Source organism: Lissotriton helveticus, chromosome 3_1 (genome assembly GCF_964261635.1).
Source record: "Lissotriton helveticus chromosome 3_1, aLisHel1.1, whole genome shotgun sequence".
Lineage (NCBI taxonomy): Eukaryota > Metazoa > Chordata > Amphibia > Caudata > Salamandridae > Lissotriton > Lissotriton helveticus.
Genome location: NC_136061.1, coordinates 1,549,047,687 through 1,549,119,775, shown reverse-complemented (window position 1 = coordinate 1,549,119,775; position 72,089 = coordinate 1,549,047,687). Strand labels below are relative to the sequence as shown.

At 42.0% G+C, this 72,089-nt stretch overlaps 2 pseudogenes; both read left to right on the top strand.

Moving 5' to 3' along the window:
- Positions 1–15,131: 15,131 nt before the first annotated feature.
- Positions 15,132–55,099, top strand: LOC144824275 (uncharacterized; annotated as a pseudogene).
- A 199-nt stretch (positions 55,100–55,298) lies between these two features.
- Positions 55,299–60,966, top strand: LOC144824274 (uncharacterized; annotated as a pseudogene).
- Positions 60,967–72,089: the final 11,123 nt, after the last annotated feature.

Sequence of the window (72,089 nt, the reverse complement as noted above, 5' to 3'; positions counted from 1 at the left end):
TTTCACAGTGCAGGGCTGAAACATCAGATGCCCACAGGAGGTGGAGCCAGCATTGTGGAGAAAGGCACAGCCCTGGAACACTCTGTTGACTTGACTCCTTCTCTCCTTTCACAGTGCAGGGCAGAGACATCAGACGCACCACAGGAGGTGGAGCCAGCGTTGTGGAGGGAAGGCACAGCCCTATTCAGGTCCCAGGTGCAACTCCTCCCTCCCACCTAGATGCAGATCTCTCTATTCACCACTGGGATGACTCACCCTGTCTCCAGGAATCCCCCAGCCCTGTCACTCAAACTCCAGACAAGGAATACACAACCTAACAGAAGCAGGCTTGGATAGTTAGACAAGAAAATACCTACTTTCTAAAAGTGGTATTTTCAAACACAGAATGTTAAAACCAACTTCACTAAAAGATGTATTTTATCATTCTGAGTTCAGGCATACTAAACTCGAATTTCTACCATGTTCCCTGAGTCAGTTAGGATTATAAGATGTAATAATCTAACTGCCCATTCTGGCCTATGGAAAACAGATAGCCTTGCAATAGTGAAAAACGAAAATGGCTGTAATTCCCTATTAGGACATGCCACACACACCAGGGCATGCCCTACCTTATACTTACAATGCACTCTGCCCTTGGGCCTACCATAGGGGTGTCTGATATGAAGAAATGGGAAGGTTTGGGGACTGGCAAGTGGGTGCACTTGCCCAGTCATCATGGCAGTACCAGACTGCACACAGGCTCTGCAATGGCAGGCCTTAGACACATTTTTACAGGCTGCTTCTGTGGGTGGCACAACCAGTGCTGCAAGCCCACTAGCAGCATTTGGTATGTGCTATCCCTGTGCATCCTATTAATCAAAGACTATCTATGTGGGGACCTGGGCATGTCTGTAATCACACACATTCTCTTTGGCAACCATGGTATTACTATAGTCACACACCATCTCTGTGGGGGCCTTAACATCTCTATAGTCACACACTTCCTCTGTGGGGACCTGGACATGTCTATAATCACACACTATCTTTGTGGGGACCTGGACATCTCTATCATCACGCACTATCTTTGTTGGGACCTGGGCATGTCTATCATCACACACTATCTCTGTGAGGACTTTAACATCTCTATAATCACACACTATCTCTGTGGGGACCACAACATCTCTATAATCACATACTATCTCTGTGGGGACCTTGGCATGTATATTATCACACACATTCTCTTTGGCGACCTTGGTAATATTGTAGTCACACACCATCTCTGTGGGGACTTGAGCATTCCTGTAATTACACACAAGCTCTGTTTTGGCTTGAACATCATCAGTTTTTCATTCTCTCTATGGGGCTTTGTGAATACTGAAAAGTAGGAAAGTTAGACTTGTGGTTTACGTTTACATTGTAAAACTGAAAAGTAGAAAAGTTCGATTTTATGTCTAAGTTTACCATTGTGAATCGGACCCTATTTTAATGAGGACTTAAACATAATCATCTTCATGCACTATCTCTGTGGGGACTTAAACATGGCTATAATAACACACTATCTTTATGGGGGCTTGAAAAAACTATATTAAAACACTATCTTTGTGGGGACTGGGACATCACTATAAAAACATACCATTTCTGTGGGGACTTGAACATTCCTGTAATTAAACGCAAGCTCTGTTTCCACTTGTAGAACCAGGGGTGCCATGAGGCACAGAGTCAAGACTGATTACATATAGCTGGGTCTGAACAGGGGTGGGGAAGTAAGCTAAAGAACGATGATGGATTAAACCAAGATCTGTGACTGTAAGTGAGTGACTGAAAAGTTTCAGCACTCCGTCCATTATCTCCTTTCTAAAGCTTTGTTCGCCCTAAGTTGACAGGGTATGCCCAGACGTTGGTACCTTGCTCACTTTGCCACTGGATTCAGGCTAGCCTGGCTGATGAGGGGGTGTTACCCCAAAACCAGTGCCAGGATGCTTGTTTCCGGTCCAGGGAAGACCTCGTTTGGCAGTTTAGGCTGGACTGTTCCCATGAGGCACTGGGTCAAGACTGATTTTAATATAGCTGGGTCTGACTGGGGTGGCGAAGTAAGCTAAAGAGCGATGGTGGATTCAAACCAGATCTGTGACTAGGTGTGAGTGACTGAAAGGTTTCAGCACTCCGTCCATTATCTCCTTGGGTTTGCTTTGACTTGAACATCATCAGCTTCACATTCTCTGTATGGGGCTTTGTGAATATTGAAAAGTAGTAAAGTTAGACTTTTGGTCTAAATTTACCTTTTTGAATACAGAACAGTAGTAAAGTTAGACTTTTTGTCTAAGTTTACATTTGTGAATCGGGCCCTATTTTAATGAGGACTTAAACACAATCACCTTCATACACGGTCTCTGTGGAGACTTAAACATCACTATAATTACACACTATCTTTGTGGGGACTTGAAAAACACTGTAATAACACACTATCTTTGTGGGGACTTGAACATCACTATAATAACACACCATCTCTGTGGGGACTTGAACATCTCTATGATAACACACTATCTCTGTGGTGACTTCAACATTGCTATAATAACAAACCATCGCTGTGGGAACTTGAGCATTCCTATACTTACACACAACCTCTGTGTGGACTTGAACATCATTAGCTTCACACTCTTTATAATGGGATTTAAGCTTTGAATGTAAACACTATTTCTATGGAGACTTAAATACAATGATCTTTACCTGTGGGGACTTGAACATCTATTTTGAAAAAATGTAACCAGCTAATCAAGTTCTGGGTTCCACTTGACCATATTCCTTGGTTCCATGTGTTAATTTCTTCATGTGTTAGTTCCCTTATCTCCTAAGATGATTTTAAACGCTTATAAATAGGTGAAATACAGCTTTAAGTGTCTTTCTTTAAGCATGAAATGACATTTTCTGGCACATTAACATAATCTGTCAGTAATGTATGTACACCTAGTATATACGCAGAAATTCATATATGGATCGATTATAATGTTGTTTGTGTATATTGTTGATAAAATAATCATTTAGCCATGTGCCTTCAACTGTATTGAATCACAAATAGTGCTTCGGACTAGGTCCCCACAAGGATGGTAGCATGTGCTCAAGTCACCACAAGGATGGTGCTGTGCGCACGATTAAACAACAATATATTTGCAAATTTGAAGCAGGATCCTGTATCATTAATTTTTTCTTAACATTTTTCTGTAAATAGTGTGTTTTAAAAACATTGGGAAAGGTTAGTCCCCACAAGGCAGGTATTTACACATAGTCCCCACAAGGATGGTAACGTGTGTGTGTGTGTGTGTTTGTGTGTGTGTGTGCGTGTGTGCGTGTGTGTGTGTGTTTTTTCCCCGCTATTCACACCGCTTGAGATCTGTAGTATTTAAACGAGTTAAAACAATTTTTCCTGAGTGGATGTACTTTATTTTTCACATTATAACATATTTATTCATTTAGTAAGGTCCCGTCATTTGTTGCAAATGTAATCATTTGGCTCCATGAGCTGTAACTAGCCAGGATACAGTTCCCGATCACAGCCTCCCGCTTAGTATCAATGGTTGGTGCTCCTCCCCACGGTTCGAGGAAGCTGGGCAGTAATATGTCCAACAAATTGCCCGAAAGCTTCGGAAAAGCACACTCAGCTCACCATCTATCCAGATTGCTTTCAGCATTTGCCGAAACATTCCGGGATTTCCATAATCTTGATGACGCGTTTTGAGTCACAAGGACTGGGCTGTTTGGAATTATAGTACAAACTCATTTGGCTGTTGCTTTCACTTTATATTGGATGCATGGCCCCCTAGTGAGCCTGTTTCGTGCTATTCTCACCGCTTGGCATCTTGGGATCTGTAGTCCTAAAACGAGTTAAAACTATTTTTCCAGTGGAAGTACTTATTTTTCACATTATAACATATTTATTCCTTTAGTTAGGTTCGTCATTTGTTGCAAATGTATACGAGGCATTTGGTGATTCATATATATATATATATATATATGCAGTGAACAAGGAGGTCTTGCTGCCAAAACGCATCTGACCTTTGTTGGAATAAATCGCCATCTGTCCCAAAATTCTTACGGAGTCGGTGCCTGTTTGTTTGACGCTGTCAGGATGGAATACTATATATATATGTACATATATTCATTGAAAAAAACATAAGTTTCAGGGGTGTTATAGCTAGTTGGACATTTCACTCATACAAAACCATTAATATTCCTCCGTTATAGTTAGTTGTACTAACTGTAAGTCTCGCGCCCGCAATCCACTGGTGATGGTGTCACATATTACATCGTTCATGACATGGTCAGAGACATCACTGATGACATCTTAAATGACGATTCAGAAAAGGGGGTGGTGATGAACAGAGTGTCTGAATTAAGCAGACCACTCTTACCCAGTCCAAAGATCAGGGCTTGATCCATCACAGTTATTTAGCTCACTGCCCCATCCCAGCTCAGAACCTGGCTATATGCAAATTAGTCTGTCCCTGGCCCAGTGCATCATGGGAACAGGGCAGACCAAACTACCAAGCCAATTCTTCACCAGAAAGGAGACAAGCTTCCGGGGACCGGTTTCTGGCATTTCAGCCGTCGTCGGCCCGGCTTGCTTGAATCCTGATGGAGCAGTGAGCAAGGGACTCATGTCTGAGTATACCCTGCCACACCTATAGTGGCCAAAAACGATTCAGAAAAGGGGGTGGTGATGAACAGAGTGTCTGAATTAAGCAGACCACTCTTACCCAGTCCAAAGATCAGGGCTTGATCCATCACCGTTATTTAGCTCACTGCCCCATCCAAGCTCAGAACCTGGCTATATGCAAATTAGTCTGTCCCTGGCCCAGTGCATCATGGGAACAGGGCAGACCAAACTACCAAGCCAATTCTTCACCAGAAAGGAGACAAGCTTCCGGGGACCGGTTTCTGGCATTTCAGCCGTCGTCGGCCCGGCTTGCTTGAATCCTGATGGAGCAGTGAGCAAGGGACTCTTGTCTGAGTATACCCTGCCACACCTATAGTGGCCAAAAACGATTCAGAAAAGGGGGTGGTGATGAACAGAGTGTCTGAATTAAGCAGACCACTCTTACCCAGTCCAAAGATCAGGGCTTGATCCATCACCGTTATTTAGCTCACTGCCCCATCCCAGCTCAGAACCTGGCTATATGCAAATTAGTCTGTCCCTGGCCCAGTGCATCATGGGAACAGGGCAGACCAAACTACCAAGCCAATTCTTCACCAGAAAGGAGACAAGCTTCCGGGGACCGGTTTCTGGCATTTCAGCCGTCGTCGGCCCGGCTTGCTTGAATCCTGATGGAGCAATGAGCAAGGGACTCATGTCTGAGTATACCCTGCCACACCTATAGTGGCCAAAAACGATTCAGAAAAGGGGGTGGTGATGAACAGAGTGTCTGAATTAAGCAGACCACTCTTACCCAGTCCAAAGATCAGGGCTTGATCCATCACCGTTATTTAGCTCACTACCCCATCCCAGCTCAGAACCTGGCTATATGCAAATTAGTCTGTCCCTGGCCCAGTGCATCATGGGAACAGGGCAGACCAAACTACCAAGCCAATTCTTCACCAGAAAGGAGACAAGCTTCCGGGGACCGGTTTCTGGCATTTCAGCCGTCGTCGGCCCGGCTTGCTTGAATCCTGATGGAGCAGTGAGCAAGGGACTCATGTCAGAGTATACCCTGCCACACCTATAGTGGCCAAAAACGATTCAGAAAAGGGGGGGATGATGAACAGAGTGTCTGAATTAAGCAGACCACTCTTACCCAGTCCAAAGATCAGGGCTTGATCCATCACCGTTATTTAGCTCACTGCCCCATCCCAGCTCAGAACCTAGCTATATGCAAATTAGTCTGTCCCTGGCCCAGTGCATCATGGGAACAGGGCAGACCAAACTACCAAGCCAATTCTTCACCAGAAAGGAGACAACCTTCCGGGGACCGGTTTCTGGCATTTCAGCCGTCGTCGGCCCGGCTTGCTTGAATCCTGATGGAGCAGTGAGCAAGGGACTCATGTCTGAGTATACCCTGCCACACCTATAGTGGCCAAAAACGATTCAGAAAAGGGGGTGGTGATGAACAGAGTGTCTGAATTAAGCAGACCACTCTTACCCAGTCCAAAGATCAGGGCTTGATCCATCACCGTTATTTAGCTCACTGCCCCATCCCAGCTCAGAACCTGGCTATATGCAAATTAGTCTGTCCCTGGCCCAGTGCATCATGGGAACAGGGCAGACCAAACTACCAAGCCAATTCTTCACCAGAATGGAGAAAAGCTTCCGGGGACCGGTTTCTGTCCATCACCACCCCTTGTTGTTAAATATTTTGTCCACCCTAAGCGTGGAAGGGTATACTCAGATGTGAGTCCCTTGCTCATTGCACTATCAGGATTCAAGCAAGCCGGGCCGACGACGGCTGAATTGCCAGAAACCGGTCCCCGGAAGCTTGTTTCCTTCCCAGTGTAAGAATTGGCTTGGTAGTTTGGTTTGCCCTGTTCCCATCATGCACTGGGACAGGAACAGACTAATTTGCATATAGCCAGGTTCTGAACTGGGATGGTGCAGTGAGCTAAAAAATGGTGTTGGATCTAGCCCTGATCTCTTGACTGGGTGAGAGTATTCTGCTTAATTCAGAAACTCTGTCCATCACCACCCCTTGTTGTTAAATATTTTGTCCACCCTAAGCGTGGAAGGGTATACTCAGATGTGAGTCCCTTGCTCATTGCACCATCAGGATTCAAACAAGCCGGGCCGACGACGGCTGAAATGCCAGAAACCGGTCCCCGGAAGCTTGTTTCCTTCCCAGTGTAAGAATTGGCTTGGTAGTTTGGTTTGCCCTGTTCCCATCATGCACTGGGACAGGAACAGACTAATTTGCATATAGCCAGGTTCTGAACTGGGATGGTGCAGTGAGCTAAAAAACGGTGTTGGATCTAGCCCTGATCTCTTGACTGGGTGAGAGTATTCTGCTTAATTCAGAAACTCTGTCCATCACCACCCCTTGTTGTTAAATATTTTGTCCACCCTAAGCGTGAAAGGGTATACTCAGATGTGAGTCCCTTGCTCATTGCACCATCAGGATTCAAGCAAGCCGGGCCGACGACGGCTGAAATGCCAGAAACCGGTCCCCGGAAGCTTGTTTCCTTCCCAGTGTAAGAATTGGCTTGGTAGTTTGGTTTGCCCTGTCCCATCATGCACTGGGACAGGAACAGAATAATTTGCATATAGCCAGGTTCTGAACTGGGATGGTGCAGTGAGCTAAAAAACGGTGTTGGATCTAGCCCTGATCTCTTGACTGGGTGAGAGTATTCTGCTTAATTCAGAAACTCTGTCCATCACCACCCCTTGTTGTTAAATATTTTGTCCACCCTAAGCGTGGAAGGGTATACTCAGATGTGAGTCCCTTGCTCATTGCACCATCAGGATTCAAGCAAGCCGGGCCGACGACGGCTGAAATGCCAGAAACCGGTCCCCGGAAGCTTGTTTCCTTCCCAGTGTAAGAATTGGCTTGGTAGTTTGGTTTGCCCTGTTCCCATCATGCACTGGGACAGGAACAGACTAATTTGCATATAGCCAGGTTCTGAACTGGGATGGTGCAGTGAGCTAAAAAGCGGTGTTGGATCTAGCCCTGATCTCTTGACTGGGTGAGAGTATTCTGCTTAATTCAGAAACTCTGTCCATCACCACCCTTTGTTGTTAGACATCTTAAATGACATCACTGATGACATCACTGATGACATCATCCAGTGAATGTGGTTTGGTTTTTTATTTAAATATGTATTATATATATACCAATCTGCATTGAAGAATCAGTGGATATATAAATACTTGGATTGAGGATTTAGAAGCAGTGTGTTTGACTGCTTACTTGACAAGTTTATAGTGTCTCACTAAATATATTGGATAGTGACTAAACTGTGTGAATATCTGTATTACTTTGTCAGTTGTTGTGTAAACTGCTGCACCAGTTGCTTGCTAGCTACATGAAAGTCTATATTAGATATTGATTAGTTAACTGACTATTTGTATGGGAGAGTGAATGTGTGTGTGGTTCGGTGAGGAATCTGTAACTGCCCAAAGATATGTGAATAGTTAATTCAGTAGGTATATGACATTAAGATTTTATAACACACTAAGTATGTTAGTATCTATATGAATAAATAAAGTGCTATTTGTATAAGTGTGTAGCTGAGTAAATTTAATATGATACATTGTTTGCAAAAGTGAGTAGGATGACAGCATAAGTTAATAGGATGTGTGCTGCTGTGTAATTACAATATAGGTGTATAAGTATATCTGATAGTGTTCTATTGATTATTGACAACATGTATGAGTAAATCTATAGTTAATTGATTAGATGTGTGTGTAGATCTAGGAATCACTGAGTGGGTTTTTATATACTTGTATTGCTGTGTCAATGGAGTCAAATATAGTACTCTGTATTTTACAGTGAGTGATAATAGTACTGTATGATGAGGTGTATCTGATTGTCACGTGGATGATGTCATCAGTGATATCATTTGAGATGTCATCAGTGATGTCATCAGTGATGTCACTGACCATGTCATGAATGATGTAATATGTGACATCATCACCAGTGGATTACGGCGTGAGAGTTACAGTTAGTACAACTAACTATGACGGAGTAATTTCAATGGTTTTGTATGAGTGAAATGTCCAGCTAACTATAACACCCCTGAAACCTATGGTTTTTTCAATGAATTTCTTAGGTTTTTTAAAGGATAATTCCTAACTATAACCTGCTTGAAACCTATGTTTTTTTCAGTGAATTTCAAGTTTTAAAAAAAATGATAATTCCTAAATATAACCTGCCTGAAACCTATGTTTTTTTCAGGGAATTTCAAAGGTTTTTAAATGACAATTCCTAATTATAATGTTCACCACTTCCCCATATTTTCAACAAGATGCCAAATCTGCAATGCTACCTAAAAAACAGGCAATAGTTCCACTTACCACTAACAAATTAACATCGACATTTAACTAGTGTAAGGACGTTGACTATGTACTGCATGAATTACATCCAACTCACACCCATATTTAAAGAGGAATATGTGATAGAGGTACTAATTATATACTTCCGATACCCAACAAAATCGCAATACCCAGCGCCATCACCAGCACAACCATCGCTCCTGAACCCTCCCCCTCTACTACCTCAGAGGCAGCGCAAAACACGACAACGGAGCTTCCCAAAATAATAGATCCCCTCAACAGCACACTAGCTCAATGTTCAGAGATGTGGCACCCAACTATGTATAAGGGAAGGAACTTGCACTTCAACAATAATGTACACAATGCTAATACTACCGGTGATATGCTATACACAACTCACTACACAAACCAAAAAGTTTTCCATGTGTAGATATACTATTGATACGTGTAGTGTACTGCATGGTGGACGCAACCATATTATCTTAGACACTAGGGAATATTTTGGTCATGTAGCTGTGTTGTCTCCCCCCCTTTGAAGCAGAAGTGGGGTTGGCTGGTCAAACGTACGCAACATCAGCGCAAGACTATAAATAATAAGCCTACGCCGTGGACGTGGTTCACTTCTGCAAAGAAAAGAGGCTCCGCCACAGCGAAGGTCCTCACCCTGCCACGTGGCTGCTGCCATGACCACGTGCCTCCTCGATACAGGCCCATTGTGAACTCAGCGCCACAGCAAGCAGACTTATGTCTGTATCGACTACTACCTTCGATCTACACTGCGGACAGAAGGGTTCACAACTTGAATTCAGATTTGGATCTACACTACAGACAGCATTGAAATTAGCCTTGATTTATGTAAGGCAGAGACAATTCTACTCTATGTCCTCAGACATTGTTAAAATAAGTGATACAAATTCTTCGTCGATATCTGTGCTGACAACTGCCCTCGATCTACAGTGCGGTCAATAGAGTTTACAACTTGATACCAGTGGCGCATCAGCACTACAGACAATATTGAATTCAGTCTCGATTCATTTAAGACAATGACAATTGTACTATGTCCTCAGATTTTGTTGACGTATGTCACAAAAAAGCATTCCTTGATGTCTGTGTCAACTACTGTCTTCCATCTACACTGCGGAGAGCAGGGTTCCCAACTTGAATTCATCTTTGGATCTACACTACGGACAACATTGAATCAAGTCTTGCTTTATACAATGCAAAGACAATTGTACTATATGTCTTCCAATTTGGGAAAAGGATGTCAGAAAAAGCATTCGTTAATAGCTGTGCTGACTACTGCCTTCGATCTACACTGCGGACAGCAGGGTTCACAACTTGCATTCAGCTTTAGATCTACACTACGGACAGCATTGAATCAAGCCTTGCTTTATTTAAGGTAGAGACAATTGTACTCTATGACTTCTGCTTTTTTTAAAGGATGTGACAAAAAGCATTTGTCTATAACTGTGCTGACTACTGCCTTTGATCTACACTGCGGACAGCAGGGTTCACAACTTGAATTCAGCTTTGCATCTACACTACGGACAGCATTGAAGTTAGCCTTGATTTATGTAAGGCAGAGACAATTTTGTTAAATGATGCGACAAAAAACCTTCCTCAATGTCTGTACTGAGTACTGCCTTCAAATGTACACTGCGGTCATCAGAGTTCACTACTTGATACCAGAAGCACATCAGCACTACATACAACATTGAATTCATTCTCAACTTATTTAAGGCAGAGACAATTGTACTGTGTCCTCAGATTTTGTTAAGGTATGTGACAAAAAAGCATTCCTCGATGTCTGTGTCAACTACTGCCTTCTAACTACACTGCAGACAGCAGGGTTCACAACTTGAATTCAGTTTTCCATCTACACTACGGACAGCATTCAAGTTAGCCTCGATTTAAGTAAGGCAGAGATAATTGTACTGTATGTGTTCAGATTTTGTTAAAATAAGTGACATAAATCATTCGTCTATATCTCTGCTGACTACTGCCTTCGATCTACAGTGCGGACAACAGGGTTCACAACTTGAATTCAGCTTTGAATCTATACTACGGACAGCATGAAATTTGGCCTTGATTGTTTTAAGTTAGAGATCATTGTACTTTATGTCCTCAGATTTTGTTAAAAGTTACGACAAAAATAATTTCTTAATGTCAGTGATGACTACTGCCTTTGATCTACATTGTGAGGGCTCACGATTCAGGTAGAATGGCGATTGTACATGACGCATTCCAGTAGACAAGAGACATACTACAACTGCGACCCCCCCAAACCATGAATCATCGCAGGGTGCTTTCAGTGCCACTAACTCACTGCACTACAAGTCATCTCCCCGTAGCCTTATTAACCCCTTCGATGCTGATGACGGCCGGGAGCCGTCATGGCACACAGTGCTCGTGTGCTGATGATGGCTCCCGGCCGTCATGGCGCCCACCCACGGGGGAGGGCTGGTGCTCCCCCCGCAGGTGCCCAATCGCGGTAATTTAACTTGGGAAGGCCAGGGAAGACCTTCCCCTGCCTCCCCCATCGCCCCCCTGCCACGTCATCTATGACGGCAGCGCGCGAGCCGCACTGACGTCAGTTGTTGTTTACTTTCTCTTTCCCCACTGGTGGCCGCCATTTGGATGCAGCTCACCGAGGGGAAAGCAGGTGAGTGTGTTCACCGTGGCGGGGGCGATTTGTGTGAAAGAGGCATCGGGGGATAGAAAAGGGTTTTTTCTTTCCCTTGATGCCTCTTTTTGCATTCCTGCAGCTTGATCGTGCAGCAGGAATGCACACTAGACCCAGGGATTTTTTTGTGTGTGATTTCTGTTTGGGGGAGCGGCCCCTTGGGCAAGGGTCGCTCCCCAAGGGGTGAAAATTATTTTACGGTGTCTGCCCCCCGGGGGGGGGGGGCAGGGTATATATTTATTTATTTAGCAGCCCACTGGACCTCCAATAAATTTATATATGGGGAGTTGCCCCCTGGGCAAGGGTCACTCCCCTTGGGGGCATGTTTTTGGCTGTCTGCCCCCATGGGGGGGTCAGATCGAGCCGATTTTATACGTTTTTGTAGGGCCCACTAGGCCACCAGGGATGTTTGCAAGGAAAGTGACCCCTTGGGCAAGGGTCACTCTCCTTTTAGCCCACTAGACCACCAGGGATGTGTGTGGGGAGCGGCCCCTTGGGCAAGGGTCGCTCCCCAAGGGGTGCAAATAATTTAACGGTGTCTGCCCCCCCCCCGGGCATCGAAACGGATCTATTCCGAAAACCGACTGATAGGAACAACACACTCTTATATACTAGTTTCCATCAAGGATCGCTGAAACAGCACCTACCAATATCCCAAATGTTGCGGGTGAAAAGAATCATCTCGAACCAGTCACAAGTTGAAATAGGTTTGAACGAAATGGGCAGAAGGTTTCAAGAAAGAGGTTACCCCGAGGACACAATACAGAAGGCAAAAGAAAGAGCTTGAACAGCCACTAGAGAAGAAGTGCTCACAAGAACTCCCAAAAAACAAGAAGACAGAATTGTCCTTGTATCCAAGTTCTCTACTCTGAGTATAGCATACAAAAAAATTATTTTGAGACACTGGCCTATTCTAAAGGCTGAACAAGACTTTGGTACCACTTTTGTAAAACCTCCCATTTTCGCATACACGCGCAATGCGAACATCAAAGAAATATTGAGCAAAAACCAACCCACCGTAAGTAATCACAAAGGCACCCAACCTTGCATGAATGCGGAAACTGTAATTGCATCATCAAGGGCACTTCCATAAATAATCCCATGAAGGGACATGAAACCAAACTGAGAGTAACCGCAACGTGTGACACACAGAACGTCATATATCTGATCAAATGCCCATGCGGCATGATATACATTGGAAAAACGGAAAGGAAAATAAAGACTCCCATTAACGAGCACAAGTCCAACATCAGAACACAAAATCCTAGATCCAATGTGGCAGTACATTTTACAGAATCCAGACACAACGTCTCACAACTCAAATTTTTGATACTTGAAACTGTAGAAAAAGTTGAAGGCAGAGACAACAACAAAGAACTCTTAAGAAGAGAAATGGCATGGATTTTTAGATTGCAATCTATGAAGCCCATGGGACTGAACGATCGTTTGGAATTTGCATGTTACCTGTAAATGCACCAATGCATGGTGCTGTATGTCGCCAACAGACCTTCCCACTGTGCAACTGTTTATGTATCCAGTTTATGTTTGTACGTTCTATGCAATCCACCCAATTTCACCATCACTAATATTATTTTCATTTTACTAATTTGGATCGTCCCACGTAACTTCACATCACCCGGATGGCACACTTTTCCACTCCTTCGGCATAACACACTCACTCAACATGGCCGCCACCCTAGTCTTTTTCCTATTTCTATCACCCGGACTCTTGCAACCACCCATTCACTTCCGGGTTCCCGGGAGGAGAAACGCCGACACAGACGCCGCTCGAGACGCTGAACACCACAACCACGAGTAAGTGTCACACGATTAACCGGAATATAGAGCCACATAGGCGCATATTGCGCGATTAGAAAATCGACTCGGTCCACAATTATTAATACTCCGTTATACTAATTTCCAATAGATGCCCAGCAACACCGGTCACATGTGAGTCTCAAACACGTATATTCACTTTACCGTATCTAGGCACGTAACTGCACCTCCGAGCACTTAGCTAAGTGAAGTTATGAACTTGCCACCACTTTTTATGTCAACACGACGAGCACCATGGAATTCACGCTTCTTGACCTCATTCACATTCTCGTTATGAGCCGATCACTTATCCCACCAGCCCTTCCTGCATGTTACGTTAATTTTACACACAACACGCACATACCCTCTGAGCCATATCTTCTTTAATGTTGTTCACAGGAGCTCCCCGATGAAGGGTCCACCACCCGAAATGCATTGGAGCTACTCAATGAAATGCATAACTTACTAAAGGAGAATAATTAACTCACATTGAAAGAAATCATGAAGCCAATGATGAAATGTGAATACATTTTGAAACGTTCATCCTTGTGGTAGCTTGTTTCTTCGAGCACCGAAGGTGTGCACAAAATACAGGGATGCCACCAAATTGTATGGTGACACATTAACCACGTATATTATAGACGTGTGCCGGACGGACACACCACCTGTATGTAGCACCCAACCATCCTTAAAAACGAGTAAACATTAAGAACAATTCAATACAACGCGCTGTGCGCCCCCCATCCACATCATCAAGTCAATTCTACATTCCACCCACTGGAGGACAGCACGCCCATTAAAAGACATGCAGTACGATGAGACAGCTAGGCCCACGGAAGCCAGAGCCGACACTCTGGTCTTTAACGAAGACGAAACAGCTCGCATTTACGCTCTGATCAACGAAGATATAGTTACCAACACCTCCAGTCGCACAAAGGAACAATGTATCCGACAGCTAATATATTTATCCAAACGAGAGATCAATCAAAAGTTGCATGCCAGCACCCTACTTAAATATCATCGCTCGATGCGGATTCCCAGAGCGTTACGGATAGCACTGAAACCGTCACTGTGTAAGAATTCAAAAACCTTCCAAGAAAAGTGGAACGCTATTTTAAACAAGTGTAGCCTTGACTTGATCCTACTGATAGTACAAGAGTTATCGGGCATACTGTCTGAACTCAATAAGGAAATTAAAGAAGTAGAATCTGAACTATCAAACATGGCAACCCCGGAGGAGCTGAAAAAAATCTTGGAAGACACGAAAGTACAAATTGAAAGACACACGAGGGAAATCAATGATCGGAAACTCCGAAAGTTCAGGAGAGACACGCAAGACTACAAATTGGGGGAGGTATACACGTGGGCAGACGTGTATGCCCAACGAAGACGCAACAAACCATTCAACCCCCAAACAGACACATCCTCCTCAGATAGCGACACTACAAACCGACCACCAAGAAGAGACAACCTCAACGAACAACCTCGAACCCATGAAATCACACAGGTTACCGACAAACCATCCACCACGGTTCCTTTTTTAGAGGAAGGCCAGGACAATCAAGACAACCCAGGAGGGGCCGTAGAAAAAGCCAACGAGAAACAGACCTCACAATCCAACACACGGAGCATGAAAAAGAACAAAAAGAGAAACAACTAGTGATCAACATATCTGACACCATCATGACTCCTCAAGAGATAAGACTACTATCCAAAGGTACATCCTTCATACCCACAGCAAAGACCAACCATTTAGAACTCCAAATTAGCACATACAAATTCACAAGGAAACTCAGGCTGAGACATTTTTTTGACCATATGATCCCCCCTACCATCAAGAAACCGGACCAACTGATGGGACTAAGACCCACAAGCACGTTCGAAGCCCCCACAAGCCATAAGAGCATTGATCTCTTCGAAACATTGGTCAAACAAGACATAGCTAAACTTAATTTCAACAAACCATTACGCAGTAATATGATGCAGAAGGATCTGGGCACCTTACAAAAAATCGCTAGAAATGAACATATCAAGTGTGTGAAGGCAGACAAGGGAGGCGCACTGGTAGTGATGAACTCCAGCATGTATAACCAAAAAATGGATGAACACATTCAGGATGCACAAATATACATGAAACTCCCCAACAAACCCACCAACGAATTTAAAGAGAGACTGGTGCAGATCGTCAACAAAGCACACGAGAAAGCTGTCATTGATGACAGAACCAAAAAATACTTGATAGTACCGTTCCCAAAAAGTCCAACGATCAACTTGATCCCCAAGATCCATAAGAATCTAATGGACCCTCCATGTAGACCCATCGTTTCAACGAGAGGTTCCCTCCACGAACCAGTGGGCAAACTAATAGACAGATATTTACAACCAATTGTAAAGAACATGAAGAGTTATGTCCAAGACACAACAGACTTTTTGATTCAACTTTCGCAAGTGACATTTAACTCCAATCACCAACTGATCTTGTGTACAGCGGATGTACGATCCCTCTATACTTCAATCCCCCATCAAGGAGGAATAGAAGCTATCGAGAAAGCCATCCTTGAGAGTGACATAGAGACAGGGAGGCAAGCATTCCTGATGGAATTGATGATGTTCACGCTCTACCATAGTTTCTTCCGACAAAACAATAACTGGTACCTCCAACTATCCGGGACCGCGATGGGCAATTGCGCCGCACCGACCTATGCCAACATCTACATGAAACTCTTCGAAGAGGAGAACATCTACGATAATCCAATTTGGATGGATAACATGATAATGTACGCCAGGTACATTGACGACGTTTTTATTATCTGGAAAAACTCGGAAGAAACCCTCAAACAATCACTAACGACACTAAATTCTGCAAATGAAAGGATACAATTCACGTGGGAGATCAATCACAAAACAATAACTTTCCTTGATGTAAGGGTCACCATCACAGAAACAGGCATCGAAACGGATCTATTCCGAAAACCGACTGATAGAAACAACACACTCTTATATACTAGTTTCCATCAAGGATCGCTGAAACAGCACCTACCAATATCCCAAATGTTGCGGGTGAAAAGAATCATCTCGAACCAGTCACAAGTTGAAATAGGTTTGAACGAAATGGGCAGAAGGTTTCAAGAAAGAGGTTACCCCGAGGACACAATACAGAAGGCAAAAGAAAGAGCTCGAACAGCCACTAGAGAAGAAGTGCTCACAAGAACTTCCAAAAAACAAGAAGACAGAATTGTCCTTGTATCCAAGTTCTCTACTCTGAGTATAGCATACAAAAAAATTATTTTGAGACACTGGCCAATTCTAAAGGCTGAACAAGACTTTGGTACCACTTTTGTAAAACCTCCCATTTTCGCATACACGCGCAATGCGAACATCAAAGAAATATTGAGCAAAAACCAACCCACCGTAAGTAATCACAAAGGCACCCAACCTTGCATGAATTGCGGAAACTGTAATTGCATCATCAAGGGCACTTCCATAAATCATCCCATGAAGGGACCTGAAATCAAACTGAGAGTAACCGCAACGTGTGACACACAGAACGTCATATATCTGATCAAATGCCCATGCGGCATGATATACATTGGATAAACGGAAAGGAAAATAAAGACTCGCATTAACGAGCACAAGTCCAACATCAGAACACAAAATCCTAGATCCAATGTGGCAGTACATTTTACAGAATCCAGACACAACGTCTCACAACTCAAATTTTTGATACTTGTAGCTGTAGAAAAAGTTGAAGGCAGAGACAACAACAAAGAACTCTTAAGAAGAGAAATGGCATGGATTTTTAGATTGCAATCTATGAAGCCCATGGGACTGAACGATCGTTTGGAATTTGCATGTTACCTGTAAATGCACCAATGCATGGTTCTGTATGTCGCCTACAGACCTTCCCACTGTGCAACTGTTTATGTATCCAGTTTATGTTTGTACGTTCTATGCAATCCATCCAATTTCACCATCACTAATATTATTTTCATTTTACTAATTTGGATCGTCCCACGTAACTTCACATCACCCGGATGGCACACTTTTCCACTCCTTCGGCATAACACACTCACTCAACATGGCCGCCACCCTAGTCTTTTTCCTATTTCTATCACCCGGACTCTTGCAACCACCCATTCACTTCCTGGTTCCCGGGAGGAGAAACGCCGACACAGACGCCGCTCGAGACGCTGAACAACACAACCACGAGTAAGTGTCACACTATTAACCGGAATATAGAGCCACATAGGCGCATATTGCGCGATTAGAAAATCGACTCGGTCCACAATTATTAATACTCCGTTATACTAATTTCCCATAGATGCCCAGCAACACCGGACACACGTGAGTCTCAAACACGTATATTCGCTTTACCGTATCTAGGCACGTAACTGCACCTCCGAGCACTTAGCTAAGTGAAGTTATGAACTTGCCACCACTTTTTATGTCAACACGACGAGCACCATGGAATTCACGCTTCTTGACCTCATTCACATTCTCGTTATGAGCCGATCACTTATCCCACCAGCCCTTCCTGCATGTTACGTTAATTTTACACACAACACGCACATACCCTCTGAGCCATATCTTCTTTAATGTTGTTCACAGGAGCTCCCTGATGAAGGGTCCACCACCCAAAATGCATTAGAGCTACTCAATGAAATGCATAACTTACTAAAGGAGAATAATTAACTCACATTGAAAGAAATCATGAAGCCAATGATGAAATGTGAATACATTTTGGAAACGTTCATCCTTGTGGTAGCTTGTTGCTTCGAGCACCGAAGGTGTGCACAAAATACAGGGATGCCACCAAATTGTATGGTGACACATTAACCACGTATATTATAGACGTGTGCCGGACGGACACACCACCTGTATGTAGCACCCAACCATCCTTAAAAACGAGTAAACATTAAGAACAATTCAATACAGCACGCTGTGCACCCCCCATCCACATCATCAAGTCACTCTCCTTTTAGCCCACTAGACCACCAGGGATGTGTGTGGGGAGCGGCCCCTTGGGCAAGGGGTGCTCCCCAAGGGGTGCAAATAATTTTACGGTGTCTGTCGGTATATATTTTGTATTTTCTGGCTGCCTGGACCACTGATTTTGCGGCATATGGGGAGTGGCCCCTTGGGCAAGAGTCACTCCTCTTTGGGGGCATGTTTTTGGCTGTCTGCCCCCATGGGGGGCAGATCAAGCCATTTTTTATGTTTTTTGTAGGGCCCACTAGGCCACCAGGGATGTTTATAAGGAGAGTGACCCCTTGGGCAAGGGTCACTCTCCATTTGGCCCACTAGACCACCGGGGATGTGTGTGGGGAGCGGCCCCTTGGGCAAGGGTCACTCCCCAAGGGGTGCAAATAATTTAACGGTGGTTGCCCCCCCGGGGGGGCAGGGTATATATTTTGTATTTTCTGGCTGCCTGGACCACTGATTTTGGTGCATATGGGGAGTGGCCTTTGGGAAAGGGTCACTCCCCTTCGGGGGCATGTTTTTGGCTGTCTGCCCCCATGGGGGGCCAGATCAAGCCGTTTTCTATGTTTTCTGTAGGGCCCACTAGGCCACCAGGGATGTTTGTAAGGAGAGTGACCCCTTGGGCAAGCGTCACTCTCCATTGGGGGCTATTACGCACCATATTTGGCCTACTAGACCACCAGGGATGTGTGTGGGGAGCGGCCCCTTGGGCAAGGGTCTCTCTCTTCATGGGGCGCAATTCATTTTACGTTGTCCGTCCCCCTGGGGGAGCAGGTTAAATATTTATTTATTTACTGGCCCACTGGACCACCAATGTAGCCATGTGTGGGGAGTGGCCCCTCGGGCAATTGTCACTTTCCGTTGGGGGCCCTCTCGCACCATATTTGGCCCACTAGACCACCAGGGATGTGTGTGGGGAGCGGCCTCTTGGGCAAGGGTCGCTCCCCAAGGGGTGCAATTTAGTTTGGCAGATTGAATGTTTGGTAATGTATTGGCCCACTGGACCACCAATGAAGCCATGTGTGGGGGGTGGCCTCAAGGGCAAGAGTTGCTCCCTTTTTACAGGGGTGAATATTTTATTTATACTCTTAGGCCCACCTTCCCCTTAGCTTAGCTGGTGTATTGTGTGTTGACTAGTGCATTATTTGAGTATGTGATTGTAATGTTTTTTCTTCTCCTTTTTATTGTAGTGTAAATCTTGTGATTCCTGTTTGCGGTTTCGGCAGTGGTTGTTATGCAGTTTTGCGTATTTGCATTTATTTGGTAAGAAAAACATTTTTGTACGGTTTACTCCAAATGAGTATTATTGTTATGCATAAATGTATTTTTTTGTAAGTGCTGTCATAATGGCTGTATTTCTGTTTGTGTTCTGAGCATGAAATTCTTTGCGATGTGTTTTGCGTTGTCTTGTGTGTAATTTTTTTTTTTCTTTTTCTTTTTTAGTGGGATATTGTTGATCCTTTCTGTGTCTGTGCAGAGTAGGTGGTGCTGAGTCTAGCTGCTTCTGTCAAGTGAGTGGTATAGTGTTGGAGTATATAGGTCTTTGAAATAAAGCAACATGGTGTTTATTTCTTTTTTTTTCAAAGGATTTGTTGTTCACGTGTTTGACAAGTTACCTTTTTTAGTTAGCATTATGGCTAGCCGTAGAATGACTGCTCAGCAGGTGATTGGTTTGCTTCTTGAATCTTCCTCTGAGCTGGATTATGAGACTGACAGTGCGTCTGAGGGAGAGCAGGGAGGGGAAGATTCAGGCAGTGAGTTTTCTCTCAACATGGAATCATCGGATGATGAATCCACTCTCAGTGCAACGAGGTGCCTGTTTTAGAGGAGGAGATTGATGTGCCGTCGGTGCAAGAGACATCTGGATTGCAGCCTGGGGCTGCAAGCCTTCCCATTGGAAGTGCTGGATTCTGGGTTGATCCAAACATGGTGCAGCCGGTGTTGTCTGACTTTACTGGTTATGCAGGGTGTAGAGTGGATTGTGAAAGTTTCTTGCCTATACAGTTTTTTAAGTTGTTCATGGATGATGTCTTTTTGGCTGATATTGTTGAGCAGACTAATTTGTATGTGGAACAGTTTTTGAGGGACAACAGCGCCAAACTTGGGCCCCACTCTAGAGCTACCCGTTGGACTCCCACAAATCTGGATGAGATGAAGAGGTTTTTAGGTTTGACTTTTTGATGGGCTTGATAAGGAAGCCTTCCCTGGCTTCATATTGGTCTTCCAGTCTCTTGATGGCAACGTCTATATTTCCTGCAGTTATGAGTCGTGATCGGTATTTACTTTTGCTTCGGATGCTGCATTTCGTTGATAATGCTTTTGCGTTGCCACGAGATCACCCTGACTGTGACCGCCTTTTTAAGATTAGGCATGTTATTGATCATTTTGTAGATCGATTTTCAGAGATCTATACTCCAGGCAAAGAAATATCTATTGATAAGTCTTTGGTCCTGTTCAAGATCCGTTTACTTTTTAAGCAGTACATTCCTAGCAAGAGGGCACGTTATGGAATTAAGCTGTATATGTTGTCTGAGAGTAGGACAGGATATACCTATAATTTACGTGTGTACACTGGTAAGGATTCCACTATTGACCCCCCTGGTTGTCCGTCCACTTTTGGAGTGGCAGAGAAAATTGTCTGGGATCTTGCTAGAGGACTGTTTAACAGAGGCCACCATTTGTACCTTGATAACTTCTACACTGCTTTGCCACTGTTTAAGGAGTTGTTCAAAGTGGACACTTTTGCCTGTGGCACAATCCGCTCTAACCGTAAAGGTTATCCGAAAGAGCTTGTTTGCAAAAAGCTTCAGAGGGGACAGTGCAGTGCCTTGCATAGTGATGAACTGCTAGCTGTAAAATTTGTCGACAGGAGGGATGTGTACATGCTGACTACCATCCATGATGAAAGTACTACATCTGTGCCTGTTTGGGGTGAGGTTGCTGAAGTACGTAAACCTGTGTGCATTGTAGACTACAATAAGCACATGGGTGGTGTTGACAGAGTAGATCAGAGGTTGGAACCTTACACTGCTATTCGTAAGTCTTACATTTGGTATAAGAAGTTGGCTATCCATCTGTTTAATATAGCAACTTTTAATGCTTTTGTTGTGTTCAAGGAGTGTTCTCCTGCGTCAAAGTTGACTTTTGTTCAGTTTCAGGAGTCTGTGATAGGCAGCCTTGTTGTTGTGGAACAGACACATGTTCCTAGAGTCGGAGTGGTGGAGGAAGTGGCTAGATTGCGAGATCGCCACTTTCCTAATTTAATTCCTCCCACGCACAAAAAAAACAATCCCTGTAAGAGATGTAAAGTCTGCTATCGAAGAGATGTGCGGAAGAATACTCGTATGCACTGTGCCGATTGTCCTTCTCATCCTGGGCTGTGTGTGCCCAGATGTTTCAGAATGTATCACACTCAAAAGAAATTTTGGGAGCTACTGTGAGTCTAATGGTCTACTGCCTGGTCTGTAATGTTTTTTATTGGTTTTGTAGTTTCGCCTGTGGCATTTGTTTTTTGTTTTTTAGTTACCGCTGTTTGTAGTTGTAGTTTTGTATCTAGTTCCAAATGGTTTGTAATTTTTTTCTTTCTTTTAAAAAAAAAAAATATTTGGCGGTGTGCGTGGACTGGTGTTTGGCTGGCAGCGTGCATGGACTGGTGTTTGGCTGGCGGTGTGCATGGACTGGCACTTGGCTGGTGGTGTGTCTGGACTGGTGCTTGGCTGGCAGTGTGTGTGGATGGGCGCTTGGCTGGCGGTGTGTGTGGACGGGCGCTTGGCTGGCGGTGTGTGTGGACGGGCGCTTGGCTGTGTGTCTGGACTGGTGCTTGGCTGGCAGTGTGTGTGGACGGGCGCTTGGCTGGCGGTGTGCGTGGACTGGTGCTTGGCAGGCGGTGTGCGAGGACTGGAGCTTGGCAGGCGGTGTGCGTGGACTGGCGCTTGGCTGGCGGTGTGCGTGGATTGGCGATTGGCTGGCAGTATGCATTGACTGGCGCTTGGCTGGCGGTGTGCGTTGACTGGTGCTTGGCTGGTGGTGTGCTTTGACTGGTGCTTGGCTGGCGGTGTGTGTGGACTGGCGCTTGGCTGGCAGAGTGTGTGGATTGGCGCTAGGCTGACGATGTGCATATCCTGGTGTTTGGATGGTGGTGTGTTTTGAATGGCTGGAAAAACCCAGGTAACCCCCATTGTAAAAGCTAGTGGTTTTGACATAGGCAGCCTATGTCAAAACCACCAGCTTTTGCAAGGGGGGGGTCACCTGGGTTTATGGCCCCGTGCTAGACGGCCATCTATGGAAACCTACCAAACCCACACATTTCTGCAAAGTAGACACCCGGGGGCTTCCAAGGAGCTATGGCTTGCGTGGATCCCCCAAGGTTCTCTTACCCAGAATCCCTTGCAAACCTCACTTTTAGCTGAAAAAAAACAGTTTTTTCACGCATTTTTGTGTGGGAATGCGTGGCATCACTGGGTTCACACAAATTTCCTCCCATCCAGCGTTCCCCCAGGTCTCCCGATAATAATGGTACCTCACTTGCGTGGGTGGCTTAAGGACCCGCAACAGGCAAGGGCCCAAAACCTAATGAGGCGACATCAAAATTACCTATCATAAAACAACATGGTTTTGGAAGGGGGTTCCCATGAGTTTTTGGCCCGGGGCTCGGCGGCCATCTAGGGAAACCTACGTAACCCACACATTTCTGGAAAGTAGACACCCGGGGGAGTCCAGCGAGGTATGGCATGCGTGGGTCCCCCAATGTTTTCCTACCCAGAATCCTCTGCAAACCTTAAAATTAGGTTAAAAAAAACACTTTTCCATACATTTTTGCGTGGGATCTCCGTGCCGGCACAAATGTCCTACCACCCAGCGTTCCCCTTGTTCTCCCGAGTTAAATGATACCTCACTTGTGTGGGTGGGCCAAAGGCCTTTGACTAGGATGACCCCAAAACAGTAGAATTCTCTGTGCTTAATTTGTCACTCCCGAACGCTACAATTTCTTAAAAATTAATTTTTAGCCTGTTCTGCTTTGGACACCCACAAAAGTGAGGTATCATTTTACTTGGGAGAACAAGGGGAACGCTGGGTGGTAGGACATTTGAGCCGGTATGAAGATCCCACGCAAAAATGTATGGAAAAGTGTTTTTTTACCTAATTGTAGGGTTTGCAAGTAATTCTGGGTAGAAAAACGTTGGGGGACCCACGCATGCCATATCTCCCTGGACTCCCCCGGGTGTCTAGTTTTCAGAACTGTTTGGGTTTGGTTGTTTCCAAAGATGGCCGCCGAGCCCCGGGCCAAAAACTCAGGTGCCCCCCCCAAAAATAAGGTAGTTTTGGTATAGGTTATTTTTAAGTCTCCACCATATGATTTGGGCCTTTTCCTGTTGCAGCCACTATGCCTACCCACGCAAGTGAGGTACCATTTTTTTCGGGAGACCTGGAGTAACACGGGGTGGGTGGAAATTTGTTGATCCACGCAGATTCCAGAACTTTTCCGCCACAGAAATGTGAGGAAAATGCGTATTTTTCTCCAATTTGTTAGGTATGCAAGCAATTCTCGGTAACAGAACCTGGTGGGAGGCAGTCGAGTCACCCCATTCTGAATTCCCCTGGGTGTCTACTTTTCAAAAATGTATAGGTTTGCTAGGTTTCCCTAGGTGCCGGCAGAGCTAGGGTTAAAAAACTACAGGTAGGCACTTTGCCAAAAAAGGGCCAGTATTGACTGCGAAATTGAGGTGCGACCATGTTGCGTTTTGCGCCGTTTCCTGTCGCAGGCACTAGGCAGACCCAGGCAAGTGAGGTACCATTTTTCTCATAAGACTTTTGGAAACGTGGGGTGGGTGGAACTCTGTTGATCCACGCAGATTCCAGAACTTTCCACCACAGAAATGTGAGGAAAATGCGTTTTGTTTCCCAATTGTTTAGGTTTGCAGGGATTCTGGGTAACAGAACCTGGTGGGAGGCAGTCGAGTCACCCCATCCTGAATTCCCCTGGGTGTCTAGTTTTCAAAAATGTATAGGTTTGCTAGGTTTCCCTAGGTGCCAGCAGAGCTAGGGTGCAAAAACTACAGCTAGGCACTTTGCCATAAAAGGGTCAATTTTTAACTGCAAAATTGAGGTGTGACCACATTGCATTTTGCGCCGTTTCCTGTCGCAGGCACAAGGCTGATCCACACAAGTGAGGTACCGTTTTTATCGGGAGACTTAGGGTAATTCAGATTTGTAAATCAACTGTTATTACCTATTGAGTTTTTATGCATTTCTCCCTTCCCAATGAAAGACATTGTGTAAAAAAAAAATCTTTTTGAAAAATGACCAATAATTCTCATGCTAGTATGAGTATTCCCAATTTTGAAAATGTGCAAATATATACTGTTTCTAAACTCTATAATTTGTACCCAATTCAGAAATACATAGGTGTCTTTCATACCGATTTTTCCATGTATACATTTTCCAAGAATAAATGCTCTATACCCAGTAAATAATAAAATACCATTGCAAGTTGCTGCTCAGTTTTTGGCTCTGGGTTCGTCGGGTTCTAGGTGAAACTACAAGTCCTATATATCCCCACAACCAAGAAGGTCAAACGGATGTAACAATATATTGATTTTAAAGAGTTGTCAAAATTACAAGAAGTTACAGGTGAAAACGTTGAGACAAAAGGCTGGGTTTTTTCAACTAATTTTCAATTATTCCAATATTTAACTGTTAGTTTCTATAAAGAAACCTTCATGGATTTAGACAAATGACCCCTTTCTGAATTTAGAATTGTGTCTACTTCTCGGAAATGTATAGCTTTCCAGGATCCATTATTGCTTTCAAACTCATTTCTACCATTAACTGGAAGGAGGTTGAAAGCTCTAAAAATAGCAAAAATAGGCTATGTCCCAGAAAAATGCCAAAACTGTGTGAAAAATGTTGGTTCTCTGACAAAAGACTGTCATTCCCTAAAAGCTGAGAAAATGGAGATTTCAGCCCCACAAACCCTTTTTTGATAACATTTGCAGGGAAAAACCCAGAGGCTTTCATTTGCAGCCCGTTTTTCCCAATTTTCTGAAAAAAACAAACATTTTACTGTATTTTGCTTAATTTCTGGGACCCCTGTAAGGGAATCCACAAACCCTGCACACCTTTAGAATCCACATGATGTTGGAAGAAAAGGATGCAAATTTGGCGTCGATACCTTATGTGGTCAAAAAGTTACAGGGGCCTAAGCGCGCACTACCCCAAATCACCAAAAAAAGGCTTAGCACAGGAGGGGAAAAGGCCTAGCAGCGAAGGGGTTAAGGCAGAATTCACTAGGCAAAAAACATTGCTCCCAGTGCTGCCCCCCTGCACTACGCATTATTGCACGATACATACAAGTTCAGCGCCAAATACTACTAACTCAGTGCACCATAAATCATTGCAAAGAAGAGTGAACAGTTTTATGTCACAGTGAGACATACTGTCCCTTTTAAATGGAATTCATGCAGAATCAAATCGACAAAACACATTACTCCAATCACTGTGCCCCCCGACCACGCATCATCGCAGAATCTGTACACGCTAAGCGCCAAAGGTACTAGTAACTCAGTGCACAAAAAATCATTGTCACTTGGCGTTACTAAAACTGAATTCACAAGACAAAAAACATTACTATCAGTACAGCCTACCCGGAACACACATCATCGCAGGCTCCACAGAACCTTGTTGTTTCAGGTACCACTAACTCAGTGCAAACCAAACTAAGTATAACACTTATCAAACCTATAAAATATCCCTTTAGTATGCTTCCTTTAAAAACTTCTTTTAAATCACTTATAGATTTAGTTGAATAATAAAATTCACGCTGCAAGTGCAAAGACACACTTAATGTCAGTCTACACTGCAGACAAAGCGGATCATTACAATACTGCAAAGAAACTGTATAGTCAATTTATAAATGAGTACTATTGCTTTTTTTAAAGCATATTTATATAGCGCAAAGTCGACCTAAAACTATATCATGTTAAAGATCCCCCGTATCCGACGTACCCTATCGGGGTGCGGAGCCTTCTCTTATGTTGCTCCTAAATATTGGAACTCACTACCAGAGCCCCTACGTAAATGTTCCTCCTATCTGACTTTTAGGAAACAACTTAAAACATTTTTATTCTAATTTGTTAGCTAATTTATGCCCTGCCCTTTCTCTGGTAACCTTCCTTAGTAGCGCTGAGATGCCCCCGGGTGAGTCAAGCGCTCTTTAAGAGCCCATTAACATCAACAATTTACATGACCACCGTATTTACAGTACATTTTCAGGCACGCGTTGATTACGTCATTACTCTACAATAACAGGATGTGGTCGCAACTCCGAGCTTTGAACAATGATTTCCAGCACCAAGTTCGACAGTATACCTGAATGACCACATACGTATATATATTATCTGTCCTTCATGTGCCAAAAACTGCAACCTAACACTTTCACAGCCCTGTATTACTACAGCTACAACACTCCACTGAATGTACAACAAACATTCATATTCGCAGAAATGCGTCATGTCCACCATCTTTTATGTGTGCATCTATGGATGAATATAGGGTCAGTGATACCCCGTACCTTCCATGTGAGCCATATTGTGGGACTTTACAGACATAATGACACATTTCAATCAATCAATCAATCAATCATTTGTAAAGCGCACTACATACCCGCGAGGGTCTCAAGGCGCTGGGGGGGGGGGGCGCTACTGATCGAACAGCTAGGTCTTGAGTATCCTCCTGAAGGTCTTGGGTCTTGGGTCTGTCGTAGGCTCCGTGGGAGGGTGTTCCATATCTTGGCGGTGAGGTGGGAGAAGGATCTCCCACCGGTGGTTGTTCTTCGGATGCGCGGGATGGTGGTGAGTGAGAGGTCGGCGGAGAGTATCTGGCGGTTGGGGATGTAGAAGGAGAGCCGTCTGTTGAGGTAGGCTGGGCTGGTCTTGTGGAGTGCCTTGTGTGCGTGGGTGAGGAGCTTGAAGGATATCCTCTTGTTGACGAGGAGCCAGTGCAGGTTTCTCAGGTGGGGGGTGATGTGTCCTTGGCATGGTATGTCGAGGATCAGTCGCGCTGTGGTGTTTTGGATGCGTTGTAGTCGTTTGATGAGCTTGGTCGGACTCCCGCGTAGAGGGCATTTCCATAGTCGAGTCTGCTGCTGACGAGGGCCTGGGAGACTGTCTTTCTTGTATCTGTCGGGATCCATCTGTAGATCTTGTGGAGCATGCAGAGGGTGTTGAAGCAGAAGGAGGTGACAGCGTTGACTTGCTTGGTCATTGAGAGATTTGAGTCGAGGATGATTCCCAGGTTGCGTGCGTGGTCGGTGGGTGTCGGGGCTGCACCCAGTGCCATTGGCCACCAAGAGTCATCCCAGGCTGATGGGTTGGAGCTGAGGATGAGGACCTCCGTCTTGTCCGAGTTCAGCATCAGGCGGCTGGTCTTCATCCAGTTGGCGACGGCCTTCATTCCTTCTTGGAGGTTGGCTTTGGTGGTGATGGGGTCCTTGGTGAGGGAGAGGATCAGCTGAGTGTCGTCGGCATAGGAGATTATGTTGAGGTTGTGCTGTCGGGCTACGTGTGTGAGAGGGCCATGTAAATGTTGAACAGCATCGGGCTGAGGGAGGATCCCTGGGGTACGCTGCAGATGATCTCGGAGGCTTTGGAAGAGAATGGGGAGGCGGACGCTCTGGGTTCTGCCGGAGAGGAAGGAGGTGGTCCAATCCAGAGCCTTGTCTCGGATCCCTGCGGCATGGAGGCGTGCGCATAGTGTGCGGTGGCAGACAGTGCTGAAGGCGGCAGAGAGGTCTAGGAGGATGAGTGCTGCGGTCTTGCCGTTGTCCAGCAGGGTTCTGATGTCATCGGTGGCGGCGATGAGGGGAGTCTCGGTGCTGTGGTTGCTGCGGAACCCTGACTGGGAAGGGTCCAGGATTCTGTTTTCTTCGAGGTATCCGGTTAGCTGTCTGTTGACGGTTTTCTCGATGACCTTGGCCAGGAAGGGAAGCATAGAGATGGGCCCAAAGTTCTTGAGGTCTCTTGGGTCTGCCTTAGGTTTTTTGAGTAGGGCGTTGATCTCGGCGTGTTTCCAGATCTTTGGGAAGGTCGCAGTCTCGAGGTAGAGATTGATGACGTTGCGCAGGTGGGGTGCGATGGAGCTGCTTGCTCTGTTGAAGGCGTGGTGCGGGAATGGGTCTGACGGAGAGCCGGAGTAGATTGTGCGCATGGTCTTGATGATGTCATCGATGCTCACGCTGGCCCAGGCTAGCAGGGGGTCGTGGTCAATGGTGTGCGGAGGATCTGTTGTGTTGCTGTCTGTTGGGGCTGTCTGGGTGTTGAAGCTGTCGTGGATGTCTGCTATCTTGTGGTGGAAGAAGGTGGCGAGGGAGTCGCGCAGGGCTTGCGACGGCGAGATGTCGTTGGTGTTGGAGCTGGGGTTGAAGAGTTCCTTCACGATGTTGAAGAGCTCCTTGCTATTGTGTGCGTTATTGTCGAGGCGGTCTTTGAAGGAGGTCCTCTTGGCCGCCCTGATGAGGTGGTGGTGGTTGCGGATGGCGTCCTTGTGTGCTGCGTGGCTGTCCGGAGTTTGTTCACTGTGCCATTTCTTCTCTAGTTTCCAGCAGGCTTGCTTGGAGGCTAGAAGTTCTGGGGTGAACCAACTGGCCCTCTTGCTGGTGTCTCTGTGGGGGGGTTTCTTCAGCGGGGCGAGGGTGTAAGACCCGAGTGATGGCAGCACTACAACACAGCACCCAAATCAGTAGATTTTTCATATAGCTCACGACGGAACCACGCCAATAGCTCCGGAGTCATCATTCACAGCCTCGCGCAGCACTGGCATACGTCAGTCCAGTCCACTCCGCTTACGCTTCCAGGAAAACAAAACAACGGTACGTACATGGTCCAGATTTCCATTGTAGTGATTTCTTACTTCCAGGTCAAGTTGTCAGAATGGCACACACACACTCCCTCATGGCTGGTATTTACCCGCACCACACCCATCCAGCACATACGTCACTACACACGTGACCCTACCAATAAAAAAAACGGGACACACGTGTTCTACGCCATTTTAGAGTTGCTCCCATCGCAAGTACTGTGATGGCCCGTCCTAGTGGTTAGGACACCTCATTTAGGCCCGAACCACCGAACAGGGGGGCCCACCACTATGTGCGTGGCCTCTTTGGTCACTGAGTTAGTGGTACCGCAAGGACTGACCAGGTGAGCAACCTGCGAAGATGATGGGAGCACGAGTATGTCCTTTGCCATAGCGATATCAAGACTTAGCACCATATGTGAGACTTCTTGATGGCAGAGCGGGACTGCATGATGTAGAAGGTGCCCTGTCCATGAAAAGGTGAGCAGTCAGGCCTGGGTGCGCAGCGGAGGGAGTAGATGGGGTGCAGCAGACAGGATACAAAAAGGCGACGCTGCGATTTAGGCGTTCGCAGTCGTATATACCATATCTTATTGCATTTGTATTTTTTTTCCAATAGCAGGAACGTTTTTAAAGTCGGTCAAATGTCCGTCGCTCATGATGATTGAAACCACGTGTATCACTGCGCACCATTTGCTTTCACAACCGGATAAAAAACATTATACTATAGTAATTGTACAAAAATCTAAGCCTATTAAACAAGTTGGAACTGTACAAATAGTTGTTTTTTAAATGCGGGAAAGAAGGTGTGTGAAAAGGCGATGTAATTCTACTCCACATTAAGATAGTAACAATTACCAATCATAACATCTTTCTTTTACTATCTTTTAGATGTAAAGCTTCAGGGTGCATTATGTCCCGGCACGTGGTAAAAGACACACCGGTGACAGAAAAGTGAGCTGCAAATATTCTTTTTAGTCACTCTTTCACTTCCTCTCTCCTTTGATAAAGAAATGATGCACAATGTTAACTTCCTTTTTATCTTACAGGTTGTGTTTCACAAATTGGCGTCCCCCGCCCCAACACCTCCAAAGCTCAACGTTCGAGGATTCTGCAATGATGCCTGGCCATCATAACAACGTCTGAGAAGGCTGCTTCGACACGTGGTGCACCCTCTTTGAATCCCGCCAATGGCACAAGGTGAGCAAAGAAGCAGGTTTACGAAGTAACGAGAAGTCACCTGTGGGCGGAGAGAGTGGGTAGTGTCCAGCAGCTTGACTGCATAGGAATATACAATTACCTCCGAGCAGTGAGAATAGATAGGTTGCAACAGTCTGAGGGGCAGATTTACAAGCCCCTTGCGCCACTTTTGCGTCACTTTTAACATGGTAAAAGTGACGCAAAAGTGGTGCAAGGAGCTTGTAAATCTGCCCCTGAGTGAGCAAGAAAAGGCACTCACCTCCAGACCCTGGGAGTCAATGGGGTGCAACAATCTGGGTACGCAGTAATGAGAACTCACCGCTATGCAGTGGGAGTGCATGGGGTATAGTACTTTGGGATAAAAAGAGCTCACAGACACCTCCTTGCAGTGGAGGTTGATGTAATACAGTATCCTGAGTGTGCAAAGACATAAAGCAGAAATATACTTGTGCAGTTGTATGTACTCTGCTATTACTAACTCTATAATATCTTTCAGATCACTAAACTTGAGGGTGCACTATGAATCGGCACGTGCTTGGACACACAACGGAGGCAAAAAGGCGAGCTACAAAGATTTTCTCCAGTATTAACTGCTCCATCTATTACTTTCTCTCTCACACACTTTTAATGTCGTTTTTTTTCTCTCTCACTCTCTCTCACATTGTTTCTCTTTCTCTTTTAAAGTTATGGACGTTGCTGTCCACTCTGCCGATAAAAAAATCAAGGCTGAATTTAATACAGTCTGCAGTGTAGAACCAAAGTAGAGTTCAAGTTGTGAACTCTGTCCTCCACAGTGTTTACACAAGGTAAGCAGAGCGGCCTTTGATACACAATGCCTCTGATTAAATGCGTTCGAAATAAAGAATATTGTCCTGCATAATGACGTGATCTCTCACCTAATTCTGTCTCATCTCTGAATCATTTTAAAGGCCTGTTGGTCCATACTGTAAATCTGACGCAGTAGGCCCTTCCGTACAGACACCTCTTCAACGTGGGCCTATAAGAGAGCTGGAATGTATCCGGCACACTGCAGACGTGCAAATTAAAAAATATTGGTAACTGTTACCTTAATTTGTGATCCTTGACCTTATTCAGTCACATCGATCTAATTTTAAACACTTATTTTTATTTTTGTTTTGCAGGTTACCTACCCTCCTTCTATTGGAGTCCATTTCACATTTTGTTTATTATATTGTTATGTTGAAGTTATGTTTCTAGGTATTTATTATATTGTTATCTTAAAGTTACGTTTCTAGTTATTTATTGTTGTTTTAATAAAAGTTAATTTAAAAAAGTGTATACATCTTCTTTTTCTGTCAACATTTCACTAATATTTAGTGTAATAATCATATGCTTAGAAAACATTAAACAATTAAAAATAGAAATGATGTTTATAACTAGAAGTATAATACTGAGGCTAACTCTTTACCAGCTCTTTACCGGAGTCTGTAGTTGCGATTAACGGTTCTTATGGAAAAAATTTAAAACTCCAGCACAGTAACTGTTTGGATTAGCAACATTGTGTGGTGAACTTGTAACCTGTGTGTTCACTTAAGTGTTCCATGAACTGTTACTATGGTAACCGGCAGTAAGCAGTTTGGGAGTAGGGTTGAAAGGTACTGGCTGTACAGAAACCATTATAGTTACCCAGGATCCTCTACATGACATACAGGAAAGCAAACTAAGACAGAACAGTGTGTAGCAGATTTACAAGCCCCTTGCGCCACTTTCGCGTCACTTTTCCCATGTAAAAAGTGAGGCAAAAGAAGTACAGAACTCTTCTAATTTTTTATCGATCACAATTAGACAGTGTTGCTTCACGATTCACAATGCACTTCACTAAATACTGAGTGCCTATTTAAATGGGAGATGGGATTGTCGACATTACAAAACTTAGAGGCATATTTACAAGGACGACGTTAAAATTGTCTCCGCTTTAACGGCAGCAAACTACAACTAAAACGTCGATAATGGACTTCAAAATTCTTTGTTATATTACCGGAAGATTTTTTCAACATTGCTGTTTGCTATGCAAGAGTGAGAGCCGAGGCTCTCGCCACGCCATAGCAAACTTGGGGGCATATTATCAAAGACAGCGTTAACATGTTCTGGTATAAACCTGGGCTTCTATTGGAATTCTCACGAATTCTCCAAAGCCTATTATTAAGCCATTATGGCCGCTTTAACAGCACTTTCCTAACGCTAAAGCGAATGATAATTTTAACGCTGTCCTTGTAAATATGCCCCCAATATCTCGAGAAATACAGCGATAATTCATGTTCGCAAGTGAAAAGCTTATAAATATAAATCTGTGGACTCAACATATCAATCCACCTTGCATATTAAACATGCTTAAGTCTACTTCAGAAAGATGTTAGGATCCGACATAAACCGCAATTAGCGAGAGTTTTGCTATCGATCCTCAAATCCAGGGCCGCCTTGTAAATACAACTCTGCTGTCATACCTCCCTCCTCCTTTTTATCTTCTCATAGAAACACCTACCTTGCCACTGACAACACCTACATTGCAGCTCATTGGAGATACGAGATGAGCCCTTAGCAAACCAGCTGCTAATATGCATTAATGCATCTTAGCGTCACCTAGTAAATAGAGCGATATAATTTCCACCGCATTTTTGCCTTTTTTTTAAAAATTGCGGTGAAATGGCACTTGTTATTATGCCTTCAAGTTTGCTATGACACAACGGGAACCTCGACTCCCGTCCTGCCATACCAAACAGCAGTATCCCGGGGGTAGACACCCCGAGACACAGCATGAGCCGCTCCTGGGGGGTGGTGTACCCCAAGGCTTTAGACTGCTCCAGAATGGAGACCACGTGGCCCCCCTCTCAAACTATAAAAAGCCCCAGAGGGTGGTAATCCTGGGGGCTTAGACGAAACTTTGAGCTACCTCACCCATTTATTTTGTAGCACAGAGGAATGGCGGTTCCCGGGCTACAGGGCCCCTCTAGACCCCCATCAAATGTAATATTTTAGACCCCGGGATTTGGCCCTCCCAGGTAGCTAATTGTTAAACAAGCACAGGAGCCCCCGCTTCATTTTTATTATTATTACGGCGGATCCATGCACACAACGCACATTTCTTCGTTTTCCCCCCCAAAAAAACAAAAACAAAATTTGGGGGGACCCCCCCTAAGCAGGTCTAGATGATCAAAATATTTCTTACATGCCCCCTTTATACGTTTTGAACACTTGTCCCACTACTTTCTATATCCTCGCTTCTACCGAGGCACAAAATGGCTGCCAACAATTCCTGGTTTTGAATGTTAACAACCACGTGACACCAATTAGCATTCTGCACGTGATCGGGGCGGTGCGCTTAGAGTGCGCGCAAGATGCGCGGATCCACTGAGGTCATAGATATATATGTATTTTTAATTGTCATTTTCTCAGGAACTACTGAACCCTTTACACCATTTAAGCAAAAGGCACAAGTCTGATTCAAGGATTACCACTTTGCCAAATTTGGTGTAATTCCGTTCAGCCGTTTGGGCTGTAGCCATGATGAACTGTTCCTATGGAAAATTGCATGGGGAAAACACGTTTTGGGACCCCCCTTTTTTCTCGGCCCACGCTTCAAATGCAATATTTTAGACCCCGGGATTTCTCCTTCCCACGTAGCTAATTTTTAAACAAGCACAGGAGCCCGCGCTTCGTTTTTATGTTTTTTTTACGGCGGATCCATGCACACGGCGCACATTTCTCCGTTTTGTCAACAAACAAAAAAAATCTTTTTTGGGCTCTAGGGGTCCTTGTGGGACCCGCTAAGCAGGTCTAGAGGGTCAAAATATTTCTATTTCTATTTCTATATACTCCACATATTTTTTTAAAGTGCTGACGCGCTAATTAATGAAGCATGAAATAACAAAAGAAAATGGAGCTTACTTAAAGTAAACAGTGTATGTGCATTATGGACTTCAAGCCCCATAAAGCTTCAGATGGACTGTTCACTTAGCAAACACCGACTGAGGGGCCTGAATTAAATAAAAGGAACCAGAAACAAACTAATGCTTGCATCCATTTTCCTTTGTGCATCCCAAGATGAAGGGGCATGAATGCCCTGAAACGCGTCGGCACTTTAAAAAAATATTTGGAGTGTGAAGGCATGCAATAATTTAAAGCCGGATGGCGGAGTGTCTGTTGAGTGATCTCGGAATGCTTCAGGGCAATTTGTTGGACCTTATTACACACGGCAGCCCGGCCGTGCAGAGAAGCACCATCGCATGCAGGAAGCGAAACGTAACTTCCAGTGGGGCGAGGCTTGAGTCTCCAACTTTGTTGGACTCCTTAGCACAGCGTTCCCATTCAAAGAGCCTGCCTGAGCACAAGGCAACCTACTCAATGTAATGTATGAAGCATGAAATAACAAAAGAAAATGGAGCTTATTTAAAGTAAACAGTGTATGCGCATTATGGACTTCAAGTCCCATAAAGCTTCAGATGGACTGTTCACTTAGCAAAAACCCACTGAGGGGCCTGAATTAAATAAAAGGAACCGGAAACAAAATAATGCATGCATCCATTTTCCTTTGTGCAGCCCAAGATGAAGGGGCATGAATGCCCTGAAACGCGTCAGCACTTTAAAAAAATATGTGGAGTGTGAAGGCATGCAATAATTTAAAGCCGGATGGCGGAGCGCCTATCGAGTGATCTCGGAATGCTTCATGGCAATTTGTTGGACCCTATTACACACGGCAGCACGGCTGTGCCGAGAAGCACCATTGCATGCAGGGAGCAAAACGTGACTTTCAGCGGGGCGAGGCTTGAGTCTCCAACTTTGTCGGACTCCTTAGCTCAGCGTTCCCATTCAAAGAGCCTGCCTGAGCGCAAAGCAACCTACTAAAGGTAATTAATGAAGCATGAAATAACAAAAGAAAATAGAGCTTACTTAAAGTAAACAGTGTATGCGCATTATGGACTTCAAGACCCATAAAGCTTCAGATGGACTGTTCACTTAGCAAACGCCCACTGAGGGACCTTAAATTAAATAAAAGGAAACTGAAAGAAAATAATGCGTGCATCCATTTTCCTTTGTGCAGCCCAAGATGAAGGGGCATGAATGCCTTGAAACGCGTCAGCACTTTTAAAAACTATGTGGAGTTTGAAGGCATGCAATAATTTAAAGCCGGATAGCGGAGCGTCTATCCAGTGATCTCGGAATGCTTCAGGGCAATTTTTTGGACTCTGACTCTATATATTACGAAAAGTTCCCAACTTGTTGGAGGAATAAACACCCTCAAAACAAATTGCTGGTGTGGATTTACGTTATTGAGAGCGCACGATATTGGGAACTTTTCGTAGCTTGAATTTCCGGCGTGCTCCGCCGGCGTGTGCGCCAACGCCCGCAGGGCCCAGGCGATCAGAAGGAGCAACTTTGTTTGTAAAATATATATATAGGGTCGGCTCTCGTTTCCTTGCTGGTGGTATCCTGGTGGAGTCCGGATTGCTGGCGCGGTTGGGGCGAGTGATTGTTGTATATATATATATATATATATATATATATATATATATATATGATCAAGATCGCAGTTTGCGGTCGAAATGCGTTGTGGCAGGAATAATGCTTGAGCTATATTGGAGTTTCTACAATTTGAAAATAAATGAATGCACTTGAAACCAGGAATTGGAGCTGCGGTATCTTCTTTCATGTAGTGTGGTACCTGGGTAGTCCCATTGGAAGCAGTGACGGGCCAGCATCTTTCGTTTTACATATATATTTGTGTATATATATATATATATATATATATATATATATATATATATATATATATATATATATATATATATATTCACAATAACATAATTGTCTCTATTTGCATCAGGCAACCACCCATTCAGGCCACCCATAAATGCATCTGCCCAAAATATATGTGTGAACTACCTTTCTATGATAAGAGGGATATATATATCTGATGTTCACCTTCACTGCCTAATAAAGATTTATCTGAAGTTCAGAAATACGAACAAACCAGAAAAACCTGGGGGTCTACTAACTGACTACCAGTCTACACTAAATGTGCCCGCAGTGATCATGAACCCATATCTACACCAGGAAACAGAGTAGAAAAATAGGGACCCTTATGAGTGGTTGGATTCCCATCAAATTCGTAACCTTGATCAAACTTATCATCGGGGTTTCCAGCCTTCCATCCACTTGCCCTCTTGATCATAGAGGGTTGAGCTGTTGATTATGTCATAATGGGGGTCTTCAGAAGAGACCAGTAAAAAAGATGATAGAACTCCCTATAGAAGTGGTGCTGCAAAAGAATGTTTAAGTGGGAATATTAAGTGCAGTGCAAGGTGTAAGTAAAATTAAAAAGGATTCATACAAGAGAAATATTTTATTAGAGTATCTGTTATAATCCTCGTTAAAAACAGTGCATAAAGGCAGTTTCATACATCACTGCCTGTTTATCTGGTCAACATGTTTCAGCCCTCGGGACTGATAGTCCCTGGCTTTCATCAGGACCTACTTATTATATTGCTACTGCATCTATATCCAAGGTGTAATAAGTGCAAAGAAATGAGCTTTAAAAAGTATCTCAAAGTGCAGATTGGAATCAATACAACCTCACCTATCACGTGTATATCCTCTGTATCCACAGGGTGTAAATATACCTGGAACAAGAAGATCATGCATGGTAATGGTACATTAAGTCACACAACAATCACTTGTTAACGCAAAAGACTGGTAGATCAAAATATAGGTCTGAAAACCTTTTACAACCTCTAACTTACAATGACTTTGTATTACACCAAAACAATAAAGTTTGTCTTGCTCACCCGTGAGATACAAGGAATGGGCCTCACCTCGCCTGGAACACAGCTCAGGTATAAGAGGGCCCGCTTTATTAAGTGTGGAAACAAAGAGGAGAGAGACACATAATAAAGAAATCTCTTAGTGCATCTTCAAAGGAAATCCTCATTAGAATACCACATATATACACACCACCATTGCCATATGTCCAATGCAGTGGAGCGACTAGCTAGCACACTTATTGTGCAGTATTGGGCAACTTAAAAGAAAAAAAGAAAAGAAGGAGAACGAACAAAAAGGAGAGAAACTGAAACCGTACTAGTTCGGAGGTATAGTGAGGTTAGATCTCTTTGAACTATGTCAGTGTAGTTACTCGGGAGTAACCTTACAGCGTGTTAGGCGTTGTGATAAGGATCTTATGTAGCTCGTGGTCCGTCATACCTGCATGCCTCTACTCTTGTTTCAATAGAAATTGCAAAATTACTTCTAGGTTGATAATGCGGGCACTGTTCCCACAAGGTGCTGTCTTATCAGATGTCTCATCTCTGGTCACCTAACAAAAATATGAATGTGTTCATCTGTAACAAAACTGGCGCTCATTTAAAGCGCTCTGATACCTGATGCCCCAGGTCTAGTTCGCGCTATATAAAACTCTAAACAATTTTTTTTTTTAAACCAAACCCAGACCACCCCTTCGGCTCCTCCACCTCTTTACCAAGATGTGCAATTAAGTTTAGATTGTGGAAAGGTACGGGGCATGTACACAATGCAACTTAACGCACTGCACCCACTACCAGCTTCTTCACATCCTGCTGTTGTGGGATATACAGACCCTGCTTATGGTGCACAGACATAATATCGACTTCACAATATCGAATGGACAAAATATCGAGGAAAAAATATCGAATATAATAAAATATCGAGAACACAAATATCGTTGTAAAAAATATCGATTACAATAATGATAATAAAATATCGAGTCCAAAAATATCGACTCAAAAATATCGACATGACAAAATATCGATTAATAGTCAAAGTAAAAAATATCGATATTATGTTGAAAAAAGGTAAAAAATATAAATAAATTGTAATAGTAATATAAATTGTAGTTAATGTTTAGGAGCGGGATGGTGGGTTAATAGGGGATAAGGGTGGGGAGTAATTTAAAATAATTAATTAATTAATATATGTTTGTAAATATTTTTATAATTTAATTAATTGGGAAATAATTAATATTAATTAGTTAATTAATTTATATAAATTTCTATAAAATTTGTATTAGTAATTCATTGGTAATTAAATAATATTATTTAGTTAATTGGAAAATAAATCATATTAATTAGTTAATTAATTAATATAATTGGTAATAAAATTTTATGTAGTAATTAATTTGTAATTAAATATTATTAATTAGTTAATTGGAAATTAAATAATAATATTTATTTAATTAATTAATATAATTGGTAATAAAATTTTATGTAGTAATGAATTGGTAATTAATTATTATTAATTAGTTAATTGGAAAATAAATAATATAAATTAGTTAATTAATTAATATAATTTGGTATAAATTTTGTATTAGTAATTAATTGGTAAATAATTAATATTAATTAGTTAATTACATTATTTAGAGTAATTGTTATATATATAATATTTTGTTATAGTTCATTAAATAATTGGGGGAAAATTTATTAATAATTACATGAAAATAATTACAGCTAATGTGCTATAAAGATTTTCATATTTGTTATTGGTATAAATTGTAGTTAATGTTTAGGAGCGGGATGTTGGGTTAATAGGGGATAAGGGTGGGGAGTAATTAAAAAGAAATAATTAATTATGATATGTTTGTGAGAAATTTAAATTATCAATTAATTGGTAAAGAATAAATATTAATTTGTTAATTAATTCATATAATTTGGTACATATGTATCATTAGTAAATAAATAGTAATTAATTAATATTAATTAGTTGATTTAATTATTAATAAATAATAAAAAAAAATCATATTTTGTTATTATTAAATATTTGTTTGGGAATAAATATTATAAATAATTATATTTAATTAATTACAGCTATTTAGCTAATATATTAACTTATTAATTATAGTTAATTATTCATTAATAGTTAATTAAATGATATGAATTAAATTTGGGTACAGGAGGAATTTTAGTGTTCAGGGTCAGTTTTCTCTCTTTAGGTAAAGGGGTATTTTTATGTTTCAAGGTCAGTTTTCTGTTTTAGGGTAAAGGGGTATTTTTAGAAATCAGGGTCAGTTTTCAGTTTTTGGGGAAAGGGGTATAACTAATGTTCAGGGTCAGTTTTCAGTTTTTGGGTAAAGGGGTATTTTTAGGGTTCAGGGTCAGTTTTCAGTTTGTGGGTAAAGGGGTATATTTAAGGTTCAGGGTCAGTTTTCAGTTTTTGGGTAAAGGGGTTTATTTAAGCTTCAGGGTCAGTTTTAAGTTTGTGGGTAAAGGGGTATATTTTTAGGTTCAGGTCAGTTTTAAGTTTTTGGGTAAAGGGGTATATTTAATGGGTCAGGGTCAGTTTTCAGTTTTTGGGTATAGGGGTATATTTTTGGTTTAGGGTCAGTTTTCAGTTCTTGGGTAAAGGGGTATTTTTTGGGTTCAGGGTCAGTTTTTAGTTTTTGGGTAAAGGGGAATTTTTAGGGTTCAGGGTCAGTTTTGGGTTTTTGGATAAAGGGGTATTTTTTAGGGTTCAGGGTCAGTTTTCAATTTTTGGGTAAAGGAGAATTTTTTGGGTTCAGGGTCAGTTTTCAGTTTTTGGGTAAAGGGGTATTTTTTAGGGCTCAGGGTCAGTTTTCAGTTTTTGGGTAAAGGAGAATTTTTTGGGTTCAGGGTCAGTTTTCAGTTTTTGGGTAAAGGGGTATTTTTAGGGTTCAGGGTCAGTTTCCAGTTCTTGGGTAAAGGAGTATATTTTTGAGTTCATGGACACTTTTCAGTTTTAGGGTAAAGGGGTATTTTTAGGGTTCAGGGTCTGTTTTGTGTATATAAAGTGTGAGAATTTTTTTATAAATATTACAAATAATTGAAAAAATTTTGTGAAATAAAGTTGCTCATTTTTATGCTAATAATAATTATTTGAACTACTCAGCAAAAAATATACTACTAATATATGTTAATAATATTTATAAAATATATATAAATATTTGACAAAATTTACACTATAACATTATACTAAAGTAGCTATTCTAATTTATACATGGTCAGTCTTCAGCACCTTTCCAGATATTACTTTCACTTGAGTAGGAATAGTAAATAATAATTGGTCAGTGTCCAGCAACTTCTCTGATAATACTTTGACTGGAGTAGGAATAGCAATTATTAATTGGTCAGTGTCCAGCACATTTGCATATAATTTTACATTAGTGTGTTATTATATTACAAGACAATGCAAAATGGATGTTTTCACAAAACTTTATTACAATTTTTCAATGTTTTCATGTGTAATACAATACAATCAATATCAAATATAACATAAACATTTTTGGAAATGTTGTATTTGCAGAATAACACATTATCATTTATGTACATGTTTTAATTTGTCACACAAAATGTTTTCACAACATTTTTTATGACAAAACAAAATATTATTATCAATCACTTTCTGTAACAAGTATTTATATTGAAATAAATAAAATTCAAGTTATTTTTCTGTTTCTTCCATTTATATTTAATAATGTTAATATTATATATTAATATTATTAAATATTTAATTTTAATATATACATTTTTATAAAGTAACATGACAATGATTATATTTGCTCAAGATATGGAAATACTAATTAAGACATTTTTTTTCACATATTTCTGACAATGTTGTTTTTAAATTATACATATAAATATATTATGTTGTTAACTTTATAACTGTAAAGGGGAATAATATGTTTAATCATAATATCTGGTATTGGTAAAAGATTATTTATGCAATTATATACTTTTATAATACTTAGACATTATTAGATAAAAATTTAATTAATAAAAATAATAACAAATATATTTATTATTATTATTATTAATTAATAAACTTAAACTTTTATCTTTTCTTTTCAGAAATACATACATCCAGAGAAATAAAAATACATTATTTAAGGGCATTATTTATATAGTAAATGGTTATAATTTTTATATTAATAATAATAAATAAGTTATATTATTTATTATTATTAATTATTTACAAAACAATTAATAATGTTTAGTTATAAACAAACACAAACTTATTCCTATAAATGTACACAAAAATAATTTTTTTACATATATTATTTAAAGTGTTACATACTTATTTAATATTATTAATATATATTAATTACTATATATTAATTAATATTAAAGAAATTTAAAAAATTTTAACAGTTTAAATTATAATGAGTCTACTGTACTAATTTGTTACAATAACAATGTGTATGTATTATATTTTTATACTATAACATTATATTTTCTATGATACCTTTTCAAAATTGGTTTAAGGGGACTACTTTTTTACCGCGTAAGGTTATTGCGCTTCATTCAAGACTGGAGAAGCTCGCGGTTGGGAGTTGCTTTGTGTGGAGAGAGGTAAGGTAAATTTTATATACCATTTATGACTGAGTGGTAATGTTTGAGGGTATATTCGAACTGTGTAGTGTTTTTATGTGTATGTATGATTTGTTAATGTAGCGTTTAGGTGTAATGTCGTCGTTAGAGATGCGTCGTGTATGTTTTAGTTCTAGTGTTATTTGAATTGTTAGGAAATGTCTTCTTACATGGTTAATGTTAATTGTGAGTGTATTTACAAATTTTATGGGCTATTTGTGGGTGGGTTTCGTTATGTATGTTTTTTAACAGGTTCCGGTTCCTCGCATGAAAACTACATGGAAGGAAGCGTTTTTTTTTCGGAGATACTAATGTATGGCTTATTATGGTTATATTTTTACGTGTATCTCCTATTTTTCGTGTTTGCCAGGAGCGGATTTTAATAATTGTAACCTTTTTTCGGGATTTTTGAGGGTTTCGTATTGGATTGATACATTGGTATGCGTCACCGTTTTTTTAAAAGTTGTGTGTATATCACTTTAAATACTAAAGTGTCCACACTACTGTTTTCGGGATTTCCTGGAGCGTTTATTTTATTTTTACATAATTTTCGGGTTTTTGATGGTTTCCCATATTGGAGTTTTCTTACTTTGTAATTGATTGTATGGATTGTATTTTGCTTCATTACGTCTCTTTCATCTACAGAAATTGTAAGTATTTTTATATTTCTATTTATTGGGTGGGAAATGTCGATCTTTATGTAATGTGTATGTGTGATGTAATTATAAATATTGCATATTTGTTCAGAAATAATGTGCAAAATTTTGATAAGTTTGTAAAACAAATATGTCTTATTTATAATTGTTTAGAAATGTTTATGATTGTTATATGTATCATTATTGTAAGAAGATATTAGTATATTTTGTCGACATTTTTATAGTAGGGTTTTAGCTATTATTGCCAGATATTCTAATCCTCTAGTTGTAGGGTATAGTGTGACTTGACTTTGCAGTAGTCGGAACATTTGTTTTGTTTGTTTACTTAGTTTTGGACCAATTTGGGTCACAGATTGTTCCATTCTTAGTTCTTGATAGCTTTGTTCTTTTATCAAAGCTTCTAGTAGGTTATGGAATGTAGGTTTTGTTCTGCTTGTGGTAGCTTGGAAAGCATTATGCCACCCTTCTACACTGTTGTTGGTTTTAGCCTCTTGGTTTAAAGTACTAAGATAGACATTCCACCAAGGGATTTGGAATTTGGGTTGGCGTCGATGTCCAGATCTGTGCAACCTTCCCACCCAAGTATCTTCGAAATAATCCAGTAATGGGGTTAGTTTATCTTCATTCCTCTTGTGATATGTGCTGTCAATTAATAAATTATAGTGTTCCGCTACATCGGTAACAGGAACGTAGGCCAGTGCTATCAATTTTTTAATTTGATAGGCAAAGGTGCTATCTGTTGAGTACAAAATACTTAAAGTTGATTTTTGGAGATGTCTCCATATGCTCTGATTGAAATGATAGTAGCAACCCTGGATTGCTGTGTGGGGAAATATTTTCAAAATGCTATTAATCATAGCTAATTCGAAATCAATAATTATTTTTTCTGGAAAATAATTTTTGATTTCATTTTTGAGAACATTTAATATTTCTGTGTAAGTGTTTTGCTGTTTGTTTGGTAGCAAACAGTAAATGAAAGGGATGTTATAGTTATGGTATAACCCGTGGATGGAATATAGTTGATAAAAAGGTTTTGGGCATGGTTTAAATGTTCCATCCATCATCCATTGGGGACACTGTTGGATTTTTCTTAAATTACTTGCAGTTGCAAACATTATGATTCTGTTTGTACTGCTTTCATTGTCAAAAAGGATAAATTTGTCTTTATTGTGTGTGATGGACATTTCTGGTGAAATAATAATTTCCTCAAAAGTAGTAGGGTTGGGTGGGGTTGTGGAAGTGCGTCTTTTAGTGTATGCAATTGTGCGTTTTAGGGAGTCAATAGAGGGTAGTTGACCTGAAGCATGGGCTGGGACTTTTAACAGTTCCTCTTTAAGGATTTGTGTTGTTGGTCTGTCACTTTGTGTGCTAGCAGTCTTTATACTTTCTAAAGCATCTCTTATTTCTATTTCTGTGACATTGGGGGGATGATTGTGTTCCCTGGTAAATAGCACATTAGTTTCCTCTGTAGTAGCCCTTCCATAACATTTGTTTGAGTAATATTTTGTACATTTCCAGAAAACTTTTCTACCACTTTGTCTTTCCTGGCTATAAACATAACCCGTATAACATAACAGTAAATTATTTTTCTGTGACATTACAAATTCTGCACCTTCTGTCATTTTGTTTTACTTGTTCTAGGAAAGAGTAGAAAGAAACAAAATCAAATAACATATATTTCACTTAGTGGTGCTAACATAATTAATGTTGTATTTATACTTACGTTTACTAAAAGTAGTAATCACAAATGCAGAACTGTATTTTGAAGGACTTTCTTGTATGTATTTCTTTATTTACTGTTGGTATGAAAATATAGAAATGCTAAGCTAATGTTTATATATAACAAACGTTTTTCCTAGGAAAAAGCAGTTTTTTAATTTGCTTAGTACTAGATTTCATGTGAACATTACATATACTTACTTGTTTAAATAGTTGAGTTGTAGTATTTGGAGGAGTACATCAAGGTAGTAAAGTTTAGATCTGTAGAGAAGATAGAATAAATACATGTCACATATGATAATAATTATTTTGAAGCGTTGGGAAATTGGAAAAATTTTAAAGTATACTAACTTCTAAATATGTACTTTTCTTTGCTGTAGGTAGAATAGATGTATGATGTATTCACAATATCTGTAGAGGAAATATAAAATACATAACATGGTGTTAAGAACATAGTTCTTGTTTTTATCGGAAGTTTTTGACAAATTGAAGTATACTTACATTTTTTACAAGGGTAGTCTTGTCTTTTGGTATAGTTGATGTAGGCTGTTTTTATTGGATCTGTAGGGAAGATGTAATATGCAAGATATGTTGTTTAGAAAATAGCATTTTAAATATTGGTTGTTTACTAACAAAAACATATATACTTACATGTTTAATTAGTGTAGTTCTATACATTTGTAGTGTTGAAATCGGAAAATCGCTGAATATCTGTGAATAAAATGTTTTAAATTAAGTATGAATCTTGTGAAATACTGTTTAAAAACAGCTGTTGTTGTATAACAGACCATTAATATATACTTACTATCTTATTTTGCAGGGGAAGAAATAGGAGCATGTATTAGGAATTCTTTTGCAGTAGTTTCTATCATAAAAGTAGGAGGAGATAAAAATTAAATAAGTGGAAGAGTTAGGAGATATAAGTAAAATAATAGACTACTAATTTAGATTTTTAAATAATGGAATGTAACTTACTTGAATAATTAGCTAGTGAGCTGGATCTTTAAAGATGTTTGTTCAGGAACAAAATCTTCAGAGTGTTGGCATCTTCTTTCTATGGAGTTAGCAGCAGCAAATGGTAGAATGCATTTATCCCTTTTATAGTATGTGTATTTTGTGTGCTTGGATTTGATTGGTTGTAGGATGAAAGGAAGGATTGTATAGGCTAGTTTGAATTATTTTTATGTTAATTGGTGTGTTTGTTCATGTGAGAATGGTGGTATGTGGTGCTTTCCGCATTAAAGCAGGTTAGTTGTTAAATAAAATAGATGTGTAAGTGTAAAAATATTATGAAAATTTTAGTTACATGTAAAGATTCTTTTTCAAATGATAGAACGCATTTAATATAATGTATAGCAAATGATGATAAATAGTAATGTTATAAAAGTAACAGGTATTATATGTAAAATGTTTTTTGTATAGAGCAATGACTTTTATAGACCATTAATATGGTATTTTAGACATGAAAGGGACCAAAAAATAACTCGATATTTGTTTAGAAACGATATTTTTGTACTCTATATTTTAGTAGTCGATATTTTTGTAGTGTTAGGTGTAATTTCATGAACAACGATATATTAGTAGTCGATATTTAATAAGACGATATTTATGTACTCGATATTCTAAATACTCGATATTTTTTAGTCGATATTTTTGTATTTTGTGTAATAAGTATACAAAGTCGATATTTTTGTAGTCGATAATTATTCAACGATATTATTGCTAGTCGATAATGTGACCGTCGATAATATTTCAGTGATCCCCTGCTTATAGCCCACCATCAGAATCTTCTTCCAAACACGGAGAGTACGCTCGTATATCTCCATGTCCTAGTATGGCTAGTATGGCTAGTACACCACAGGAGATGTTGGGTGGGAACAGTACTAAATAAATAGGGATGGTAAACACCACATTTACACCTCAATTGGAGGATGAGATGTCCCCCACTAGGAAGGATTGGGGTGCACTTAACGAAGGTTCAAGGGACACACAGAGAATGGGTGGTGCTAGAAAACAGGAAGATTTTCTGAAAACAAGAAGTCCCAACTGTTACAATGAGACAAGAAGGGTAGCCTTCACACCAGAACCTCCTCCCACAGGGTGGTGGAGGTTCAGGCACCTAGGAGCAGAGGAGAATGGTGTAGGCAACTGGGTCAAAATGCAGAAGGATGGACAGCAGACCCAAGAGCAACTCAGGCAAGGGAAGAAGAGCCCCTAGGACAGTTTAGGGCCCCAAATGGGCCACATATGGCTGAACAAAGAGGACCAGAGGACACAGTCCTTACCCATAGCATCATAGAGGGAGAAGAAATGGGATCAGAAATATCCTATGAAGGATCAGCGGAGGCATTAGATGACATCACTGAACATAAGAATCTCCCTCCTTGAGGAAAGTAACAGGGAACAGTCACAGTATGCCTGTGAGGGAGAAGAAACCAATACGGCAAGACAAGCTTTACAAAGAGGGAAACGGGAACTGAGGAGATTAGCATTTGATGGTGCGCATGCACACACATATGGGAGAAAGGTAACGTTTGGCATAGCAGCAAAGATGACACTGAGAAAAGATCTGGCACGTGTACTCCCTATGTGTCAAAGCAATGATTTGACGCCTAATGAAATAGTAGCCCAACATGAGAATAGCTGGCGTAATGTTGTCCCTTTTACTGACAACCTAGTGGGTTGGACAGAATGATTGACATCACAGATTACACCATGGCAGCAAGAGGGTTCCTTTAAACCCTGAGTCATGGCAAATACAGAAAAGCAAATATAACAACAGGGGAGAAGAGAGAAAAAGTGGATTTGTTCTCCCTCTACACATTTAATTAAACAAAAAGAATCCACATTTAGATTTTATTGGAGTGGTCCCTACAATGGTGGGGAGCACATAGTGTTCTTTAAATACCCCTCACACACCAAAAGGACCCTTGGTGTCATACTTCATCATTGGGGTCTTCGCACCCCTCTACGGGATGCGGCGTGCTGCTAACCAGCGACTACGCGGGAGCACTTTGATTTGGCTATGTGTGGTGCATGTGGGCTTCTTGTGTGTATAAGTGAGTGGTGGGTTCCGAAGAGTAATAAAGTGAAGTTAAAAATATACCTGGCACGTGAGGTCTACAACAACTTTAATGGGCCCCCGTGCTGGTACTGTTAAAATGGTGATTTTGAGGTATTTTGTATGTTAATGTACAACACCTCATGTGTGTGTCGACATGTTTCGAAGCTAGGCTTCTTCTTCAGGACGGGGTGCACAGATCCCCACCTTACTCACGTCCCTCGAAAATTTCAGATCGTTTACAGAAAAGTGATATTAAACTAAAAAGGCTAGTATGTGCCTACTTGTTTATTCATAAGTATCTGCATTGAGAACCTGAAAGAAAGAGGACAAAAAGAACACAGCGAAAAGCATTTTGGTATTATTGAAGTAATATCCAAAAGCGCAGGTTCAGTGACCTAAACAATTGTGAGGGCAGCAACTGCTAGACATAATTTGTCATTCTATTGTAGTGGTGTGCCCTGTATAAAAGGAACAGAGACAAGACATACACAACACTTAACATAAAACACACGCTCTAGTCGATTAACCTGTATAGATATATGAACAGGAATCTGATCTTGTTTAGCAAAATTAGGGAATACATCAAACAACAATTGTGTGCATACTTACTGCCAAAGTCATGGTTGGCACCATGAGCCTCCAGAACAGTGGGGTAGTAGTGCTATTTAGCACCCTGTAAAAACAAGGTAAAAACAAGGTAGAGTGCTCAATCTACATGAGTGTTTTGTATTCACTTACTTCTTGTGGTTTTGGTGACCAAAGTAACTCAGTGGCTAGTTATACTCACTGCTACACGGGAATTCCCTCGCCTTACTTCCCCCAGCCGCGGCTCCGATGATAGTGAAAAGAGCCCGGTTCCTATGCTTTAAGTACACCCACCAATCGCCGTTAATTATTGTTAATTGGCCAAAACCGGGAAACTTGCGAGTCAAATGAGGCATTTCTGGGCTCCTGTTAAAGCCGTAGTTGCTTCAAGAGTAGTTTCTCTAAAGTGGCAAATGTGCAAAGCATGGTGAGGCTACTGCGCATGTGCTAGCTCATAGCAGTGTGTCTCGGTTGTTGCGCATGCGCGCGTGTACAGCAACCGCGGCTGGTGTTAGCGGTGGGCTTTCAGTCAGCAGTATTAAGCCAGTATTGAGCGTGGTCCATATGGGACTTGTTTTCTTTAGTTATAATGTGATTTAATGATTAAGAATATCAATGGGTATTATTTATCATGACTATAAATATTGAAGGCATCATCATGGCTCATATTCAAAGAGACTCATGTCAAGATATGCACACAAGTAATTACGAATGGTGGTGCTAGTACAATTCTTGATTTTAGTCTGGTTTCACTGCGCCTAATGAATAGTTTTGCAGATATGTAGAGGCATCAGGGATAATTTCAAACTGGTCTCTAAAGTGATTTTTTAACAGGCAGCTCGAACCCATTTGCGTTCTTTTAGGGGGGTATAAGATTCCGTGTAATTGAGTGGAACACGGACCGTGGCCCTCAAACTAACAGCAGACCTAAAGTGGCCTTTCATCTCCCTCGACCCAAGACACCATGGGATGGTGGTGCCGGTGCCATATTGCTGGGGACCTGGTTAAATCAGCTGACCCCATGGAATATCATTGTTGAGGGCAATCACGTGGGTGCCCAGCCGGAACACACATTGTTGCTCTTTTTCAAAAAGGCCTTTCTCGGAGGGTAGTTGTTCAATAATGGTCCAAGTCAGGTCGTTCACACAATGCATTTCATTCAAAAAGTGTGTTGACATTTTTGTTGTGCTTTTCTTGCACCTCACATTGCTCTTGTGCTCACTGATTCTGGTTTTGACTGGTCTTGTTGTCATCCCTATATACTCAAGGCCACATGGGCACGTAATCATATATATGGCATGTTTACTATTACGGTTTGTAAATTTTCTTTGATCCCATGTTGTTCCATTCCTAAAAGTCAGATGTCTGCTTTTCTTTGTTAAGTGGCAACTGCTGCAATTGCCGCTGGGATGGTGACCCTGTATCCCATGGAGTGTAGGTTGTTCTGGTTGCTTTTTTTGTGGGTGAGTGTGGTCTAGGATATCTTTGAGGTTTCTACCTCACCTATGCGCAAAGAGGGGTTTCTCAAAGTCCAGATCTCCACACACCAAGGTACGCCAATGTTTATTTATGATTTTTGAGAACCCATTGGAATGTGTATTATAAGTTGTCACACAGATGGGTCTTTTATTATTCGGCTCCTTCTGTACTTTTTCTTCCAGGAGAGCCTCTCTGTTGTTGTTCCGGCTCCTTTCATGGCTTTGTTGATTACAGGGGCAGGATATTTTCTCTGTTGGAGTTTCCATTGAGGTCTGCCGCTTGTGTTTTACATTCACCCACATCAGTACAATTCCTTCTGAGGCAGAGGAATTGGCCATACGGAAGGATGTCACGAAGGTGTCGTGGGTGAAAGCTGTCATACCGTAGGAGACAGTTTCTAGCGGTAGGATTAAACTGAGTAGTTATCTTTAGAAATCCGCCCTCAGGATTAATGTTTAGATCCAGGAACACCAGCACTTCATGCGAAACAGAGCTAGTAAATTTCAGAAATTTATTTTGCATATTGAGCCACTCCATAAACTGTGTCACACAGTGCAGGTCCCCCTCCCAGATGACAAAAATATCATCCATGTAGCGCCTCCATGTTAGTATGTTATTCCTGAAGGGGTTACTTGAGTCAAGGATTTTATGTGTCTCCAAGTGGTGGATATAGAGGCTGGCCAGGCTTGGAGCAAAGGTGCTCCCCATGCTGGTACCGTGGCTCTGTAAGTATAGTGTGTTTTCATATTCAAAAAAGTTGTTTGTTAGAGCAAGGGAAATGCACTTGAGAACCACACCCCTAGGTGTTTAATATTTCCATGGAGTGGAGAACAAAACTTCCTCAATGATGTAGAGTGTTTCATCATGTGGTAACCTTGTGTAGAGGCTCTCCACATCCACACTCAGTAACAGCTGAGTTGAGGGGTCAAAAGGTAAGTCCTATAACAGCTGGCGTAACGCTTTTGTGTCTTTCAGGTATGTGTTAGTGGCCTGTACCAGGGGGTGCAAAAAGCTGATCGCAAATCTGGATAAAGGTTCCAAAATGGAACCAATACCCGAGACAATTGGCCTCTCTGGGGGTTTGGCTAGGTCTTTATGTATCTTGGGAATGGTGTAAAAGTACTAGATCTTGGGTGCCTTTTGAATAAGGAATGAAAGGCATGAAAAGAGCCCGGAACAACAACAGAGGGGCTCTCCTGGAAGAAAAAGTACAGAAGGAGCCGAATAATAAAGGACCCATCTGTGTGACGACCTATAATACACATTCCAATGTGATCTCAAAAATCATAAATAAACATTGGCGTACCTTGGTGTGTGGAGAGCTGGACTTTGAGAAACCCCTCTTTGCGCATAGGCGGGGTAGAAACCTCAAAGATATCCTAGTCCACACTCGCCCACAAAAAAAGCAACCAGAACAACCTACACTCCATGGGATACAGGGTCACCATCCCTGCGGCAATTGCAGTAGTTGCCACTTAACAAAGAAAAGCAGACATCTGACTTTTAGGAATGGAGCAACATGGGATCAAAGAAAGTTTACAAACTGCAATAGTAAACATGTCATATATATGAATACGTGCCCATATGGCCTTGAGTATATAGGGATGACAACAAGACCAGTCAAAACCAGAATCAGTGAGCACAAGAGCAACGTGAGGTGCAAGAAAAGCACAACAAAAATGTCAACACACTTTTTGAATGAAATGCATTGTGTGAACGGCCTGACTTGGACCATCATTGAACAACTACCCTCCGAGAAAGTCCTTTTTGAAAAAGAGCAACAATGGGTGTTCCGGCTGGGCACCCACATGGTTGGCCTCAACGATGATATTCCATGGGGTCAGCTGATTTAACCAGGTTCCCAGCAATATGACACCGGCACTACCATCCCATGGTGTCTTGGGTCGATGGAGGTGAAAGGACACTTTAGGTCTTTTGGGGGCTTCGGTCCGTGTTCCTCTCAATTACACGGAATCGTATACCCCCCTAAAACAACACACATGGGTTTGAGCTGCCTGTTAAAAAATCACTTTAGAGACTAGCTTGAAATTATCCCTGACGCCTCTACATATCTGCAAAACTATTCATTAGGCACAGTGAAACCAGACTAAAATCAAGAATTGTACTAGCACCATTCGCAATTACTTGTGTACATATCTTGACATGAGTTAGAGTGAGTCTCTTTGAATATGAGCCATGATGATGCCTTCGATATTTTTAGTCATGATAAATAATACCCATTGATATTCTTAATCATTAAATCGTATTATAACTAAAGAAAACAAGTCCGATATGGACCACGCTCAATACTGGCTTAATACTGCTGACTGAAAGCCCACCGCTAACACCAGCCGCGGTTGCAGTACACGCGCGCATGCGCAACAACCGAGACACACTGCCATGAGCTAGCACATGCGCAGTAGCCTCACCACGCTTTGCGCATGTGCCATTTTAGACAAACTACTCTTGAAGCAACTACAGCTTTAACAGGAGCCCAGAAATGCCTCATTTGACTCGCAAGTTTCCCGGTTTTGCCCAATTAACAATAATTAACGGCGATTGGTGGGTGTACTTAAAGCATAGGAACCGGGCTCTTTTCACTATCATCGGAGCCGCGGCTGGGGGAAGTAAGGCGAAGGAATTCCCATGTAGCAGTGAGTATAACTAGCCACTGAGTTACTTTGGTCACCAAAACCACAAAAAGTAAGTGAATACAAAGCACTCATGTAGACTGAGCACTCTACCTTGTTTTTACCTTGTTTTTACAGGGTGCTAAATAGCACTACTACCCCACCGTTCTGGAGGCTCATGGTGCCAACCATGACTTTGGCAGCAAGTATGCACACAATTGTTGTTTGATTTATTCCCCAATTTTGCTAAACAAGATTAGATTCCTGTTCATATATCTATACAGGTTAATCGACTAGAGCGTGAGTTTTATGTTAAGTGTTGCGTATGTCTTGTCTCTGTTCCTTTTTTACAGGGCACACCACTACAATAGAATGACAAATTATGTCTAGCAGTTGCTGCTCTCTCAATTGTTTAGGTCACTGAACCTGCGCTTTTGGATATTACGTCAATAATACCAAAATGCTTTTCTCTGTGTTCTTTTTGTCCTCTTTCTTTCAGGTTCTCAATGCAGATACTTATGAATAAACAAGTAGGCACATACTAGCCTTTCTAGTTTAATATCACTTTTCTGTAAACGATCTGAAATTTTCGAGGGACGTGAGTAAGGTGGGGATCTGTGCACCCCGTCCTGAAGAAGAAGCCTAGCTTCGAAACATGTCGACGCACACATGAGGTGTTGTACATTAACATACAAAATACCTCAAAATCACCATTTTAACAATACCAGCATGGGGGGGCCATTAAAGTTTTTGTAGACCTCACGTGCCAGGTATCTTTTTAACTTCACTTTATCACTCTTCGGAACCCACCACTCACTTATACACACAAGAAGCCTACATGCACTAGACATAGCCAAATAAAAGTGCTCCCGCGTAGTCGCTGGTTAGCAGCACGCCGCATCCCGTAGAGGGGTGCAAAGACCCCAATGATGAAGCATGACACCAAGGGTCCTTTTGGTGTGTGAGTGGTATTTAAAGAATACTATGTGCTCCCCACCATTGTAGGGACCACTCTAATAAAATCTAGATGCGGATTCTTTTTGTTTAATTAAATACAGAAAAGTGCATTTCTCAGGGCATAGGGGATCCTTACTTAGACTATCCCTATATGCAAGAAAGTCTCTGAGTGTGGCAGAAGTGTGCTTGTAAGTATGACTGACCCTACTAGCCATTAGGACCACAGTCCTGACAAAATTGCCCTTGATATTTAAAGTTTGTAGAAACAACAATGGTCCCATGCAACATAGAATAAAGCATACAAATGAATACAGACACAGTCGGTTCTATATTAAGTGACTTGTCCAGCCGGACAATAGTCAAGATGTGTTTACTTATAGTAAAAATACAGGGAGAATATCCTTCGACAATCTCACGTTGTGGGGCACAAGCCTGTACCTCAATTAAACACAGACACTTTAGTACACTCAAAGTGAACAGAAAAGGGCTTTTAGGCAAAAAGCTTAAATTGTTCTCTAAATCATAATATGAACAAAAATTGCAAGATGCGCCATTACATCACATAGCACATAGTATACACACTGTTTTTTTTATTTTTTATTCTTGCAATCATACTATGTGCTATGTTGATGTAATGGCGCATCATGCAATTTTTGTTCATATTATGATTTAGAGAACAATTTAAGCTTTTTGCCTAAAAGCCCTTTTCTGTTCACTTTGAGTGTACTAAAGTGTCTGTGTTTAATTGAGGTACAGGCTTGTGCCCCACAACGTGAGATTGTCGAAGGATATTCTCCCTGTATTTTTACTATAAGTAAACACATCTTGACTATTGTCCGGCTGGACAAGTCACTTAATATAGAACCGACTGTGTCTGTATTCATTTGTATGCTTTATTCTATGTTGCATGGGACCATTGTTGTTTCTACAAAATTGCTCCCTGAGGTCCTGTGCTGACTTATTTGGGGTCCCTTGTTGTTTTAAAACACACTTGGTATTTAAAGGCCATGGCCCCAGATGGACAAAGACAATCTTGATAAAACTGTTGCCACTGCTCACTGAAAGCATTGGGAAATGGATAGCAACTTTACAAAAAACATACCACTGGGATTACTCTTGAAATAGGGGACATTAAAAGCTTACTAAGTTCCCCTATAGGAGATGAAACAGACACACTGTTCGCAAAGGCAGGCGTAAAGGATGTGACATTGACCAACCCAAAATGTGATGGGGCACCCTTTAACAGAGTAAGGGAAATTGTTTGGAGACAATTTAGAAAAATATATACAGATAGGTCAGGCATTGTGTCTCTTATGACGCAGACAATGCAGCCAAATGAGGCTCCAGCCCAATTCTTCAACAGAAGGACAAATGGACAATAGAAGTAGGGGAGAGTTGGGACATGACAGAAAGCAATACTGCTTTATAACATAGTGAAAAAGGGTCTACCAGCTGAAGTGCAGGACAAACTAGAAAACATAGTGGCCTTTGATGACAATCTATGAACAGAAACATAGGCACACATGATACATTTCTGTAAGAAGAGACAGGAAAAGTAAGAAAGTGAGAAAGGCAAAATAGAGAAAGCGGCAGCCAAATTGGTCCAACAGAAGTTGACCAAGAAAACAGAGGGAGGAATTGACAGTGCCAACACCCAGCCAGCTGCAGTGTCCCTGGGTATGCCTACTCGGGGCACCCCAATGACACCCAATCAGTATACCTAGAGAAGCAATAACAGGAATAATGGAAGAGGAGGGCACGGAAGGTTTAGAGGAAATAGAGTAAACACATTCTGGAGTGGACAGGCAGGCGTCTATTGCAAGATGCCAGGACATTTCATTATAGATTGTAGGTTAAAAAAGGGAGATTAACTTAACAACCAGACAAGGGCAACATATTGCCAACAAATGGCATCACCTGGTGGTATTGTGAAAAAACCTGCCATGAGTCCCTAGGTGATATACCTCCCTCAGCCCCAAATGCAATTGCTGCCTCACTACAGATACAGCCCCAGCAGTTACAGCAACCCGTGCCCCAAATGCAGTACGGACCACAACAGACAATGCAGCCAACCTTGCAGCACAAGGACTCATGAGGAGGGGCAACTGTCAGGGGAGGGAACCTATTCCAGCAAAATTACACAGGAGGAGATGCCCAATGAAGTTGCTTTGGGAGTAGTCTCATGTATCCAGTCTTATCGGTAACCCACATGCCAGACGAGGAACCCACTGCGGTGGCAGCCAAAAATGACAAAGAGTACACCTTTCTCATCGACACTGGGGCCACTAGTCTCTGTATCCGTGAGAAGGGGCTCCCATTGTCATATTCATCAATGGACACAGGGGGTTTCGGAGGCTATGATGAGGGTTCCTGTCATTAAACCTGTGGAGATGGAAATAGGGGGGAGGTATGTTGATGGCTGTCTCTTATTCTCCCCAAATGCCCCAGCTAACTTGCTAGGATGTGATCTTATGGCAAAGTTAAACATGACTATTCACTTTGAAGAGGATGGATCTATGATATGTTCAACATCAGGAGTATCTTGTACACGCATCATGACTATGGTCACACACCGGCTATGACGAGGTTAGGGCTAGACCCACAGAACTTTTAGCCTTCACTAGAGCAGTGTACACTATCATAGCACACATCCCGGGATTGACAGCGAAATTAATTGAATTGCATAATAACTTTCTCTTCCGACGACAGGGCCCCTATTCTGAAGCATTAGACAAAGACTTCAGTCTGGAAATAGAGGTTCTGAAAGTGAACTACTGATCTGTAGTCTGACATAAGAGCAACGTAGAAAAGAGATTGTGTCCCTGTTGTGCACCCTTCCTCAACGAGGATACAAGGTGGAAAGGGAAAAATTGCAGTACTGTCAGGAAGAAGTCCAATACTTAAGGCAAATGCTGTGAGCTTCTGGCTGCAGAGTTCTGCCTGAAAGAACAGCATCCATCCAACAGATGACAGAGCGTCAGGCAGTAAAAGGAATGCAGAAGTTGCTGGGCTTATGTATTATGTGAGACAATGGACTTTTGATTACAGTACTTTATTATCCCCAATGCTTGCATCTATCAATCAGGCTAAAACACAGAAAGACAGGATAACATGAATTAAAGAGATGAAAAAACATTTAGCAAGTTAAAAGCAGAGATAACAAATGCACCAATGTTAGGAACACCAGACTACAATAAAGAGTTTTTCCTTTTTTTGCCACTGTAATGGCCAGGTGATGACGGCTGTCCTCACCCAAAAGTGTCCTTTAGGCCACAAGCCAATTGCGAATGTTAGCGGCCTACTTGATTCTATCATGTAAGGCCATTACCCTTGTGAACAAGCGCTAGCTACAGCAGCCTTTGCAGTCGAGAAAAGTGTCTTCGTTGTCATAGGTGCACCTCTAACGCTGTACGCTGAAAATGCAGTGTTTGCAATAATTCAAAAAGCTAAAATGACACTGACAACACAGAGAGTATCAGGCTATGAAATAATATTATAATTGCCATCCCTGAAGATATGTAAATGTCACATAGTCAACCCTGCTACCTTCTTTGCACACCCCATTTCAGACACAGATGATGATGTCCATGACTGTGCTACACATACTCCAGATTAGTGTAGCCTAGCAACAGATGGCCCCCTTCTGGGTAGCATTGTATATTTTGTGGATGGGTCTTCAACAATAGACCAGGATGCAGGAGTAAGACATACAGGTGCTGCAGTGGTCAGAGTGATGCAGCATGACTCTCCAGACACACTACAGATAACAGAACAGACCACTTTGTTAACCCAGTATTCAGTCCAGGCTGTGGTGGAATTAGTAGCTTTAGTGGTGGCCCTCAAACAAAGGAAAGGAGAAACAATAACGGCATACTCAAATTCAGCCTATGTTACCACAACAGTGCACTCTAGCATCATGCAGTGGAGCAGACACAGATTCCTCAAGTCTGCTGGAAGTTCCATCATGCACCGTCCCTTCTTGGAGTACTTGACACAAACCTTATAACTGCCACATGAAGTCCAAGTGGTGAAGTGCGCAGCCCATACTAGTGCTCAGGATTGTGTATCCTGTGGAAACACCCTGGCAACCAAAGATGCAGCAAAATGTCCTCCTTAATGGCACACACCACATGTTTGGTAGCTAGTGAAACATCAACACCATTAGACCCTTCGGATGCATCAAGACATTACATTGAGACAGTTTACCTTCACCTTAGAGGGATACAAGAAAGTGCCCCAGAGCATGAGAAACTGTTGTGGGAAGCTAGAGGATGCACACAGACAGGAACAAATTTAATATATGGACAGATATTGACAGGAAAGCTCCAGGCATTGTTACTGATAGATCTGAACCAGTTACATCTTCCTTCACATACTGCCAGAGACATGTCCCTCCAAATAAGCCAAGATCGGTTTGTCTCCAACCTACATCAGATGATTATAAGGTACATACATACCTGTACGGTGTGCCAGCAGTATTTACTAAGTTCCAACATTAACGTAATAGCTTCCGCAATAACCTGAACACAAGGAGTGTTTAAGGAACTGCACATTGACTACATTGATATGACTGACAGATGCAATAATTATCTCTACCTTGTAGTTATAGTGTGCCCATTCCCAAGGTGGATCGTAGCAAGACCTTGTGTCTACTGTGATGCCAAGTCTGCTGCTAATTTTCTGATCTGCAAGATAATACCCTGGTGTAGCATTTTTGATGGGATTAGATCGGACAATGGCACCCACTTTGTCAATAATATCCCATCTCACCACTTTGTTAGAAATAACGCACAAACTGTCCTCAGTTTATCACCCCCAAAGAAATGGTATTGTGGAGCTCCTTAATGGCCTCTTCAAAAAAAAAATAAACTGTGAGTGACATTGAAAAATAAATGGTTGTACTGTCACCCACTAGCACTGTTTGCCTTGAGAAACACCCCAGGATCAGAGCACCATTTGCCTCCTCATCAAACATGGCAGGCAGAACAATGAGCACATTTGTACCATCAACTAGGCATAAGTTGGAGACAGAGAGTTCACCTAAAGTTGCAGAAACTGAAATGAATGTATATATGTTTCAGTTAAAAAACGTTTGCAAAGTTCTTCTCTAACGAGGTCTCACGTACACCTGACAGAGCTCCCACGCACCTCCTGTAAATGACCAACACACACCATTGCCATTGGGAACATTTGTTTACATCTGAAAGGTTGGGCGCAAGTGGAAAGATAGCAGACTTAATGGCCCCTTCCCTGTGACTGAAAGCACGAAAACAGCTGTGAAAGTCCAATGCCACATACCATGGATCCATCAGATGAACATCCCCCTAGCCCCGACCATGCCATCGATCCCTTCAGATACTGAGAAGGAATAAGAGGGGTGTGAACAGGAGAAGCAACAGGAGTAAAGTCTCACTCTATTGTTCCAACAATAGACAACACTTCTTTCAAGTTATATATTTCTTGTTTGTTTTTCCTTCTCGGTGGAGTAATACTGCTATTCTTACCTCTAGTTCATTTTTATCCCTTTGATCCTACATCAATTATTGCACACATGAGCAGAACTGTTGATAATGATACTGACCATCACCCTCTCCATACTGCTTTATTTGAGAATATGTGGTACCAGCACATGCATAGTATATGCACATCCACATCCAACTTCTAGCTATTATGTATGCTCCCTAATCACCCATGCAGCTGCAGTGGGCAGATTGCATCTCCCTAAAGAGGTATCCCCAAATATTACATGCCGTCTCCCGGACATCTTTTTATGCAGAATAAAAGCACGGCTACAAACAACTCATGTTAGCCCTGAAACTGCACAGGTTAACATAACTAGATTTGACACCACCCCTGAAGTCCTACAAGTCCTGACAGAAAAACAAGAGACAATGTAAGAGATAACAAGAATGAAGAAGGCAGGGCAAAAGAGGGCTCACACAGAGTCGGAAAAAGGGTATTACACCTAGGCATATTTGGAAGGCCTTAACCATTTTCCGAATGTAGTAACTATTTAGCTAACTCTCTACCCCCTGATTGTGCGAGCAGACCAGGTCTTAGCATTATGGGATCAGTATTTACCTATCACAAATGATACACTGAAGACAGGTTCACATGTAGCGCAATATCATTATGGGATGGTACCAAGACAAATGATCACCTAAGATTTGATAAGATAATAGGCCAGTGTCAAGAAATATGAGATGCAAACGTGCAGAGATATACATGGACAGGAATTACCACACACCCTAGAATAGCAATGAAATTAACACCGTTTTCTTTGTTTCAGAGGAAATGGGACAGCAAGGCTGGGGAACGACCTCATCTGCAAGATTACCACCTACAATGCTGATATGCAGGGCAGCACCTCCAGTCTTATGGATCACTATTGGATGTGTGAGGCCCGGTTCCACATACAACTACCCCCAAACTGGAATGGCCTCTGCCCCCTCTTGACTCTCTACACCCCCTCCCTGATATTACCAGATGTGAACATCTCCTAGTCACATGACCATCCCATGGGCTGTCCAACAACCTTGCTTCATCAGCACCGGACAAAAAAAAACTGCGGAATACTATGGCACTGAAGATTGGGAAGAACTCCTGCAGGAATATAGACTATTCAACGATGCCCAGCTTTTTTTGGAAGCATCCTACCTTTTGTTCAGGAAAAAGCAACTGCCTGTTAGCACCAAGTGACGCGCTGGGAGTGAATGAAGACAAACAATGCAACTCAAGATTGATTTAATGTTGTCAAGGAAGAACTCTGAGCCCTTAGACTGATGGTAATGCATCACAGATATGTATTGGACTTAATGATGGCCGTGGAAGGAGGGAGGTGTAAGAAGATTGGGTCAGCCTCCTCTACTTATGTGCTGGACAATAATGCGGACAATGGGACTTTGACTGAGGCCATTCAGACATTGCATGACCAATACAAGAAAATGGTTGATAAAGGGGATGCCTCTGATGGGTGGTTCGAATGGGTACTGTCCTGGATGTCGAGGTTGCTTAAGGCCTTGTTGCCTTTTATCTTGATATTGCTCTTGACGTGTCTTATTTTTCAGGTAATAATAGCATGTTGTAAGAGGATGACATCTAAAATTGGAGGAGCCTTTTTGATTAGGAAAAGCACTAAGGATATCAAAGGATAGAGTAGTGAGCATAAGTTGATCCCCCTAGTAGATGGGAAGGTGGGAAAAATAGTTGAAGTATCAACTAGAGAGAGTACTGATGATGGGAAATAATAGGAGTTAATTTTATAGACACATACAAACAAATATAAAATCCCAAACCCCAATACAAATATTTCCTGTGAGGGATAGTTTTAAACCTATGTAAGTAGTGAGCCGGCCTAGGTCTAATCAGTGGATGTGCTGAAAAAGACAACTGTGGGTTCCGCAGAAATACATAGGTCATAGTGCTCATTAGTTTAAGAAACAAACATGAATGTTGCATGGTCGATTTAGCTGCGATAAAACATAACTAGATTATATTACTTTGCAGATTCAAACTTGACAGGAAATCAACAATTGGTACCGATGTCACAGAGAAGGCTACCATATTTCTATTTCTTAAACAAACACAATGAGAGGTTGACAATAGAAATTATTTTTGCATTGTCCTGGAACATTGTGTGCAGGGTGTAAATAAGGGTGGATTCTGCCTTAGCGTAAGCCTGTTGAGAATATGTTAAAGTCAGATAAGATGGGCTAGGCCCAATGAAGAAAAACAAGAGTTAATCACTTCCTATACAGAAAACCAAAACCAAAAATGTTTTTCTATGATTATCTTACCCTTATTCTGAGGACTAAAAGAAAAACCCACATGAGGGGGCCTCTGCTAAACATGGACATGTACACCATTTTTGGAAATGTTTACATATGTTAACAGTATGTTAACAGTATCTTATCTGCCCAGCTTGCTATTTGCATCACATATGAATTTGTAACCCAGGTTTTTCGTGGCTTTTACAGTATTTATTCCACTGCTTGTAATCCCGAACTTTGAACTTCAGATGACTGATTTTCCCGATTGATTGATTGATTAAAACCATATTATTGTGTAAAATTGTTCTGCTTTACTTTGTTAATGGATTTTCCTTCAACAGTTCGCCATGGGGTGAGGTACAGGGAGAGGTAGAAAAAGAGGTGAGGAAGAAAGAGGTAGATGCAAAAAAAATAGAGATAGACAACTGTGAAATATAACTTTGAATAAAAACTTTGAACTTTCAAACATCTTCGTTCATTTGCGAGCATAGATTTAGCATACAGGAGTGCTCAGAACCCTCACCTTACGCCCGTAAGGTTTTCCATTTTGCATCGCTATCCTGCCCCTCCCGGACAGAAGGGGTTCACCCTGAGCACCCTAAGATATTTGAACCATTGATCACTTTGATACCTACACATTGACCACCACGGAGTGCAGCGGACCTCACTCTTTTTTCTAAAGTGGTGAGGTGGACATAGACAGGTAAAAAGTGAAGTGGTATAGAAAGACAGGTCAGGTATAGAAAGTAAAAGGCAGGGAGAAAGGTAAAAATTGCTGAACGATAAAAATAGAAATAGATTGCATAGACAAAAAAAGAGAAGAGAAACAGTGATGAGGTGGAAAAATAGGTGAGGATGATATACTTGTCTAGAGAGGGTGTACAGAGAGAGCTGTGAGGTAGTGAGAAAGGCAGAGACAAAGGGGTGAGGTAGAGAGATGTATGAAGACAGAGTGTAACAGAGAAGCAAGTTAGAGAGGGTGAGATAAAACAGAAAACAAGATACTGAGGCATATGAGCAACCGAAAGGCGATAAAAGAGAACAAAAGGGAAAGTAAGAGTAGGAAACCTAGTTAGACAGGAGTAAAGTAGAGAGAGGTGAGATAGAGGGAGCAGAGATAGAATATGCATTGACAAAGGCAATAGCTCTAGCGTTGGCCACCAGCCTTTTAGCAACATTTGTTTTGAGAAAGAAAGAAAGAATGAAAGAAAGAAAGAAACAAATTAAAGAATGAAACAAAGAAAGATGGAAAGAATGAAAGAAGGAAAGAAGGAAAGAAAAATAGAAGGAAAGAAAGAATGAAAGTAAGAAAGAATGACGGAAAGGAGGGAAGAAAGAAGGAAATGAAAGAAGGAATGGAAGAAGGAAAGTAATAGTAAGAAGAAAGAAAGAAAGAATGGAAATAAGGAAAGACAAAGCTAGTAGGAAAGAAAGAAGGAAGAAAAGAAGGCAAGAAACCAGGATGAAGGAGAATAAAGGAAAGAATTAAAGTAAAGAGAAAACAAAGGAGGAAAAGGTGGAAAAGGTGGAAAGAAAGCAAGAAAGGAGGAGAGAAAGAATGAAAAGAGAAAGGAGGAAAAAGGAATTAAAAAAGGAAGAAGAAAATAATTGAAGAAAGAAAGGAGGAAGGAAAGAAAAATCGAAGGAAAGAGAGAAGAACAAAGGAAAGAAAGAGAGAAAGAAAGTCTGAAGAAAGAAAGAGTAGTGAAGGAAGAAGCAAAGAAAGGAGGAAAGAGTGAAGGAAAGAAGGACAGAAAGAAATAAGAAAATAGGAAAAGAAAGAAGCAATGATAGAAAGGAAAATGAAAGGAATAAAAAAAGAAGGAAAGAGGAAGGCAAGAAAGAAAAGAAGAAAGGAAAGATGTAAGGTAAGAAAGACAGAAAGAAGTAATTACAGACAGACAGCTACGGTTGCAAATATAGAGCACCCTCATGAGCTTATTTTCAGAGTACATGTGAGCTACTGGCATAGTGTGAAAAAGCAGCTGCCAGATGAAGGCATTTGCAACAGCACTGTCAGGAGGCAGGAAGAGATAAAGCGGGAATGTGCCCTGTAAACTCATCTGGTAGAAAGCCTCCTGCCATCACATCAGGCACATCAGGCTCTACAAACAAAGGCAACACTCAAGGTATTAATAAAGTTAAAATAACAAAAACCCTGGCACTAAATGGGAATTAACTTGTGTGTGGATGTACATTGTGAAAAGGCTGTATGCAGTCACTCTAAATGAAGTTAGTGTGAGAAGTTAGCCTGGTAAATGCTGTCCACTAGTTATAGGGGGCATCTTGTACCAGTCCAAACAACCCTTATTGATGATTAGGTTAAAGACAACCTTTATTGAAAGCTATCCTAGTGGTAGCTATGGAGAGCAGCCTTCAGGCTAAGTCTTGAAGGAATGTAAAGCAACTTGGTTTACCCGATTATAAACTCCTGAATGACCAAATGAAAGGAGAACCACACAAGGTATATATAAAATAAACACTCTCTACTAACTTCTTTATGAGATTAGAGAGCAAGATACATAATATCAAACAGTAACATCTCCACATAAGCTGGAACCCTCTGAAGACCTCAAGAATACGCAACCTCCCAACAGAAGCAAGGAGGAGTCAGCTCAAGAGAGAAAGTGGTACAGCCTAAGAAGTAAAAACTTGGAGATAAAAGCCAGTACACCACTTAAAGAGAAAAGAATAGACCAGTCGCCAGCTAGAGCCCCTTCCAGAGAGGAAAAAAGGAATAATAAGAGATACGTCTCAGGGCAACCGCAAGCGCCTCAATCCAGAGCAAGGCTCAAACCCACAGGTCGCAACGCCTTAAAAATCACCCCCTCACTCAGGTCCTATTTTAAAGTTCAGGACAAAAATAAGAACCGTACATCTGATAAAGCTTCTGGAGGGGAAACGACGGACAAAGGTCTACCCAACACAGGCAGGACCCAGGATCTAAAAATGGCGGAGAACCAGAAGCAGCAACGTAAACCAAGCGAAGGAATACTCGACTTAACAGTAAGCAATAAATATCAGGCACTATCAGTCGACGAAACAGAAATGGAAGTAGAAAAAGAAAAAGAAAGTGTGCACCGACATGAAACAACAAAGACATCGCTGGAAAAATGCCCACAGGCTTGCTCACAAACACCGCCGGCAGCGCCTCCGCCCTCCAAAAACGATACACTTAACACAGAAGCTACAGTTGCCAAGAGTGTTACCATTCCTGAGAACGTTCTCGAAGAGATGATGAAGGAGCTTAGAACTAAATTTGCAACCTCTGAAAAAAAACAGTCCAAAATACAGGAAGTATGCGAGGCTCTGGATCAGAAAATAAATACTCTCATCGACAGGGTGACACAAGCCGAAGGCGAAATCGAAGTACTTAACAAGAAAACAGAGGCAAACCACAAAGAAATCATAAAACTCAAGACTAAGGAAGCTGAGATCAGTGAAAGAATGGAGTCCCTGGAAAATCACGCCAGGAGAAACAACATCAAAATCCTGAATATCCCGGAAGGACTCGGAGGTGACGACATTAAAGGCTTCATAATCCAGCTACTATAGGAAAAAATCCCCTGGGCTAAATCTGTAAATCTAAATGATGACATCCAAAGGGTACATCGAGACCCCTTTAGGAAGGGGAAACTTAGAAAAAACCCGAGAAAAGTTCTAATCAACTTCATGACCTACTCACTGAAGGAGCGAATACTTAGCGAAGGCCTTAAAGCTGTATCATACACCAAGGACGACTGGTCCTGTAAAATTAGATCTGATCTATCTAAAACAACACAAGATAGACAATGGGAGCTCGGCCAACTTATGCCCCAATTGAAGGCACTCGGAGCGAATGTGCAGATGCGCTTCCCAGCGCTTCTCAAAATCATGTGGAACAATAAAATGTTCAACATAAGAGACCCGAAAGAAGTGGCAGGGCTAATCGAACAAATCAAGACCCAGCAGGAAGACCAAACTCGCTCAAAATAGGAAACAAATTATGCACCACCATTAAAGATTGGGGGGGGGGGGAGAGGAGGAGAAAGAAGTAAAATGGCTAATATACCGGTGGGAAAAGAAAAAGAAAAGCTAAACTTGAACAAACCAAAGGCAAGGAGCTCGAAAGGGGCAGTCTCAATGCCCAGAAAAAAGAATGAAAAGGAGGCTTCTCCAGGGTGAGGGGAAGGAAACTACACACAAGCACGAAAAAAGAAAAAAATAAAGCACACGGTGGGGAGCAAAATAAGGAAAAAAATGAAAAAAATAAAGTCCAAACAGCAACATTAGAGGAGTACAAAGGCCCAGAAGAGAGAGATAAGGACAAGACCAATGATGATGGCCAGTAATAGGAAAACAGAAAAGGAACTAAAAATATTAACGTGGAATACGAATGGAATGAGAATTAAATCACGGAGAATGAAAATATTGGAGTACTTAAAAGAATGTAATAGCAAAGTAATTTTAATCCAGGAATCACATTTAACGAAGGAGGAGTGGGAACCAATATGTAAAACTGAGGGTTGGATAGAGCACTGTATCTGTACGAATCAAAACTGTAATATAAAAGGAGTCGCAATCATCTTAAAAAAATCTTTGAAAGCAGTAATCAGAAAAACAGAAGTCGACAGAAAAGGCAGATGGGCCATCATGACGGCAATGATCTCTAACAATGAATATACCCTGGTCGGCTACTATGGACCAAATTCGGATGACCCTGAACCACTAAAGAAGCTATATGTCAACCTCCTAGCAACCAACTCCCCAATAATAATGGGAGGAGACTTTAATATCTTACTAAATCCCTCAGAAGACAGACACCCCACAAAGAACCTCCCCTACTTGCCAAATATGAGAGAATGTATAGGGCGTTATATGAAGGACCTGGGCCTGGTCGATGTATGGAAAGAAAAAGGTAATATAAACCATCGATTCACGTATAAGAACAAAAGATTAGGACACGCTTCCAGAATAGATTATTTTCTCATCAGTAGGAATCTGGTGGAACAAACAGAAAAGGTCGAGCCGTTCCCTGCACATATTTCTGACCACTCAGCGGTACAACTTATATTGATGCTTAAAACTTCAGCACTTCACCAAAGGTGGACTGTAGATAGGAGTATATTCCTAGTGGAGGACTATAACAAAAACCTTGAAGAAGAAACAAAACTGTTCTTTGATCTTAACAAGGCCGGAACTACAAAACAAACTACCTGGGTTGCCTATAAAGCAGTTATCAGAGGGAAACTCCTCAGCATAGCATCGTACAGGAATAAAGAAAGGAAGTTATTTGTCAAACAGATTGAAAAAGATATACTATCGCTAGAACTGGACCTTAAAACTGCTGACTGTAGCAAGTTAACCGCCGACATAGAGGAAAACATAAGAATTAAGAAAACAGAACTCCATGACTTCCTGGAAATAAGAGTAAGAGATAAATGGGAAGCTAGTAAACTTTCTCATTATGAATATGGGGAAGGATGCGGGAGGATCCTAGCCTGGAAAGCAAAAACAGAAAAAACTACAAATATAATCAGAAATATACAAAGATTGGACAATACAGGATACACCTCAGAAGGTACTACAATTAGGCAAGAATTTAAACGCTTCTTCGAAGACCTCTACAGTGATGACCTATTTACCACAGAGGAACAAATTCAACACTTTCTAACGAATATAACTAACCCAGTGACCTCACAGGAACAGAGGCTTGCCCTTAACCAAGAGATCTCGAAAGAGAAAGTCAGAACTGCAATTAAATTGCTTAAAAGAGGAAAAGCTGCCGGCCCAGACTCCCTACCAAATGAACTATACTTACATCTCCAAGAAAGACTATTAGCTCCACTTACGGAACTCCTAAACTGCATATTTCAAGATAACCAAAAACTCCCAAACTCATGGAATGACGCAATCATCAATATTATTCTAAAACCAGGGAAAGACCCAACAAAGGGGCCGATTATGATTGCGTTTTTTCCTCATCCTCCGGGCCGGCGGAAGCCACCGCCGGCCCGGAGGATGCGGAAAAACCGCTGCGGAGCCTCCAAAGACCCACCGCCATATTAGGATGGCTGGTGGGTCTGGAATTCCGTCCGCAGCTTTTCCGCCGCGGTCGCCTTCCGACCGTGGCGGAAAAGCTCTAACATGGCTGGCGGTGTCTATCAGACACCGCCAGCCATATTAGGATGGTGTCACAGACATGCTTTTCCGCGGTGGCTTTTCCGCCGTGGAAAAGCATACAGACTTTCACTTCGGGGGCCCGTTGTGGGCCCCCTGGGTGAAGGGAGGGTGGGGGGTGCACATGGGGGATACCTATGGTACCCCCCTGCATTTGCGTGCTCAAAGCAGCAGGCACTGCGCGGTGCCTGCCGCTTTGTGCATGCAAATGCGATGCATGCATTTTTAACCTTGCGGCGGGTGCAGCTTGAAGCTGCACCCACCGCAATGTTAAAGATAGAGGATGTGACCGCCACCTTGGCGGTCACATCCTAATATGCTCGGAGGGAACGCCGCAGCCCTTGCGGACGTTCCCTCCTCCTCAGGGGTCGCGGACGGACTCAAGTCCGTCCGCGATCATAATCGGCCCCAAACTGCGAATCATACAGGCCCATCTCCCTCTTGAACACGGACTATAAAATATATACACAGATCCTGGCTCAAAGATTAGGGGCAGTGGCAGGGTCCCTAATCCACCCAAATCAAAAAACTTCAGGGAGAGCTATCTAGTTTTATCTGGGCCGCTAAGGGTGTCCGAATAGCCTGGAAAAAACTTAGAAGCAACAAAACACAAGGGGGATTTGCCAGCCCTAATATACTGGAATATTGTAGATCCTTTCAGTTCAAAAACACCAGGATCCTACTAACTGAATGGGAGAACTGGCCTACATACCTAAAAGCACTCATTGGCACCAATGAAGACCACTACCTATACAAATTTGGCCATCCGAAATTTAAAAATAAAATAAAACTTAAAATGATAAAGGCCGCATCTTGGCTGGAGATAAGAAGAACACTAAAATACCGTATTTTGGCAAACATGCGCCAATCTGGGAATCACCGGGCACCCCTGATTGTCTAAAAGATGCACTATCAATCCCACTAAGAAAGCATAGCATAGACCACTGGGGACAGCTCTTGGGAAAAAAAACTGATTGTGGAATGGGAAAAAATATACGAGGAAACCCAGGGGTCGATATCAAGATTTAAATTCTACCAGCTAAATAGCTGGGCGAATACGCTAAAAGAAAAACTGCAAGGCGACGAGATCATTGAACAAAAACTCTTGAACCCAGCCACCTTTAAAAAAGAGGTCTCCTATTGGTACTGGGCCCTAATAAGAGCAGGAGAGGAAGAGTACAAAAAGCTACAAGATATCTGGGAAAAAGACATGCCCAATATAGACCACTCAAACCTCTGGCTTTCTTCATACACGATCATGGCACGGGTAGTAAAATCCGCCCCCTGAAGAAAAACCATCTATTCACGATCCACAGAGCATACTGGTCACCAAAAAGGCTTTCCAAAATAACCAGTAATGAACAAAAGAAATGTCCTAGATGTGGAGAAGAAAGAGGCGGCGATGTACATATGTTCCAGGCCTGCAAGGCACTAAACAGCTACTGGGTCCAGATCGGTAAGATCCTCTCTGACGTGGTAGATCGACAGATAAAGGTAAGCGCAGAAATGGTTATTTTTGGGATACCAAGTAAGGAAACACCCCTGCCTCTAACTAAAGACGAGGAAAATATTATTTTTATCTTGATTCTTTAGGCAAGAAGAGAGATTTGTATTAATTGGGTTAAAACATCCCCCCCAAAACACACAGATTGGCTAAATTCAGTATTAAGGGTGTATAAACTTGAGACTCAAAAGAAACACACGAAGAAAAATAGATACTGGAACCTGTGGGAAAGGTACAATTTACAATCTATCCGAGGGTCCAATGATTAAGGCAAAAGAGACTACGATTTCAAGCCAATCACTTGATCAGAGTAGTCATAATGACTAGCTCCCCCCACTGCCGAAAATCGTGAACCTTTCGGTTCGGACAAAAGAAGGCCCCAAAAGGACATGGTCAGAAACTGTGTCTTTCAAGACAAATCCGGGGCCCCCGTTACCAAAGCTCTGAATAGACACTGGGGCCTTTAACTCCTCCTTACCTTAAGGGATTTTGCTCGATGAGGACTTAAAAAAAAAAAAAATTACTAAACACTCTCTACTAACTTCTTTATGAGATTAGAAAGCAAGATACATAATATCAAAACACTAGAACAACAGTAAATAGCACATAACATAGTGGGCCAAAGGCGGAGGCCAAACCATATATTAAGAAAATGGTATAACAACCCAGATTTGACTAGACACAATGCCCAGAGCATGCAGAATTGCTGGGACCCCAAGGAACCACCCAAGGTAGTGACACAGGGGACCCACGGGGGACGCGTGCAGTGTGATAACATAGTCGCGAGCTCCGTACAATCCCATGTGAAAGTCGCGGTTGGAATTTAAGAGTATAAGGAGACTTAGAAGAGGACTTTGAGCAAACCTTTTTAGACTTAGAAGGTTCTAAGGCCAGCACCCATGTGAGCATCGGAGTACTCGTGTTACCTCACCCAGGGAAGCAAGGTGCATAGGTGTCAAATGGTGTCGGGAATCTTCGTCGTTTTCAATGGCGAGATGCTTCAAAGTGCTGCTGCCGTGAAGAAGGAAAGTGTCCGGTGTGATCCAAGCCTGGATTGGAGATGAGAAGAACCTGAAAGCAGAGGGGACAGAGTCTGGGTCACTTGCCAGTGACCAGGGGCTCTGTAGACGAATGCCCACCGATGTCAGGTGCCTCAGGTGCAAAGAGGTGAAGCTTGACTCTGCAGCCACGGGGACCAGGAGACGTTGATGGTGACCTAAGTATGTTCCCAAGCTGTCCCATGAAGGATGTAGAGTGCTGGGGGGGTCGGTGTCCAGATTGGAGACCAACAAGCCTTGGCAACTGCAACCCATGCGGTCAGAGAAAAGATGCTTCGGTGACGACCAGCAAGGTCCTTGGGACTCCCCAAGCTATGGAGAGTCAGGGCACTCATGGTGCAACCAGGAAAGCACGTGGAAAGTTAAGGTTACCTTCTCAGGGACCCACAGGTCGACAGACCAGGGATCGCAAAGGGGCCTCGAGAGTAATCACAAAACACCAGCCCACGGAACAGTCTTGGAGTGTAGGCTGGTGATCTTCAGTGGAAACGCTGCTCGGGGCTTGGACTACAAGTAGCCCAAAGCACAGCCTCAGATATTGCCAAAAAGCATATGCTGCTGCAAATGTTCCTGGTGTCCAGGGGTTCAGGTTGCATGGTCCCCATGAGGACTGTGGGTCTCAGGTTTGCTGAGAGCACGGATCGGTCTCAGGGAAGCTTGGGAACCCACCTCCTGTGTTGCAAATTCTTCAGAGTCCATTAGGAGCTGCATAGATGCAAAATGGTCAGATGCGTTTCAGGTGCCTGCCTTGCAGGGGAGTAACTCCTTTACTCCAAGGGAGATCCTTCAGTGATCCAGCGTCGTGCAGATCATTGAAGTACTTGGTTTCTGTAGCAGAGTTTAGTCCAGGTAAAATCTAAAATCCTGTAGTCAGGGGTTCCTACTCTATACCCAAGGAAGGGGTGGGACAAACTCTGAGGAACCACCTATGGGAGGATCAGGACAGAGGGGTGGCTACACCCATGTCCTTTGTCAAGTTTCACGTCAGAGCAGGGGCTGGCAGCCCCTGAAACCAGTTTGAGCTGGACTATGCACCGGGACACCAAATGTGCCCCCAGTGCAGACATCAAAGCACTCTTGGAGTGCACCCACCCAGCCTCAATACACTAGAGCCTGTCTGGGAGGTGGTCACACCTCCCTGTGGCAGGAAATCTATTGTCCAGCCTCCTCTGCCGGAGTTACATACAGCAGCAGGAGGGCAGACTTGTGTCTTTGGCTGGCAGCATCCATCATGTGATGCCAGGGATGAGAAAGCTGGTACCGGGTGTACCGGTGCTGTCATATTTCACCCTCTAGGAGGGTGGAATCATACCTCCCCCACCACTTCAGTTTCAGTTTCAAAGAACTTTATTCGGTTAAAAACAAATAACCATAAAAGTAACAGACATAAAAGAAAACAGGTTACAGTGATTACAACTCTCAGTGGGTGTTCAGTGAACGAGATCAAATAGACAGTTATTCTGTAGGAAAAGGTTTATGCCATTTCCAATACCATTTGTTTCCGTGATTTAGAAACACTTTTTAAAAAATTTAAAACCACAGTTACAGTTAAAACCGTATCCATTCTCTGGACCTCTAAAAAAGCTGGGCGGCATCTGGTTAAGTTCATATTTTTTTAAAAAGGGACGATAATTTCACTACGAGAGGCACTATAAAATCTGCAAAAGAAAAGGATATGGATATCTGATTGTTGTGAATTGCCATCACATGGACAAGTGGGCAATATACGTTTCCATGAGTTCATAGTGGGAAAGGACACCAGTCTAAAAAATATACAAAATCTAAATCGAGTTAAAAGAAAGCGGTCATAGTTTGTCATGGGCAGAGATAGGCATGGCTGTACAGACTTAGTCTCACATAGAGTAAGGAGGTGTGAGTGGACTGAGTGTTTCAGAGTTTCAACTCTCCTCCTCTTATCCTCAAGATGATCCAGGCAGAGGGCTTTCAATGTGCTCCTTGAGATGCTGTCCATTGTAGATGGATCCGAAAAATAAGAATAGCATCCAATGTCAGTCAGGAAGCACTTAACGTATAACTTGACAGGCCAGTTCTTGCTCCACAAAGTAATTCCTAATAAAGAAGTATATTGGGATGCAATCCTTAAAACATTAGACAGGAAACTGTATCATCAGTTCCGTGTGGGCTCGTTGCCCCTGAGGGCCTTTAGTAGCGGCTGGCAGAGGCGGGAGTCTAGCCTCTGTCCCTGTTGTGCCGCTTGTGAAGAAACACTAGGCCATTTTTTATTTGTCTGTACTGCCTATTGCGAACCCCGTAATAAGTGGCTGAAACCTGTATGTTCTAGACTAAACACCCGAGTGAGCAGTGAAGCATTGTACACCTTGAAAACGAATACTTCTGAATGGCTAACTATAGGGGTGGCGAAATTCCTCGGGTGGGCTTGGCTGATAAGGTCTAAGTCAATCAAGTCAATCAGTTCATAAATCACGATCCAAATAACCTGTATACTATGTTCCCTGACTGTTTCCTTGGTCTATGAATTTAATAGTATTGATGATCTGCTAATTTTATATATGATCAAATGATTTTATTATCTTTCTCGACGTCTTTATATGCACGTTTAATTGAGATCTTAACTTTATTTGTTTTGTCTTCAATGGATTGGTTTTGTTTCTCTTCCTTTCTTTTTTTTGATTACTACAT